Source organism: Mytilus galloprovincialis, chromosome 3 (assembly GCF_965363235.1).
Source record: "Mytilus galloprovincialis chromosome 3, xbMytGall1.hap1.1, whole genome shotgun sequence".
In the NCBI taxonomy this organism is placed as follows: Eukaryota; Metazoa; Mollusca; class Bivalvia; order Mytilida; family Mytilidae; genus Mytilus; species Mytilus galloprovincialis.
The window spans coordinates 24055980-24128068 of NC_134840.1; the positions used below are offsets into that span (position 1 = coordinate 24055980).

Consider the following 72089-nt stretch of genomic DNA (forward strand, 5'->3'; position numbering starts at 1 on the left):
AATTTTTCTCCATCGTTCCAACTACCCATAATCTCTTCGTCTATGGCTTTTACCAAATAGCCACCGTAACCTATGCCCGAGGCATCTGTGTATACTACACTCGAGTATTGCTCAACAATATGCAATTCTCTGCCATTCATTTTCTCTATATTTTCCTTCCAGAAAATTATCTCATCAAGAGATCTACCGTTCAAAAGAACATGAGCATTCCAGCTTGCTTTATACAAAATGCATTCATACATACTTCGTGTACGTAGTCTAACTACCGGACCAACTGCCCCTTGCATAGATATGATCTGACCAATTATAGAAGCAAGAAACCTTGCAGAAACGTGTATTTCTCCTTTACCTATTTTGTGTATAACTCTATTTAAAGTATCTAACAATTTGGAAAGTCGCCTTTCCGTGACTGAAACCATGCCTTTGTCAAATTGCCATACCAAACCCAACCATACCACATTTTGGCTAGGTGTCCAATTGCATTTATCTTCTGCTATCAAAAACCCAGAAGCTTTCAGTACTTTCTGAACAACTATGCTAGTTTCATGAGCCTGACTTATCTCGTCAGCCCCGCCTAAGCCATCGTCTAAATACATGATAATCTTCAAACCTGAATTTCGTAAATGTTTAACAATACACCTTACAACTTTGGTGAAAATATAACCAGCAGTCGATATACCAAATGGTAAAACATTAAAGACATAATATTTTGTTTCATGATTTTTGACCCAAGCAAAACCTAAATATGTCTTGTGTGATTCAAATATCTCTATATGATGGTAAGCCGATCTCAAATCGTAAGTAAAACAGTAATCTCCCTTCTTAAACATTTGACTGGCTACGCTAGCATCTTCATATTTAAATCTGAATTTATGAAGATGTGGGTTAATGTGTCTACAATCTAAAACTAACCTTAATTTGTTTTTATTGTTAGCTACCGTCAACGGATTGACCACTTTAGGTTTACATGAAAATTCTTTTATGCATCCTAATTCTATCAACTTTAAAATCTCATTTTCTACAAAATCTGAATTCTCTAAAGACGATTTGTTGTTATTCAAAAATACCTCACTTGGCTCTGTGTGAAAAGGTATTTTATATCCATGTTCTATGATATCAATAACTGTCTCGTTAGCGCAAATAACATTACGCCAATAATCAATTGAACTTCTTAATTTACCTACGGGTGAATTACATGAAACTATAGCATTTTCTCTACCAAAATTAACAGATAAATCATTACTAAATAATCTAGTACTTATCTTATCAGACTTTTCTTTCTGAGTTTGCCAACCCTGTTTATAATGGTCTGACCTCCAATGTCCTGACATACCACACTCATAACATTTTCCGGGTCGATGCACCACAGGAATGTTAACTGTACTCTGTTGATTAACTGAGCTGAATCGAGTAGACTGTGGGGCACTGTAAGGAGTTGTACGTGTCTTAAACTTTTTGTCGCTTTTCATTTTCCTCGACGCTTTGTTTTCTGCTCGTATTATACGTTTTTCGTCTTCGGAGTCATCTGCAAGGTTGTGCGTTTCATACTCTGTAACTGTTCTCCATCCGTTCTCGGACTGATCCGCGAGCTTAATCAATTTTTGTCGATGATTAAGAATGTCCAAACCTTCACAAATGTTCCTCATCGCGCCCTCTGTACTTTCGTTGTTGTCCTGCGATTCTGTAAGAATACTTCTGGCCTCTTTCATCTTGTTGGCGATTTTTGTGTTGACCTTGAACTGCTCCTCGTTTCCCTTTCGCTTGAAAACGTAATTCTCAGTGTTCATCTGCTGGATTTTAGACATTTGAGTTTCTGATAACTGCCTCTGCGTTTCGTGGACGGATCTCTGAAACGTGTCTAAACGACTAGACATTAATCTGTCGATGCTCTGCAGTATCTCGTTCTGGTTCTGACTCATAGCGTCTTTAATTTTTCGGTCGATGAGCATGTTTATTTCTGCCGGCTCCGACATGTTTAGTGTTGAACGTCTGCGGCTAGAATGATTTTCAAACCCAACAACATTTAAAACCCGCTTTCACCTCATTAACATAAGAATACTTATTGACACAATCCAAATGATTGGTCCACGTATCCACGTGTACAACTACACATAACAAAACCCGCCAAAAAATATATACCGTTCTTATAAAACGTTCCTTTTAGACAACATTTTCCCGCTATACTCCTCCGAAACGCGGGAAAATACATTTATTGGGTCTTTTCACATTAATATATCTCCAAATGTCATTACACTGCGGTGTTTAATTTCACAAAGTATAAAATTAGATCAGTACGACATATTTATTTAATTTAGGTTATCAGTACATGTAGATCAGATTGCAGTTTTATAAGATGTATTAATAGTAAGCTCACTCCTTCTTAACAACCATAATTTATTTACCATACTTATAGTTATAGAAAGTATTTCTTTATACAATTTCAACTTTTACATTTGACTATATAAGTCTATATATATATTCTTTTATATGTTATCTCATCCGAAATTTTGAATTTTTATGCATTTTTATTGCATTTTTTTTTTTATGTACTATTTTTTAACTTCTCTGTAACCTTTGTACCTGTATGGTTTTATGAGAATAAACTATCTATCTATCTGAGCCCGCCTCTGATGGGAACACAATATTATTATGCTACAACATACCAAAAATAATAAGATTTTTAAGCATATTGCTATACAAGCTGTTTGATATCCAGTTAAAAATTATACAATATATGTATTATGGAACTCTGTATTAGAGAAGCCCTAGTACAAATGGCCATGTTGATATATTTGAATTGATTACATTTGTTACAATGGCCATTTAAAATTTTCTTTAGGTGCATAATATAATTTTTTTTTTTTTTTTGTATTTAATATAAATATTTATACTAAAATTATAGTTTCGAGCTTCGAGGTATATTTTGTAAACTTTTAGATTAAAGACAAATTCAGAAATGATGGTAGTTGCAAATACATTCGGATCTTTATGTGCATTTTTGTCAGAAGTCAAAATAACGATATACCTTTCATTTTTGTCTTAAAACTGTTTGTTCCAAGAAATTATAATTCAGCTGATTTTGGAACTGCACGTGCAATTGATCACATCCGACGTTTGCCTCGTTTTGAAAATATTTTCATATCTATTTCGTACCATTTCAATTATTTACAATGTGTAATGATTATATAATCATAATTTAACAAAACTCTTTTAATTTCTCTAAAGCACAGGGCCAGGAGGGTTAACTTGATTACAGAAATATGATAGTCCTTGGAATTTCTCTCGTTTGGTACTAAAACCCTTGATAAAATGGGGAATCCGTTTGGCTTTCCTTAAAATATAAATACACAGCCATATTCCTTTGGAATGGGAACGTTAAATCCAATGTCTTAGTACATTATGTATCATGTAACAACTATATTGAATGTTACATTCGACTATGTGGTCTCGTGCTAGCGTGTTCTCTTTTAATGCAGGAGGTCCGGTGTGTCCTCGTCCTGAATACGCAATTAAGTTGCCACTCGACGTACGTTAAATAACCTTCATCAATCCACCTGTCTGCCAGGCCTATTGCAGAACATAATTTCCAACAAGTCCTCAAATTCTAGTAATGAATAACAAGAACTATTTCAATGCCTTAATTCTAGCAATATAAAATAAAATGATGGATTGAAGAATTTGTAAATGGGGAATTGCAATTTAGATTTGTCTTTATTTTAATTAATTCTTCGTCATTATTTGATGTAAATACGAAGGATTCAGATAAAAGTAACAATTTGAGTTTACGCAGCAATGTATTAACTTCATACAGTATGCATACTGCATTAGCTTTTACAGGATAGAATTACAAATCTGGAAAAAAACCTGATGATCCTATACTGTTATACCATGTGTTATTGGGGTTAGTCCGTCATTAAGAATTAGTCAAAACTTAAATTGAGTTAAATAAGTAGTATTGACTCTTTTTTTGTTGTTGTAGTATTTCACATCTTTAAAGTAGTCATACTGGTTGAGGCTCCCATAAAATGTATAGTCTTGTTAACCACATAATACATTGTTCACTATGAGTATAGTACTGTTTCGTTTACGACATTTATGTGCTTATGAGTATAGTACTGTTACAGTGGATTCCATTGAGTGTGTAGCCAAAAGTAATATATTTGGTTAGCTTGCTTGTTAGCTGAACCGTGAAGTCTTTATAAGTTGGTATACTACCCTCCTTTCAAAGTAGCATAGTCCAACAGACAGATCGATTGGTTTTCTGTCGGACTAGTCTATTCTTAAATTAGGGTAATTTACCTAACCTAACAATGACTTCACGGTTCAGCTAACAAGCAAGCTAACCAAATATATTACATTTGGCTTCACACTCAATGGAATCTGCTGTAAGTTCGATTTTTTTTCTGTATTTATCGTCTTGCTTCCTTTTCTTTAATATGAACTTTGTAGAAAATGACAAAAATTGATGTTCGTAAAATGCACACTTTATGATTTAACTATAAGCATATAGAATACATTATAACGAATATGAAAACTATCTAACTATCTATCAAAATAGATAAACCATTCTCATCCTAAAGTGATGTTTTAATTGATGAAATCATAATCAATAAATGTTTGACTATCTCTGAACTGAAAGACCAATGAAATGTTGACATCACTAAGTGATAGGAGACCGAAGTCGATACTATATTAATTCATTTTTTCTTTGACTTTAAATAATGACGGATCGACACGTTCTCCCTGGTCAACACTGGTACGAAGGTGTTTTATTTTTTGGATACAGTCCACCAGACATTCTAGATGCTGTAAAACATTTTGAAGTTCGTGACGACGATGTTTTCATTGTAACTTATCCAAAAGCAGGTAAGACATTGATTTACAACTTATTATTATTGCCTTGCATACACACAGTAAACAGTTAAAACACATCTTTTCTACCATTAACTATCCTGATATTTCCAGGGTCGTTAACTAATTCTGCCTGAAAATCTTTGTAAGACAAAAACTGCACCCGACTGACGTTGAACATTAAAGCAACCACAAGAAATTTTTGAAATCGCCGCTAAATATAGTTTGCATTTATACGTATTTAATAAGACAACATGAATGTTAAGTTCGAGCGTTGCTGTTTACGAGTGAAAACCTTAAACCAAGGGTATTAATGTGACACTGGCTAAATTAAAATTGAAATTCAAGGTTGAAAATATGGTTTATTAATTACTTTTAATTGACTTTCAACACATGTGAAAGGTTTGGTTTGGGGTACTCTTTGTGAGGAAAACAATTAATCGGAAAGTGTATGAGGCACCGATGACTGCGTATACTCTCAGATCGATATCTTTTGTTTCTGTCTTTGTGTTAGGATTTTGTGTGTGCTTGTTTCGCATCTGATGATTCAAACATTCAATAACTGATATTTAAACTTATTTTTTGTTGTGCTGTTGTTACACCATTTTTCATAACAATGCTATTTGTAAACGTCACAAGCTATGAGCCTTTAATTCCGTGATGGTCGTTGGTTGCCGTCTGCATGAATTGCAAGATATTTTTGTTATTACGGGGCCTTTTATCATACGGAATGTGTCTTACTAATTGCTGAAGGCCGAATGGTGCACTTTGATTTGGGTTTTTGGTCTCTAATGGATAGTTGTATCATTGGCAATCACAACACTCTCCTAATTCTTATTTTCAGTTCCCTTAAAGTTTAATGGATAACATCATGATTTAACTGACAGCTATCATGGCTATGGAATATCTTTAAATATGTCACATTATACCACAAATAATTCAATTTGCCACAGTCACAATCATATCATTCATTCATTAACTACTGCGTCTTATCACTTACCGGCTGATGTTTACTGGTCACGAATTGCATATCTTTCTGAAGCACTTGAGATAAACCAAATTTTTGGTGGATTTAAGTAGGTTAGTTTAAGAGTTTTTTTGACTGGTGCCTATCTATTTGTGTTTTTGTTACCGTTAGTGTTGTTCCTTATCCTTTTACTTATGGTTTTATAAGTTGGTATATTCTAAGCTCGTGTAACGTCTTTCTATAGCAGTTGCGCAATAGATCCCTTCCGACTTTGGTGGGGTTCGTGTAGTCTACTTCGTGTTACTCAGTCTTTTGTCTTTTGTCTTTTGGTATTTATTTTTTTTGCCATATGAGTTTGAATGTCCCTTTAGAATCGTTTTGCTCTCCTTTAAACTGTTTTGATTATTATAGTATTTCAATGTTTACTGTTTGTCTTAAAGGTACAACATGGATGCAAGAAATAGTATGGTTAATTCTCAGTGATGGGGACTTTGAAAGAGCGTCGAAGCAACAGGTGTACTTCCGGTCTCCTTTCCTAGAATTCAAAGATGATATTTTGAATGAAGTTGGACTAGATTTGGCGAATCCCATGCCATCGCCAAGAGTTATTAAAACGCATCTCCCAGTAAAACTTGCACCTACCCAACTATGTCAAAAAGAATGTAAGGTGAGAACATATTAAAATACTCTTTGATAATGAACATTTGCAGAATTAAAAGAACAGATACTATTGCTAACAGTTATGTTATCTATACTATCTGTTGTTTGTAATTATCAGGTTTTCTACACATAGGTGCACTAACTTGTTCACAATAAACAGCAAATAACTAAGTGAACCAAAATGATGTTACAAGAGCGTACGCATTTGTCAACATAAAATGTGTATTATGTTTTGTTATTTCTAATTTTTTCCCATCAGGTATTTGATAAGGACAAATTGAAAGTGTTAACGTTTGTTTATTATGATTATGTTTGTGTATTGTAGCTTTAAAAAATTACAACGAGAATTTTTTGTAATTCAATCCAAAATATGTAAAGGAAAATTTAGGAATAATAAGAACTTAAAAAGTTATTGACCCATGCAAATTGCATATAATAGATATTTGCTTGAATTCTTGTAAAAAGTGTAAAAATTTTCATAACAATTTATAAATGTTTTTCAGGTGGTTGTTATGTTTCGGAATCCAAAAGATCTCTGTGTCTCATACTATCATTTCTACAGATCAAGCTCTTCTTTCGGAAATTTTAAGGGCACATGGACTGAATTCGTAGACATGTTTAAAGATGGGCATGGTAAGAGGTTTTCTTTCAATAACTATGTTTACATGTATCATAGCCAGTATGTTTTTTTAAACAATCCTAGATGTATACTTTGTTGAACCATTCCAAGAGACAATGTAAAGCTGTTTTCAAGGCTTTGGTCAAGTATGACAACTCGTGCGATCTAAAAAAAAAAAAAAAAAAACGCCTTGCAAAAACCGTTTAAACTTATACCTAGTATTCAATTGATTATTTGTTTTGTCAACAGACTTACAAGATATCAACTTTTTTCAAACACAACATTTTGTCAAGATTGTGACTTGACATTCAGTTCAAATCCAAGAAATTAAGTGTGAAACATCCTTTTGATTGAGAGTTATTGAATTTTTTGTGTATCCATATGCTTATTCATTGTAATCAGTTAGATGGAGTAAAGTGTATTATTTACACATATGCATCAGAAAAAAATGTGAAGACAACACTTTGTAACGTCCATGCGTCTGAAGCGCCTTCATCTGTAACGCCCAAGCCGAATATTTGAAAGCAAAGCCCATATAAGAACTGGAACCGTTGAGGAGCTATATGATATTACAGGACCTACAATAATTAAAAAGTTGTGATTAAAATAAATCTTTGCTGCAGTCGCAAACACTAACATAATTAAATACGGCACTTAAAATTTGACGGACATTTGAAAAGGGATAATCAATGCTCATATATTTTTTTGTAGATTTATTGCGGGTAAAAGCGTTAATTATTTTGTATACGAAGCGCGAACTCCTATAAAACGTAAAAGAAGAATCATGCAGATCATTAAACCAGTAATTTACAAGTAACTCGTTAAATCGTCGATTCTTCAGTCTGTATGATATTTTATAAATGAATTATATTTCTGAAATATGTGCTATGTCCTTATTAATAGATCTTAATAGCGTTAAGCAAGACTTTGGAACCAGAATATCAATTGCAGTAACATTGATTTTCGTTAAGGATAACGGCTTACTAAGTTCGATCACAGAATGTAAAGGTTGCTGATATTTGCGAGCTTTTCCCCTAGTAATCAATTTACTTATTACTAAAATAACATACTAAATGAAACATTAAATAGTAACACAGATAAGAAATTGTCTTTTGTATTGCCTTCGAGATATTTTCCGTTTAAAACACTGGCTTCAATTGATGAGAAGATGAAATCGAATTTAGTGAAATCTGCAAAATTATGAACTAAAATCAGAGGAAAATGTTAAGACCAGAGTAATGATAAGACTTTAAAGTTAACCAAAAGTTAAATGTCTACGAAGAGAAAATGAAAAAAGCTCAAAAAACAAACAAAAGAGTAGTGAAGTGAAAAACATTTGATCAAATCTAAACAAACAAAACAACGGTCATCACAATTCATTGCATATAGTGTAATATCAAAACGTATTTTTCCCCAATGTGCCAACAGTTACAGTTTGTCAAACAGCACAAACAATGCAACTCTTCAAACAATTAAACGAATATCAATAACTAGTAGGAATCAGAAACCAACGTGGGTTGAGCCTCAGTCACACTAGACCTCGCTCACCGAGATCTAAAATAAATTCAGATCGTGGTCAGGTCGCGGTATGAGCGGCATAAAAATATAGATTTTCGTTGTTTTCACGATGCTACTACGTCCTCAATACGCTGCTACAACGATCCCGCTACGATTGTACCTCGTTCTCACCACACTTATTCTGCGACCTCACTACGATTATCACGATCTTACTACGATCATCACGTCCTCACTACGACCATACCACGATTTATCCAATTGCAACACTATCTTACCACGCTTCTAATGCGATTATAGCACGCTCTTACCGATACCATACTACGATCATACCACGGTCATACAGCGATCTTACTACGCTCTCAGCAATAACGTCAGAATCGTGTTCCATATAAAAACGCGGAGGGAGGGGGTATAGGTAGAGACAGAGGCAGAGGGGTCTCTGAAACGAACCCTGATCCAATAGAATGTCAGATTGACCAATCCAAACTGAATCACAACATATTGCGGGGGCATCAAGATCATTGTAGTACAAGGATCCAGTTTTAGGTGGGCATCTAATAGCAAATTGTTTGCCATATAATGCACTACATGCATGTGGAACGTTCAATGTCTTCTGAATTCCGTCTGCAATCGCCATCCAATCATTTGGGTCAGTTGGACATGAACTTACTCAATCTCTATATTCTTCAACTATTGATCGGCAAACCTTTGGTAAACGTGTGCTTAAAGTATTCCAAACAACTCTTAAGTCATACTGCAGGGTCAACTACTCGATTCGTAACTCGTTCATCAACTGATCATAATCTTCGAGTCTTCTTTCAGTTGATACCAATGACGAATCCAAAAGAGCCTAAGCCGTCTAAAATATTTTTTTACCTTTCTTCTTGGCTCTCTCAATAACAAAATCATGTCCTCGTCGTTAAGATTTTGTGTCTGTGTTAATGATTGTAGCATCATTTCTATATGTACATGGGCTTGTGTTTCTTTGTTTCGATTTAAATTTGATGTTTCAAACAAAACCTGGAGAACTTTTATATATGTATGTGACAATTCCAGTGAGTATGACTAGAACTCGAAAAAGTCGTAGTATGTACGAAGTCCTGTCGTAAGAACAGCGTGATGAGAACGGCATGAGCATGCTAGAATTGTTCCATGGTCTTGAACAACATGGTATAAACGTGGTATAGCAGTTATAGAAGCATGGTTGGGTCGCGATGAGAACATCATGGTCGTAGTGAGGTCGTTGTTACGTCGCTGTGAGATCATAGCGCAGTCTCTCCGACTAGAATCCCGCTTTTGCTACGATATCGCTACTACCGTATGTTATAGCGACCTTTGTGCTCTTATCACGACATTACTGCGCTCTCACTACGCTCCTACTACGACCTGATTTCACCACGACCACACCACGATTGTTTTGAACATGTTTAAAGTTTGTCACGCTCATCAAGATCATGAAGACCTCCCACATAATACCGTGACGGATCAGCAATACGTTGTGATTCAGGTTGGATTGGTTGAGTCGACACCTCTACTGGGTCAGGATTCTTATCAGAGGCCCATTGATCCATCTTCTACACCTCCCACCACGCCTACGAGTTCTGGTAGATGTTGGTGGCATGACCGTGTTGTTTTCAAGAATTCTACGTATTAATGACAATTAGAAGGAATGGAACAGTATTTATATGGAACACGATGTTGACGTTATTGCTGATCGTGTAGTTACATCGCGGTATGAACGTGGTAATATCGTAGTATGGTCGTGGTAAGAGCGTGCTATAATCACAGAAGAAGCGTGGGACGATCGTGTTGCAATCGGATAAATCGTGGTATGGTCGTAGTGAGAACGTGATGAGCGTAGTAAGATCGTTATAATCGTAGTGAATTCGCAGAACGTGGTATAATCGTAGCGGCATCGTTGTAGCAGCGTATTCAGGACGTAGTAGCATCGTGAAAACGTGCGGGTATGCTCAAGTATTGCGTGAGGAACAGACCGAATTGATAGAACTACATAAAAGATAATGAAGGTGCAAGCACGATTTAAATGAAGCAGCCCTTGCTATATCTAAATGTGCACTATATGTTTTTGGTAAATATATGTTAAAAATAATGATTGCTTTGATCTTGGATGTAAACTCTATAGAAGTGAATTTCCTCAAGCATGAACAACCGTTTTCTGAGAAACTCAAACGGTTAACATAGGTTCTTGTATAAAACAACAAGAAACGAATACAACAAATTAAAAACCGATAAATGTTCGAACACACATGAACAATATTTGGTTGCCTTAATCGAACCCTAGAGAATGTTGTTCAAGCATTGATGTAGATGGGCGGCTCATATATTTCGTATATGAAATTAAAAAACATAATAAAACTATTGAGCTTATTCTTAATGAAAACAGACCTTCACACATGTTACTCTTATTTCAGTTTACAGGATAGACATTAACTATTCAAAATTATAGACATGAATTTATTGGTTATTCAACTATAATTCAAGATTTCATATCCCTTCTTATTTATTTGCATGTAATACCATATGTGCTTTTGTAATCCAGTTGATCATGGATCTTGGTTTGATTTTACACGTAGCTGGTGGAACATGCGACAACATGATAATGTTTATATTGTATTCTATGAGGATATGAAAAGGGTAAGTTTAAAAGGCGAATGCTTATGCATGGGTGTTGAAATCCTTTTCGGCTCAATTTAAAAATTAGAAAGAAGTGTAAAGACACTACAAGGTTTGACTCATGCGACTTCAAACGAAATCGATTAATCAAACCGAGAACAAATAAACCAGCGCATTAGCATCAAGAAAACTAAGAGACTTGCATCCGCATTCGTTTTTGTTTTTATAAACTAAGGCAGCGTATCTGAAAAAAAAAGGATTAAAACGAAGGCAAAAATAAGGACAAGTAAACAGAATATATATAGTGCAAGTCTGCTCAATGATTATTTAGAAACAATCAGATTTAAAACTTTCTGGAGAGTTATTATTTAGATTCTCAAAAGTGTCTATAAACATCAATATCACAACAAGAGTTTAGTTTAATGGTGACATTCAGTCACTATATATAGGTATAATAGTGCTATAAAGGTATTTGTTGTAATTACATTAACTTCAGAAAACAATCTTTTGAAGTTGAAATAGACTTTTCGACTTTTCAACCAACTTATGGTGGGAAAGTGATCCAACACTCAAGTTATATCACCTGATTGTTAGTATGTTGCCCATTACGCAATTAAAAATTCATTTCAAGAAAATAGAAAATATTTATAAACTTGTATCTCAATCATAAATCGGATGTGTGTTTCTTTTTCAGAACCTAAAAAAAGAAATAGTGAAAATTTGCGGTTTTCTTGGAAAACAACTCGACGACAAAACTATAGAACGCATCAGTGAGAATTGCTCCTTTGAGAGCATGCGTAATAATCCAATGACCAATCATTTAGATGTTTACTCGATTGATAGCAAAATATCGCCATTACTACGGAAAGGTATGTGTACGAATGAAATCTGAAATCTGTAATTTCATCACCACTAACTAACAGCACAACCAACTTTACTGCTCAAATTTACACAAAGGAACTTACTTTAAATAAATCAAATTTAAACGGCAATAACTGTTCTTTCCTAGATTTAGATAATACGGTCTTAAATGGGAAACTCCACTCTAAAATTTACGACAAAAGGGACGATTTTTCGTTCCCTATTGTTAATTTTCCATTTTTAGATGGTGATGTTCCTTTGGCACCATCTTACGGTGTTATTATTTCACAGCTCGTTCGCTATGCCCGTGTCTGCATGTTATGACGTTTTTGATTTTAACGAACGTAATCTATGTACTAGTATTACTGGTAAATTATTAAGCCAACTGATAACAAAGTCAATATTTATACCAATAAAAAACATTATTCAGAGGCTTTGAACAAGCTATCAGTTAACTGCGAGTACTCTCCGATCTGTACCTAGTGTCTTTTTGTTGTTGAGATGTACAAGTACCCGTCCGGGTCTACTTGAATTTTTATCCATCTGATGAGTTAAGCCTTTATCAACTGATTTTTTATAGTTCGTTCTTATGTTGTACTGTTATAACACTGTCCCAAGTTAGGGGAGGGTTGGGATCCCGTTAACATGTTTAAACACACCAAACTCTGTATGTATGTGCCTGTCCCAAGTCAGGAGCCTGTAATTCAGTGGTTGTCGTTTGTTTGTGTGTTACATCTTTGTTTTTCGTTCATTTAGTGTACATAAATTAGGCAGTTAGTTTTCTCGTTTGAATTGTTTTACATTGTCATTTATGGGCCTTTTATAGCTGACTATGCAGTATGGGCTTTGTTCATTGTTGAAGACCGTACGGTGACCTATAGTTGTTAATTTATGTGTCATTTTGGTGGTCTCTTGTGGAGAATTGTCTCATTATAGCAATCATACCACATCTTCTTTTTTTATATTTGTTGAGGCTTGAAGAAATGCTTAACCACCTTTCGATTCAGTATCTCAGAGATACAGGTTTAAATGATGCAATAAGTAAATACTGAAAGGAACAAAGCTTTGGTGCGTATTACATGATTATATGAGTTAATTTGGCTTTTATAAATATGACAGTCACGTTTTTCTGATATAACTTTAGTGACAAAATGTAATAACGGTGCTGTAACCCCGCTGTAACTCAACTCAGAGATATATACTAAGGAATTCAAATTATTGTTTAGTGTTTAATTTACATTATATTTGACAAATATGATTTATCTAAATTTTTGAAAAAGACAACATTAAAAAAAAAATCTGGATGAAATGGTATTCAATGCAATCTAGTAATTAAACATGGTAAGACTGAGTGCGTATAAACATTCGCCATTTGTTGATCTGTATCTGTAGATTCTTGTAATAAGATTGATCTGCTAATATTTATATATTGCGACATTGAGGTTCGTTTAACTCATTGATTATAAATACAGTAGTATAAAAACACAAAACCTTCAATTCTGAGGAAGATTTTGATTTGTTGATTTTCTTTTCAGGTACTGTTGGTGACTGGAAGAACAATTTTACAGTACAACAAAATGAAGATTTTGATAAATTTTATCAATCGCGCATGGACGAGTTCAATATCCCATTCCAGTATGAACTTTGAAATGCATTGCACAATGCAAGGTGTTCTTTCCAAAAAATAGGATTATTAGAAGTTAAAATAAACCAAGAGTTGTAGAGCATCATTTTTTTTTTAAATTGCTTTATTTTTTTAACAAGCGTTGTCAGTTTTGGTAACTGCTTTAATTCGTCCGTCTGAAACACACAGAGTCATCAAATTATACATCATCCTTAGTTCAAACGATTTACTGCAACATTATTTGAACTATGCAAACATTTTGAAGGAGTTCGCCTCCGTTTAAGTAATATTTGAATTATTTATTCTCAAGTTCTCATGCTTTGAAATCAAATGATCCAGACAATGTTTCCTTCATGCTTAGGTACTATATAATTCATGAGAATTCTTATTTTTGCTTACAATACATGTTTGTTGAAAAACTGAGTCATCTAGAATCAACAATAGAGTAACATGTTAGAATAAATTGTTAATATTAATAATTAAAGTGTAAGCACCTTCGGGTATTGTCTTGCCTTAAATATTTTGCCCGAACTGAATGAGCTCAAATATGGGCGATTTGAACAATCATATATGGATTTGTTTTATTTCTACGAAGATATTTGACCTCAGTGTATAATAAGTAAAATTAATGAAACAAGAAGTCGTTTTCAATATCATGTACGCTTTACATTTTACAAAGGCAAACTATTAAAAAATAAAACGACTTTAACTGTTGATTACGTCTATACACTACTAGTAAATCTATTTGATGTTTATGTGAACTGGTTTCTATTTTAGTCTTCGATGCCTTTTTCATTAGTTGTTACATTGATTTGGCTAAGAACTATAACGGTCAGTAAATGCGAGTACTCTCTGATCTGTACTTTTTTTAAAGGGGATGTATAAGTACCCTGCCACGTCCACAAGTATTTGTTAGATGCATTTCTGCTTTATATTCATCTGACTTCTTATATTTTACTGTTATACCACTGTCCTAGGTTAGAGTAAGGCTGTCGCCTTGAAATTAGTTTAACCCATTCACACTCTGTATGTGACTATCCCAAGTCATGAGTCTTTTTATCTGACTATGCGGTATGGGTTTTACTTATTGTAGAAAGCCATACGATGACGTAGAGTTATCAAATCAATTTCTACTTTATTTGGTCTAATGTGGAAAGTTGTCTCATAGACAATCATTCCACATCTGCTTATCTTTATATAATAAATAAGTCTGATTATTATTGTTCAATATGAAATGAGAAGCTTGGGTATGATTGCCAATGAGACAGCTATCCACCAAGGCTTAAATAAAGTGGATGTTACATTAGCAGATATAGGCAACCGTACGGTCTTCAACAATAAGAAAACCAAAATCAATACTTGTTTGATTCCTTTTTATTCATTTTCGGGATTTTTTTTATGAATAGATGAAAATTATACACTAAGTCTTACATTGTGCATTGTATTCAGTACCTTGATGTTACAGAGGTCACACTATTATTTTGTCGGAAAAGTACTTTGAGTAAATATCTATTCGATTTGACAGGCCATTTTTAACATTATCATTTATAAAAATGTATTCAACAACCTTTAGTATGTATCAATCATCTGCATGCTAAATCGACGTCAGATGTCGACTAGAAAGTTCTGTTGAAATTCATCATTGATTCGTATCGATATATATGCATGGTTGCTGTACATCCAGTTGCAAATATAGCATGTACATGTGTATTTTAACAGAGAACTGTTTTTTTTATTATGTAAATATGATTATACATCATTAGATAAAACCAAAAAATGACCCGTTGATGACGATTTTTAACATAATACATGTAGTTAATCTGGAAATATTCCACACGAAGACAACTATATAACGATTCAAACCTGTATTTATTCAGAGTCGACAAAAGCCGACCAGTTTTTTGCTCTGTGTACATGATGAAGAAGGGGAAAGCATAGATTTCAAAGCTTTTTGAGGTTGATTTTTTTACTCGCGTTCAAATCTAAGTATAACTTCACTTTCAGTATTTTTAAAAAGCGCGTGACGACACAATTTTACACAGAAAACAATTTCAGAAGGTTGAGGCACATGTAACTTTTATTTGTGAATGATTATAATGATACTGACGCGTGGTAGATAGTATGATTAGATGATAGACATGTCGAAAGAGAGAGAAACTGATAAAGAGCTTCAATGACTCAGAAATACTGTGGCGGACTATAGTGGAATGTTGTATGAGATGAGTCTGCAGTGCGACTGATAAAACATAAAATAGTTTGGAATACAAATTTGAAAAAAGGTAAACAGGTAAGCTATTTGTATGCATTTTAATCTTCATCCTAATTAAGCGATATAATTGATATTAAGACCTTCGTTCTATAAATACTGTATGCATGATGCGATGCAGCTTAAAATTTGTTTGTTTTATTATTATTTTTCTTCAATTCTATGTTTTCTTTATTTTTTCGCATGGGATCTGAAAACATTTTATAAATTGGTGTTAATTGATTAACATTATTTATTCATCATTTTATATATAACGTATACTTAAGTTTTAAGTAGGTTTCTATTTGTTTATTTGTTTGCTTTGATTTTAATTTTTTTTTCTTTGTCATGTTTGCCATGTTTGCTGCATTCCATCGTCATTTCTAATCACTCATACTTTACCTTTGAGTTCTTAAGTGCAGTCTTGCAAATAAAATGATTAAGATATACATAACATTTTACTGCACATTTCTGCTTGTAAAACAGTACACAGCAGGGTTCTTGAAAATTTCCGTATATCAAAATAAACATGATTGTCTGTCCATCAATTTTATTTAAACCATCTGTCTGCATACAGCTGACAGGAACCACGTGCTGAAGGGTTATCTATATTTCTAACACAAGTAATTATCAGAATTAGAGTTGGCTTTGATATAGATGTTGTGTAGATAATTATCCAGGTAAATTCTAAATAGTTCTTCTGTTATAATTACTTGTATGTAATTAAACTCTGCAATGGTATATATCAAACTGGATATAATACGTATCTTTCAATTTTTAATATACATGCAGCATCTCCTAGTTGTGGGGAGATGGGTCCGTTATACTTATTACTTTTTTTTTCATGACATTCCTTTTTTACTAATAGCAAATCGATTACTTATTTTCTAGAATTAAAACTAAGGAATTCGCATTAACGGAATAATCTATGCTTGGTCAAGTGAATGTGAGGGTCAACGGACTTAAAAGTCAAGACACCACGTATGACAAATATAAAGTCTTTTATTAGAGCAGTTTACCAATTGCTACGGGTATGACAGACATAGGAGGAGTGACCAATATACTATTTAATGAGTAACTACATATTGTCGACCATAGTGTGAAATATTCCCAATATAACATTTTTACCCGATAACTCGAATGTAATAAATATGATAGTTGACGGGTTTTAGTGTAAGGTTAGTTTTTTCTTTAATATATCAAATGATGTTTGAGGAAAGGTATATTATGTCACCCGGAAAACGACTTCTAATTGTCGAAACCACAATTCGTCCTCTTTTCGTCAATTGTGACATCAACAAAGAGACCCATCATCGAATTTGTAATCGACATGAGTTTCACTAATAGAGCAGGATCTGCTTAATAACCCCCCTTCAGGATCACATGGTATTCACAGGTTTGGTGGGTGTTTTGTTGCTTAGTTCTTATTTTGATGTATAATGTATTTTGTTAACTTGCACGTCTTTTCGTAGTCTTTCGGGTTTTTGGCATGCTGTGGTCAGTTTTTCTTGACTTATTAGTTTTGAGTGGCACAAGGTACCGTCCTACTTTTTTTTAAGCATGCAAATAAAAGACTGACGTTGTCAAAACCTACCTTTACCTTCATATCCTGCTTCATACAAGTTTCGGGTAAAATTAGTGAAAGCAACCTTCTCCCCTGCGAAAGAGTTAAACTGTCATAGCGGGCGAGACGACAATTCACCAAGGTTATGTATACGGGGGAAAACACGATATTTGAGAGCTAGAAAAAAATAACAACTGAAATGAAAATCTGTCAAAATACACACTCTTCGATGTGATCAAACTAGCGCAAATGATGACATGAAATAGGACCCAAAAGAAGCAAATAAGAAAATACATATCGGAATTCTGAATACGTCATGGATTTTACTTACTAGAGATAGAAATTTCTTAGTGTTTTTATAATTTATCTTCTATTCGTGTTATCTGCACACAATAGTGATGTGTGAATTCATCTGGTACACGGAAGGTGCGTTATATAATCGGTTGATGCCTATCACAATTTGCATAATGCGTATACATGATATGTCTCACATCCAAGAAGAAAACAAGGGGTAAGCAAAACCAGCACGCTTACCGTGAAATTTCCCCTCCATTTGTGGCTACGGGACGACCATTTCATGTTCTGAGAGTGGGTGGGTACAGAAGGATTTTAGAAATAAATACATTGATCTGATGCTTAAAACAGGATGAAAATGAATTGTCTTGCACAAAAGTTCACAGGGGAGTAATTGTGTACAAAAGTGAAAAATATTTTTCGTTTTGCAAAACTCAATAATTAATCTGTCAAGAAATCTTACTGTCTTAGTTTATGTACAATTTGAATTAACGAGAGGGGAAATGAACGAACAAAGATGTACACATAACCTGATGATTTTCACATAGATAACATGGATTAGTTATAAATTACAAATACATGTGAAAATTAAATGGCTAGAATGTGAAAAACTGAATTGTAACATAACGGCTCTTAGAAACAAAATTCTTGTAAAAAAAATAACACGAAAAAGTAGTTAAATAATGAACCGTTTATTGGTTCTATCAGCTGAATTTACACATTAAATAATTATAAAGCACGTCTGACTTTCATATCTATAAGAAGTGATACCTTATTTAATATAATGATTTATCCTATGCTTAGCATTACTATGTTAGTTTTTGCGTTTGTAACCAGCGCAATTTTTTAAAGATTATTCTGAGAATTTGTGTTAAAACTGCTCCGTTAAGTCGTATTGACTTTGCATGTTAAGAAACAATAGGCTTCATCTTCAACCTCATTGATATTGCAATGTTTACAAACACTATGATTCTATTTCAATTTTTTGATATTTATGTTTTAATAATATCTGAGAAAATTGTCAAAACTAGCATTTTAACTATTTTCAAAATTTTTAAATCTGTATACTAGTATACTCAAATATGACAATGCTACAATTCAAAGCGTAGGCTTTACATACAGGAAAATCTAAAAATATCAAATGTTATTTTAAATATCTATCCAATCCTTTACTGATGTACCCTATGCGGTTTGCCTTTTTCGGTATATAAAATCCAATGTTAATAATCTACCATATAAGTGTATGATCCTGCATGAAGCAGGCCAGTTGTGCAGCTTGAATCAACCCGTCGATCCCCCACTGTTTGTATCTTATGACAAATGTAAACTGTTAAGAATCTCTGTGTAAATCCATCAATATGTAATTGATAACGAAGGTCTATGTTCTCTCGGCATTCAACCTATATTGTGTTTACAGCAGATGATGAAAATAAGCCAAAACACTTCATTTGATTATGTAATCCTGTAACATAAAGAAAGAATTTAAAGATAATGGTATCCTTGTTGCAATTGATCACCTCTCAGTACCGTGTGTGCTAGTTACCTCAAAGAGTTATTCTTAGCGAAAGGTTTACATTCCGTGTGCGGCTGTATTTTAGTATAGAAATGTATACAGAACTCGAAATAGTCACACATCTTATAATCTGTTCAGTAATTACTTTCACTTAGTGAGGGTGTCATCTAAGATTTAGTGCAGATGATAATTTGGAACTCCGCAAACCAATTAATTTCTATAGATAAAAAGTAAAATAGTATCTAAAATTATCGAGACAATTTATTGCGTTTTTTTAGTGGATACATCTTTTCTGAGTTTTTACGATAAACAACTATTATGAATAAAATTAATTTTATTTCATGATCAAAGTGCCATATGCATGGTTTACCGACAACCAAGTAGTTAAAAAAAATAGACTTATAAATGGAGAACATTTTTAAATGGTTTAATGTGTTTGTGTCGATAACTGTAGAACATCTTTACTGATTTAGGATTTACTTTCTTGTTTATCAAAAAGTAATTGACATTTAGCCCTTATAACGCAAACACATTGTATGGTTGCTTGGTATACATAATTGCAAAAGGACATAAACTTACTGACACATTAATGCACAAAAGGGAATCTGTATGATGGATTCAAGTCTATGTATACAAATGAAAAAGTAGTTACTTTTCGATGTAATGTTATTCCAGTCTTCTTTGATAACTATTATATAGTTAACCTATGAGAACTATACCACAGTCAGAATACTATGTTATGCTCCTTTTCAGTATGAAAAATACAAATCTAAACAATTTTAGAAAAAGTCATACTTTACTACAATTTTTCATGATACGTTTCCATTATTTTTTTTGTCGTTGGGTTATTGTCTAATTGACTTGCATCTCTCAATCTCTTCTATTCTCATATTAGTACGTGCATTTTTGCGTTTATAATAATTTCAAACATATATGCTTTAAGTATAGTTAATGTGAAATTTCAAAGAACTTAAATCATTTAAACACATACAATGCACTTCTGCACTTTAAAGCTTTGGGATGGTTCACCGATGCTACACGAACAGTTTTAGATAAATAGATTCTAGATAAAACACAGACTTTATGGAATAAACACCTATCACATTGACAATTTTAGAAAGCATAAGACATATATTTATACTGACTATCCATATGCCGCATACATGTTCGGGATTTTGCACAACAATTACTCGTAGGCCACGACAATATGAACACACCAATGGCACTGCCAAACAGATTATCCATATCACAAATCAAGATTGCACATGCAAATGTCGAAAAGATAACTTTAACGTACCATTCATGAGGAACCCAAAACTTTCTAGCAATAACACTTAGACGAAGAAATGAACATCTAGTTAACATCCAGTGTTTATTAATTAACATTTACCAAATGTCATATATTTGCATTTTTTTACAGAATGGTGTTTGGTACATCTATTGCATACAAAGGACAAAGATATAAAAAGTTAAAGGCAGAATGTCTAAGAGCCAGTAAACTTTTTACAGACCCTGAATTCCCTCCACAATCTAGGTCATTGTATTTCAGTAGGCATGCTCCAGCAGACATTGTATGGAAAAGACCACAAGTAAGCATGCTCACTATATACAAAGGCAATATCTGGTGATGCGTATAAATTGCATTCCAAAAATTCACATAAAATAAAATTGAGAAAAGAAACGGAGAATTGTCAATATTGTGATTTCCTGTAGTTGCGAGCACATTTTGACAGTTGCTTTCCAAATACTCATATGCCTTTTTCCTGTTAAAGTAAGTTATGCTGCCGGTGTCTGAAGTGTTCATATTTCACCTCTATCAACGAACTCGATAGTACTCGATTAAAAGTTTATTATACGACAAAAAATATGTCTTATAATTCTTTAGAGACAAAATATCAACTCTTATATGGAGCATATATTTCACAGTTAAAACAAATGCTTAGAGCTGGCGTTATTAATCAAGATTTCATTTATTATTAGTCACTGCTTACGAAAATCTTCTGACTGACGTTTTTATAATTGTAAACATTTAGTAATCTTTTATGAAATTGATAGACGGCATCATGACTGTGTTGACTGTTATACACGTATTATATTTGTGATAATCATAACCCACCCTTCTTTCCTTGCTTTTAGCACTTCCCTGATTGCAATTTATTAACAGACGAGCAACAATATACGGTCACAAAATTGAAACGATGTATTCCTTTTCTTCTGCCTTTCTGTACATGTATATCTTCTTCTGGTCATGGTGTTTTCTTCCTGATGTCGACGTGTTGTTTTAATTGACATTGATACCTTTTTATACGACCGCAAAATTTGAAAAATTTTTCGTCATATATTGCTATCACGTTGGCGTCGTTGTCTGCGTCGTCGTCGTCGTCGTCGGCGTCGTCGTCGTCGTCGTCCGAATACTTTTAGTTTTCGCACTCTAACTTTAGTAAAAGTGAATAGAAATCTATGAAATTTTAAAACAAGGTTTATGACCACAAAAGGAAGGTTGGGATTGATTTTGGGAGTTTTAGTCCCAACATTTTAGGAATTAGGGGCCAAAAAGGGCCCAAATAAGCATTTTCTTGGTTTTCTCACTATAACTTTAGTTTAAGTAAATAGAAATCTATGAAATTTTGACATAAGGTTTATGACCACAAAAGAAAGGTTGGGATTGATTTTGGGAGTTTTGGTTCCAACAGTTTAGGAATTAGGGGCCAAAAAAGGGCCCAAATAAGCATTATTCTTGGTTTTCGCACAATAACTTTAGTTTAAGTAAATAGAAATCAATGAAATTTAAACACAATGTTTATGACCACAAAAGGAAGGTTGGTATTGATTTTGGGAGTTTAGGTCCCAACAGTTTAGGAATTAGGAGCCAAAAAGGGACCCAAATAAGCATTTTTTTTGGTTTTCGCACCATAACTTTAGTATAAGTAAATAGAAATCTATGAAATTTAAACACAAGGTTTATGACCATAAAAGGAAGGTTGGTATTGATTTTGGGAGTTTTGGTCCCAACAGTTTAGGAATAAAGGGCCCAAAGGGTCCAGATTTAAACTTTGTTTGATTTTATCAAAAATTGAATAATTGGGGTTCTTTGATATGCCGAATCTAACTGTGTATGTAGATTCTTAATTTTTGGTCCCGTTTTCAAATTGGTCTACATTAAGGTCCAAAGGGTCCAAAATTAAACTTAGTTTGATTTTAACAAAAATTGAATCCTTGGGTTCTTTGATATGCTGAATCTAAAAATGTACTTAGATTTTTTATTATTGGCCCAGTTTTCAAGTTGGTCCAAATCGGGGTCCAAAATTAAACTTTGTTTGATTTCATCAAAAATTGAATAATTGGGGTTCTTTGATATGCCAAATCTAACTGTGTATGTAGATTCCTAAATTTTTGGTCCCGTTTTCAAATTGGTTTACATTAACGTCCAAAGGGTCCAAAATTAAACTAAGTTTGATTTTAACAAAAATTAAATTCTTGGGCTTATTTGATATGCTTTATTTAAATATGTACTTTGATTTTTGATTATGGGCCCAGTTTTCAAGTTGGTCCAAATCAGGATTCCATATCAAGTATTGTGCAATAGCAAGAAATTTTCAATTGCACAGTATTGCGCAATAGCAAGAAATATCTAATTGCACAATATTGTGCAATAGCAATTAATTTTCAATTGGAGTTATCTTTCTTTGTATAGAATAGTAGTTGATAATATATGTTGGAAATTTACCAGACATGACTATGATGTCATTTTCTATTTTTATTTGCCAATAACTTTATGTAAATAACTTCATTGGAAATTTGCCAATATAAAATGTTGCTGATGAAGCTTTTTTTCCTTATCTTATCTAAAATGTTTTTAGATAATGTATGTTGGACATTTGCCAGACATGACTATGATGTCATTTTCTATTTTTATTTGCCAATAACTTTATGTAAATAACTTCATTGGAAATTTGCCAATATAAAATGTTGCTGATGAAGTTTTTTTTATTGTTTTATACAATAAACAATGTATATTCACTTTTACTACCAAACAATCTTTACCATTCAGTGATAACAAGCACTTTATTTTACATTTTAATATCTTATGATGTATTTAAAAGAGTAGTTATTGTTGCAAACTCCATTAGAAATTTGAATTGATATCAGTTTTGGAAAAAGGGAAACGGGGATGTGAAAAAAGGGGGGGGGGGGTTTAAATTTTTCTCATTTCAGATTTCATAAATAAAAAGAAAATTTCTTCAAACATTTTTTTGAGAGGATTAATATTCAACAGCATAGTGAATTGCTCAAAGGCAAAAAAAAACAACTTTTAAGTTCATTAGACCACATTCATTCTGTGTCAGAAACCTATGCTGTGTCAACTATTTAATTTTAGATTTAAAAAGTTTGAAGAAATCTTTAATTGATTTGTAAAATCTTGACATTTGTTTTGTGTAAAAAAAAACATATAATGTCAAAAATTTGATCACAATCCAAATTCAGAGCTGTATCACGCTTGAATGTTTTGTCCATACTTGCCCCAACTGTTCAGGGTTCGACCTCTGCGGTCGTATAAAGCTGCGCCCTGCGGAGCACCTGGTTACTTTTGTGTTAAAAGCGCTATTATTGTTGGAACAATGTAGGATCAAACCAATTGGACGCCTAATCAAAGTCAGGAGCCATTTAGTTCAGGGATAATCACTGGTTGAAGCTTAAGACTGTCGACGCCGTAGCTATTTTGTCAGTGGTGAGGTCGTTCGTCGTCGATTTAACTGTTTCAGTATTGTTTTTGTCGGTATAGTTATAGGCAATCAAGCAATATATCCTCATTTCTAGGTTTTCTAAAGAAATTCAAAAAGCATATCAGAATAAGATGTTAATACAAGGTTTGGAGAGATGACAATCTTAGATAAAACTTTATAAAATATGACATTTTCAATAAATTCGATTCATTTATTCTTTGTCTTACCGACTATCTATTGTTCTATTCCTTGGATATGTTTTTTTGTAAATTTTATTTTTCATATATTAGGTATCTTATCATCATATGTATTTCAATGTTCCATTGCTGCATGAAAAATTTCAAGTCCAATTTATGAGATCTCCAATTTATCTATTTTAACCTAAACACAGTTAACAGAACAAGGAATCATTGAAAATTTAACTAAAATGAAACATAAATTTTTATGAACGCTGTCTGTCACAATTATAACATAGTCTGATCTCATACGAGATACCAGTATCGCTACAGTTCTAGACATTCGCTGGCAAAGCGACAAAGAACAAAATACATTCATCATTTGACAGATAATTTTAAACGATTATGACTAAGTTTTCGATCATTGGTTGTGTAGTATATGATGTACATGTTACTGTACACATTATAATGTAGAGCGTTTCTAGGATCCACCTTTACAAATTGGAATTGCTATGTTTACTAGTAGAAATAAGAATATTTTGATTTGTACTAGAAAGTTTCTGAATAGTACTATATTGGTTATTATAAAGACATGATTGGAGTAAATGATTGTATACATTGTTTTGATTTACTTTTTGATGAAGTTGACTTATAATCAAAACTTGGACTTAATCGGAAACTAATGATAAACAAGAGTTCACAAAGATGAATGAACTGTTTCTTTAAAGAGGCCTTACTAAAATTTACGACTAAATATACGATTTTTCATTCCCTATTGTTAATTTTCCTTTTTTAGACTTATCATAGATACCAGGAATAAACGTGTGTATACAAGCCACGCATTCCGTCTACAATTATAGACTCGTCTGTGAAGCTCGAATAAAAAAAAGTTTCGGAAGTTAAAAAAGACAAATAATGTACTAAGTTGAAAAACATTGTGGACACAAAGTTTCAAAAGGTTTTTTCAGATTAGGTATATTCATAGGATTGAAAATTGTTGCATTTCAAAAAATAAAAAGTTTTGTATACAGTTAAATTAGTTTTTCTAATTTTCATTGTTTTGGTTTTGTTGTGTCTTTCTTGGACATAAGAAACAGTCAGTATAGCAGTGATTCCGCTAGATTCAATAAAAAGTAAAGTAAAAAACTCAAGGAAAATTCAATACGGAAAAAATCAAAAGCTCATACACATCAAACGAATGGAAAACAACTGGCATATACCTGACTTGGTATTGTCATTTCCTTATGCAGAACATGGTGGATAAAACCTGGTTTTATAGCTAGCTAAACCTCTCACTTGAATGGCAGTCGATTAAAATTCCATTATATATAAATAGATTTTATTTGATGATTTTTTATTTTCTCGTGATAATTGTGTATGTAATGATCTTATCAAAACAATTATGATATATTTGTTTATAGTTTTGTATTGTGATTTGCAAATACAATGGCTTTTAAAGAACCGCTTGCCTTTGAATTTAATAAATAAAGGCAATAGTAGTATATCGCTGTTGAATATTCATCACTCGATTTAACAGAAACAAATACTTGTCACAAACGAAAACCGATTGCAACACATCAATTCTTAGAGGTAATCAATAGAACAACTAAAACATGAAACTGCTACAAAAACAAACGCCAAAATACATAGAAACGGACTATTTGATAACAACTGCAATATTCCTTACACGGACTAGGACATTTTAAGAAACAAATGGTGGGTTGGACCTGTTTTATGGCTAGCCAAATCTTCAGCTTATATGGCAATGATATAAATACCGCTAAAATGACAACATTACGTTATAGTAATACAGTACAAATAAATGCAAAACCACTCATAACAAGGAAACAAACTATAGCAACGATACAACCCGTAGGAACATAACAACGCTTAAAAACACAAATACGAGCTTTGGGAACTATAACCAATATGGTTACTTTCATGATGTCATCATTTTGGAAAAATTGATTTGGCATTTGCTTTGATTTTTTTACATGCAGGATATATCACAAAGTCCTGAATTTTTCACTGAAGGAGCCAGTGCAGATGACTTTACACAAGGAAGTATTGGAAATTGTTGGTTTGTTGCAGCTTGTGCTTGTATTGCAGAAGACCACAAACTCCTAAAGAAGGTAACATATAAAGAAAAAAGAAACGAAACAGGACGAGAAATGTACTAATTGATTAATACTCCAGTCACATAAGGCCAAGATCGCACTACGATCTCTAAAAAAATGCAAATTATGACGATCGTAGTGCGATAATGTACCGGTCGTATTGAGGCCTTCATGATCGTGATGATCGTGGCCAACTTTGAATATGTTCAAAAGAATCGTGTTGCAGTCGTGGCGAAATCAGAAGCGTAGCGAGAGTGCAGTAAAGTCGTGGAAAGTTCGCAAATGTCGCTGTACCATCGTAGTGAGAGCGCGATTCTAGTCGAAGAAATTGCGCTACGATATCACAGTGACGTTACTACGACCTCAATACGACAATTACGTTCTTCGGCAACCCGATAACGCTTCTACTACGACTTTATCAATTTTATTCTATGCAGTTCAAGACCATAGTACAATTTTGTCACGCTCATGCCGTTCTCATTACACTCGTTTTACGACATGACTTCGTTCATATTACGACCATACCGAGTTCTGGCCATGTCCATTGTAATTGTCACATACAATGAATAAAAGCTCTCCAGGTTTTGTTTGTCTGCATAAAATTTGATTCTCATGTCTCTAATTTTCAACAGCGCAACTAGGATTGACACATTTGTATCATTCCCACTATTATTCAATAAAATATCGTCATTTGAACTTGATGGATCAGCAATACTTTATGATTCAGGTTAGAGTGGTTGATCCGACATCTCTACTCAATCAGAATTCATATCAGAGGCCCTTCTTACTCTACCTCTACCCCATGTCCACGAGTTCTGGAAGATGTTGGTGGCATGCCCGTTTTGTTTTCGAGAATTCCACGTATTAATGACAATTAGGCAGTATTTATATGAAACATGATGATTACGTTAAATGATAGCGTACGTAGAGCGTTATTTTAAAAAGGTTGTTTTGATGTACATGTTTAAAGATGCACGCCATTTTGAAATATTAAAATCTATCTCTGTTCAGCGAATATGCCGCTTTATTGGAATAACAATACATTATATGTTATGGCTATTCTTGTTAGGTTTCCTTTGGCCATATAGCTTCTACATTTCTACGTATTTATACATCCCTCGCTTTCAAATGTTTGGTTTTTTGTGTTTTTGATGAAGGTTATACCAGGAATTTCACCGGAAGCACCAACATCTATAAAGGTTTTTTTTATTAACTTTAAGGTTGTTCCTGATATACACCAGCAAGGATGGACAAAGGAACATCAGTATTGTGGGATATTTCATTTTAAGTTCTGGCAATGTGGTCAGTGGATAGATGTTGTAGTGGATGACTATTTACCTACAAGATATGGTCAGCTCATCTACCTTCATTCTAAAACAAGAAATGAATTCTGGTCAGCATTATTGGAAAAAGCTTATGCAAAGTAAGTCAATTGTATTATAGGGTTAGAAAAAACTTCCGTGAAATTATTTAAAAAAAAGAGATATTATTGCGAATGGGTAGAACAAATAATTGTTTTAAATAACATACTATTATTTTAATACAAATCAATTATAAAATTATGATTAATAAAGAAGTTCTAATTAAGTAATGGAGACATTTATTAGAGGTGAGAAATTGTTAAGTAACTTCTTACCCATTCCTCAATATGTTATTGAGCAAAAAAGAGAAAAAACCAGTTACATTGAAGTTACTATCTAAAATCTAAAACAATCAATAAATAATATGTTATTCGTTGTAAATCAAATGGGTAATTATTCTGTTGGTACTTTTTGTGATGATCAATGAAAAAAAGGTTCTCTGTGTGCTCAGTCATTATATCATATTTTCCCTACCTCCGTCAAATGTAAAATAACAAAAATACCGTCCCTTAGCAAATGACAAAATCCAAAGCTGAAACACGTCAAACGAAAGATATAGTTGAGCATTGTAATTTCTGTTTATTATGTTGACAAGTAAACTTCCATTTTAAAACAACTTTGTATTCTATTAATGAATTATGCTGTCTCAGAATTAACTTTTGAACCAAAAAATATGATAAAGGGAAATTTCACTTCCAAATTGTGACAAGCCTTCTGTATGAATAGTAAAGAGTGAAATAAAATTCACTTTGGGATTTGTCAAATATTTCGCCTCGAGCCTCCCTGAAAAGATGATTATTGTCGAAATACACATCAGGTGAAGAACAATGGTATAAAAGTACAATAAAAATATTATTGAATAAATCAGGTGCTATTTTGGGGGAATTTAGAGGTTAAACTACGTACCATGGCGTCGTCAGTTTAATTTCGACTTATGGGTCTGAATGTCCCTTTGGAAGCTTTCGTTTTTGTTTTAAAATGATTGTATTAAAAGATGTGACTGTGCACTTTAAGTAAAATAATTAAAACATTACATGCTGTTTGTGATAACATATGTATTTAAATTAACAGTAATATTTTTCTCATCTATTTGTAGACTTTTTGGAGACTATGAATCTCTAACAGCGGGTAAAGCGAAAGATGGAATGGTAGACATGACAGGGGGTGTTGGTGAATCTATAGAACTAGAGGATTATAGAACCGAGGAATTGAAAAAGAAACTATTCAAAATATTACGCTCCTCCTATGAAGACAGATCATTGATGAGTGCTTCAATAAGGGTATGTTTTATGTGGTCAATTCTACAGTTGGTATCATTTCTAAACTCTGTTTCAATCTGTCAAGAACTGTGAGGAGAACTGATCTGAAATAGTCTTCAGAATAGTTCTCCTGACAAAATAAGAACCATTTCTAACAGATTATGGACTACCTCAGAACATTTTTGAACTGTTCTAAACATTTATCAAGTATACCAGCGACTATGTGCAATTGCCATACAAGGGTGGGGTTTAGCTAGTTAGCTAGCTATAAAATCAGGTTTAACCCGCCATTCTATTTCGAAAAATGTCTGTACCGAGTCAAGAATATGGCAGTTGTTTTGCACTTATTCCCGATGATTTATGATATATATGACTTGATTTTGTTAATTTTATTGAATTCTCCTTTTTGAATTTGCCATGGAGTTCGGTTTTTTTTGTAATGTCCCGTTATATGTAATTCATTAGCAGGGGTATCATCCTTTCACAAAAACTGCTGCGACTGAGAGAAAGAACAGGTGAGTTCGAAGTTTAAAGGTTACCATCACGAAATTGTTGACCGATACGATATATCTATGCATCAAATCATTGGCGATATGTGTTCGCAATCTAAAATCTTGAGATACCAGAACAATTGTCTAATCTGTAATTTTACATATTGTGTCCTATTCCCGATTACGACATTTTGACTGTGTGTTTTTTCGTATGGTGGAGGATGCATGTAAGCATAGCAATGAGACGCTCACCCTGTCGGCGAACCCGGTCTCGCTCCTCTGGCAGTTAATACGATTTCCTCTGGGTTTTTTTCAACATTGATTTGTCTTCTTTATCGATTATGAGATTTTAACATTGATAAATGACTGTTGACCATATATACATCTCAAAATATTGCATGTGATGTCATGAACTGCAATTTCATACACTGTTTCACCTTTTAAATTGTTAATAGATGTGTCTTGTGTTTCACAGTAAAATTCACGAGAATAATTGTACCTGAATATTCATATTTAGGCATGTGGTAATGAAATGGAAGCTGAAATGTCTTGTGGATTAGTGAAAGGACATGCATACAGCGTAAACGCCGTGAAGAAAATACGACTTGGAAAGAGCCTAATATCTGTGTTTAACAGAGAAAAGATAAGGATGATCCGATGTCGTAACCCATGGGGTGGCACAGAATGGAAAGGTGCATGGAGTGACGGGTAGGACTACTATTGTATTACTGTTCAGTGTATATGAAAACATTTTAATCAGGGTCCTTTCGATCATAAATATTTTAATATATCAATGTAGTGTAATTTTATTTTTAGATTTTCTCTTACTTCTTTTTTTTATATTAATACAATTTTTGTTATGAATTTTTTGTGTAACCTTATTGCTTTTAAGTAAGTATAAGTTTAAACATATTCATGTATAGGGGATTGGGAAACAAGTTATTACAACTTATATTACTAATAATCCCTTTTCACTTTGCGGGTGTGATTGCTGCCTTGTAGCGGCATCAGCCTTCTCTTTTATTCGAAATCTACAAGGGTGTTTTTTACGTGCAAGAGATATGGCCAGGACCAAGAACCCTTGTATTATTAGTCCGGTGCACTATTCACTACACCACGGCTCTCTTGTATACGTTGTGTTATGGTTAGTGGAACTTTATTTCAATACATTTAATATTAATTTTTAAGTTTTTCTACAATCTAAATAATTTTACTTCTTCACAAAAAATGGATTTTACTTTACTTTTTTTCTTTTTTAATCATTTGAGACATACACGCCACATCAGAAAGATATAGTTTAATAATCTGATGGAACTTTTATTTTCTACTTACAAGTTTACACAAAAGGCAATTAGACCACAAAAGACGTTAACTACTTTATAAATTTGCCAACAGATCATTTCAAATAGTTTTTATTCAAATAATTAATTCGAATGAGTTATTCAAATTTGAGGGGATAGTTTCAGAACATCGCGTTTCACATGTTTCAAAACAAATGATTTGCAAACCCAATAGAAATTTCACTCAGTAGGTGAGTTGTTCACTTACAAAATAAAAGAGGTTAATATTCCAAAACATAGAATATCTCGTGTATATAATGTAAAGATGTGTAGTATGATTGTCAATGAAACAACTATTCACAAAATGACGTAAATGTTGACAACTACATGTTACCGTACGACTTTCAACAATACCGTATAGCCTGCTACGGGTTTGACTCTTTTTATCTGGCTCTAAATAAATTTTTGCAAACTTATAAATCTTATACTTGGGTCTTTCAACTTTAACTTAACTTGTTTTGTTTTTTTAATTCTTAATTTTGTATGCTGTTTTCGAAAGAGAAAAAATGGTACATTATTTTGTCGTATTTAAACAAATGTATTATGTTGACTGGTAGGAGATCTAAATTTATTCGCACACATTGCTATTTTTAGTTCACCAGAATGGAAAAAGGTTAGCGAGAGTGAAAAGAAAGCTTTAGGACTTACCTTTGATGACAATGGAGAATTCTGGTAAGTCTTAGAATACATTTATTTCAAACAAATGTATTAGTGTGTATTTGGTAAATATAAGAATTCATTTATTTAAACAAATGTTTTAGTGTGTATTTGGTAAATATAAGAATTCATTTGTTCAAACAAAAGTTTTAGTGTGTATTTGGTAAATATAAGAATTCATTTATTTAAACAAATGTTTTGGTGTGTATCGTAGCAATTAATTTGAGTCTTTTTTTAGTCGATAAGCTCTTAATACATTCTTGACTTTCAAATATTAGATTTAGTTTTTTTTTATGGAAATCAAGATAAGTGCTTGAACCAGGGACTTTCTATTCTAATTTGTATGCTTGATCCCAGTGTATTGCACAAATAATGTTTCTTCCTACAACATTTTTTTTTTAAATTACGTCACCAATTCTTTTTCCTTTTATCAAATAAATTATAAATTTTTTTTGTTTTTTAATCAAGTGGTTGATTCTTGACTTATTTTAATAAGAACCTATTATGTATTGTCAAGTGTAACGCCAATATAAGCTTAGAAATGCATTATTTTTTTTAAACCTATAAACCGAGAGTTTAAACCCAGCGAATGCGAGGTGTGAAAAAGTGATATACATAATTCGAACACATTCTAAGTAATCATGATATAATATATACAAAAGAATGGTGTAAAATGTTAGGGAAAGGTTGTTCGTGTTTCGAATCTGACGTATAAGCCAGTTTGGTTTTATGAAATAATTCTGGAAAAACAAACGTTTTATTATTTCAAAACAAGATAATGTTGAATTTTTGAAGGAACCATCCCCACAAATATGTCAATTTAGATCTCGAGGAACGTTCAAAAGGGTATTCACACAAAAATACCGAACTCCAAAGTATATTCAAATTGGAGAAGTCCATAAAATAAACATTATACTTTATCAACCAACTTTATGAAAATAGAGCAGACGTCTCACTTTCATTTGTTCTTGAATTTGTTAAAGCTAGCTCTCAAGATCTATTAAATAATCTGCAATAGAAAATGACAAAATAAAAATGCTTATTGATTCTGTTCGTTACGTTCGGGAAATACGACATTAGGAATATATCCGCCATCATCTGTAAAATGAATATTCACTAACGTTTAACCAACTCATGATGGCTACCATAAAATGATGATTTCAACTTTACCACTTGAAACTCTTGTTTTGATTACTTCCTTGGGAGCAGCAATATTCTATCAAAGAAATCATGATAGGAAAAACAAACCCTTAAATATCGTATCAACTAGGAGATATTTTCTCTGTATGCAAGCGCTACTGGAATGTTGCTACATAGAAATGGATAGTTCACATTTGGGAAGCTGATATCATTCCTTTTGTCGTAAAGATTTGTTTTCAACTATCTATCAATTTCTAGATGAAGTCAAGATATAAGGCAGACTTAACTGTATCTGTTGTATCCTTTTATCCAAGTTCGATGGAAATGATGCGTTCAACATAGTCACTAATTTTGAATTATTTAATTAGAGAACATCATCTATATAGCTTAATATATAGTTAACGGATACTGGTAAAAATTACGTCTCGTCTTTCTTTCTTTAAAATTCCTATTTGAAGTCAGCCTCATATGAACAGAGAAACAACTCGGCTAGAAAAGGGGTACCGTTGTTTTCAATGGGAATGACGATTGTTCGTTAAATACAAGTCCTCCAAATTTATCGTAACGTAATGTCAATCAAGAAATCAAGCATTTTGATAAAGTCAGTTTCAGAGAATTTCTTGTTGTTAACTAACCTTTGATCAATAGTTATATATTTTATTGCAGGATGTCATTTGAAGATTTCTGTCGATATTTCACAAGTATGGACATTTGCCATTTAATAAATACCTCTATATTTTCCTTGAAAAAGACATGGAGGGAGGGAAAGGCATTAAGCGAATGGCGAAAACTAGACAGGTGTGGGGGCTGTTCCAATAATAGCACATTCCTAAACAATCCACAGGTAAATCAACGAATGAAAATGAAGAGAAAAGCAAATGTATTGATTGCATGTCTAAATCAGAATGAAAAAAATGATTAAAAAAACTGTTTATATGCTTTTGTTTTATTGTTAGAGAACATATGGGACGCAAATAATGTAATATCTGTTCACCTGCAAAGAAAACGATATTAAATTCCTTTTAGATATAAAACGATTAGTGTTTGGCATATAAGAGAGGGACAAAAGATACCAGAGGGACAGTCAAACTCATAAATCGAAAATGAACTGGCTAAAAACAAAAACACACAAACACACAAACAATAGTACACATGACACAACAAAGAAAACTAAAGAATAAGCAACACGAACCCCACCAAAAACTAGGGGTGATCTAAGGCAGATAAAAAACACGCTTATCTAATTCATAGTTTAGTATCAGATTGTAGTCTGATTTGATATTTAAGATTAAACGTAAAAGTTCGTTTTTGTGTCAAAATTACTAACACACACACTCTTATTGCTTTTAATTAGTTCTGTTTGGATTTTGAAAAGCACAACACACAGTCTAGTTTATATTTTGTTTGCTTGATTTTGTCTTGCATGCAAATCACTGTATTTTTGATTTGTGAGCGTTATTTTCAGCAGTTTGTGTTTGACAATAACCACTGTTCGTCAAATCTTTGGGTGAGTTACAGCTTGATATGAGTTCCTGGGATAATTTAAGCAACTGTGATTTTCATTTTGTTTTCCCTTGAACAGATGGGTTAGTAACTTTCTGACGTTTCTATTCTCTTTTGCTGATAACTTTATTAAGCCTAGCGCTAACTGACTAGCATATTAAACAATAATGTCTTTGAGAAAATACCTTAGTGCTTGTATTGTAGTCAGAACTTTAAATTAAATGCATGACTAAGTCAGGAATCTGATGTACAGTAATTGTCGTTTGTTCATGTAGTTTATACATGTTTCTCGTTTCTCGTTTCTCTATATAGATTAGACCGTTGGTTTTCTCGTTTGAATGGTTTTACACTTGTAATTTTGTGGCCCTTTATACTTGTTGTTCCGTGTGAGCCAAGGCTCCGTGTTGAAGGCCGTACCTTGACCTTTAATGGTTTGCTTTTGTAGATTGTTATTTGGATTGAGAGTTGTCCCATTGGCACTCATACCTTCCTATATCTATGTATTCGACTGACTTTTTTTTCTTCTCCTTTTTAACGTATTAACGTCATTGCAACACGATTGATCCTTTTACTAACCAATATAATGTGCAAGGTCTTTATAATACACTTGACTCTGTATACTTTTATTACAGTATATATTTGATGTGAAGCAACCTAACGATGAAATAATGGTTTCTTTGGAGCAATGGGATAAACGAATAGACATGGATAAAGGAAAGGCCAATGATACCATCGGGTTCACTATAATGAAGGTATACTTTGCGAGCTTTATCTTGTTTCCCTGCTTTTTCCGTTATTCTTATATTACTGCTTCATTAATTCTTACTTTTCACTGTACTATTAAAGTCATAAAATTGATTGATTTAGTCTAATGCTTGATTTTGTTATTTTTTTTTTTACTTCCCTTTTTTTTGAAAGTTATCTTGGAGTGTCGTATTTTTATTATACATGTCTGTTTTAAACGAATTCTAGTTAAGCTTATAAACATTCATAAAATTTCCATAATTTCCATGATTTACTCCGGTTTAAACTGAAATTTAAAATTGAATTTTAAGGAATGGCTGTCTTTTCGTAATAACATCAAAAATATTGTGTACACTTTATTATAAACTGCTACACAGATTATTCAGTGTGCACCACATTTTTTATTTTATTTTCTTCATAGACAGAAAAAATATAACAGTCATTCCTTAGAAAAATATCGGTTCTCACTGTAGAAAGTGAAATATTTTCATGTAATAAGAATGTTAATTGTTTATGCATTGGAAAAATGGTTTATTTAATGATATTTTCAAACATAATATTTTACTACACATGGAAAAGTACTATCGTGTTTTCAGGAAGAAAAACTGAATGGTTGAGAAATTGATAAGTGAACATCTGAATAATAATTGATGTCCGGATTATAAAATCTAACGTTTGGTTTTGTTTTGATCGTGTTTTCCTCGTTTGTCCATTCTATTAAGAATGAAAAATAAGTATGCGTTTGTTGTTGTTCAAAGTGAACAATAAGTTGTTATCCTCATTCTAATCCCTTTTGAATTAAAATGCACAAACCACTACGTCAGTGGTATCGTTTCACTTTTGCGCTCTGTACATACTCTTTATAGATATATGTGTTTGCATGAAAATATGTACATATTCTTCCATTTTAACGTAACTGGAGGAAGAAGAATATGCATTGTTTTCGACACAAACAGTCATCTTTATTCCACATAATGAAATTCACTAACTATGAGATAGAGCAGTCCATCTTATACATTACTTTTTGAAACCTTATACCAAAGTACTACAACTAAACCAATAACTGTTTGACAATAATCCGTATTTAATGTTTACAACCTCTCTTTATCAGCTGTTTTCTTATTTCAAATGATATGGTTTAACAGTTTCCGTTTATAACACGTTTGGACACATTTAATAAGTTTTCCAGACAAAACCTCAAAACATTGGAACTTAAATTGGAACAGTTTTGTAAACATATTTATAATAATTTCTATTTATTTCAGACGGACATAAATAGAAAATTCCGGATGCACGACCGACTCACCAAGGAACATTCTGGTCCATTCTCAAATGGTAGAAGTGTATTTGCTAGGGTACCATTGACACAAGGAAGATACTGTGCTATTCCTTCAACTTTTGATCCTGGCAAATTAGGAAAATTTGTTTTTAGAATGTATAGTACATTAGACATGGATTTACGGTATGTAATTTTAAAGCACAGACTTTGTTTCCAGTATATATTACTGACTAATGGATAAATTGTGTTTAGATTAGTAAAATGAATAATGAACCACAAACCCAAAAGCGTGACAGTTTTGGTCTAGTTTTGTCCACCTTTGAGAACTAAATTATTGCTCTCTGTACATAAAATCATATTAGTTTTCTTAACTGTAGGCTTATTTGTAGCTAAAAAAAATCTACAATTTCAGAAGCTTTATGTATTTCTTGGTAAATAATGAAACACTCATATTATTTCTTTCACAAGTGTTAGATAATACACTGAAGATGATATTTAAGTATTGTCTAATACTTACAGTAGATTTAAAATATTCACTTTTACAGAGAACTTGTTTTCGATAAACCTAAGCATCCCGAATGCTGTGGCTTTCAAGGGTTTGCAAAACCTCATATTGGAGCTATGCAGATATCGATTGTACGAGGAACAAGCTTACCACCCCAGGATAAAGATGGAGGTATTTTGTGATATTAACATAATAATCAATATCAGTAAATATATTGATGTTAGTTTGCCTGAACTAGGTTTATTTAAGTCAAAACTACTGATAAATGAATTACTCTCTTTCTTACACATTGTTGTCAATATAATAGAAATCTATGGGACTGACATACAAATGGGAGGTCAGGCTAACAAGGTTTTATCCGCCATTTTCTACATAAGGAAATGCTTGCACCAAGTCAGAATTATGACAGTTGTTTTCCATTTGTAAGATATGTTTGAGCTTTTGATTTTGCCATTTTATAAAGGATTTTTGTAATTTTAATTTTTACCCGATTTATACTTTTTCCGACCGGTTGATTATTATATGGGGTTCTTTGATTTCTTTTGTTTTTTACATAATTCAAATATTCTCGCTTTCCTATTGCAATATCAAGCATGAGAAAAGCACCAAACCTGATAAGGTCAAAAGCAAACTAAAAGAACATCTCGTCTTGCAGATCAGTTAAAAGAATTGACTTCATATCGTCTGCTCTCGAATGGTAAAATTTCTATCTTAAAATGTTTACGCTATAAGTTACAGAGTGTGTTAGTGACCTTATACGATATAAATGGGGTCAGTAAATTCCATATGGGGTTAGAGCGAAGTTATGTAACGAATTTATTTTATCGACTATCTTAACATGTGGTATTTAGACTATTGGCCTATCAAAGTGACTTAAATACCGTTAGTATTAGGAACCTACTTTCATTGGTCTATACAAAAACAAATGCCAACAATAACTGTTTGTTAGCTTTTAATGTGTTTTATGAATTTATTTTCATATTTTATTTCGTTCATCACTCAGGTTCATTATCAATGTCATCGTCTGTTGAAACCTGTTGTTTCCCTCAAAACCGTGTTGTTTATATAAAGGGACATCACACCCCTACTAACCATGCGGTTGCTTTTACCATTCATATTCCTAGAATGTATAGGAGGTAAGATAAATATATATATACATTGCTAGAATATCTATTCCTGTTGAAACAATTATACTATACCATTTATTCTGCTCGCAACACGTACTATACTATTTCTTCCAGTGGAAATAATATTCCAGGATATTCATTCCATTTGGAACTAATATTATAAAACAACAATTCTATTCCATGACACATATGCATATACCAATATTTTTATCAGTCAGGATAATGTCATATTTTTGTGTAAATTTTATTTATAAATTCCTTAAATATTTGTGTTTATCTTATTTTCTTTTTTCCCAAAAATTAGCTGTTGATGGGTATTGCATAATTTATTGTGAGAAGAAACAATTAACAACAAAAGTTGTCAGAGATACAGTGAATCCGGAATGGAATGAAAGAGTCACATTTTACTTGAAGAAACCAGACGAAGACATAGTAATAGAGGTGTGATATATTCATATGCCAATGATTTTATGTTAAAAAAATTAAGTGCAAAAGTTCTTTTGTCATTCATCGACAATGTTGAAGTGATACCAAATTTATTTTTCACCATATTCAACTTAAATTCCCGACACTGTGCTGGTTTTATCCTGATTTGCTGTTTACGTTTTTGTTATATTACTCTTTATGTCTGTTATCTATCATCATCCTTTTTTGTCATGTTTATAGTGTTTATCGTATGCAGGAATGGTCGTGAAATAAATTATGTATGGTAGTTGACAATTGGTTTCATTTTAAAAAAAAATATGCCGGCATTCTATGTAACATTAACTTCGTTCATAATCTGTGACCTCAAGGTTATCTATTTATATTTTTTTAAGAATAAAATCTGTTTAGGTTAGGGAATTAATAAATCCAAGCTCCAGTGCTAGTTGTTCTTTTCCTCCTTATTTAGCCAAACCGAAATGAATCTTGTGTTATTGGTTTACTTAAGCATTTCTATTATTGACAACACAAAATAATAACATTAAGCATGATATATAAATGTAAAATAGGCCCTTATTCACATCTAATTGATTTTTCTGTTAGGTGTGGAACAGCAACATGATAAAAGACGAGTTTGTTGGACAGTATACAATACCTATGAGTGATCGAAGGTCGTATAAAGGTGGAAATGTTATCAGCCGTTTTGAACTATATGGTAAAGGAAAAGAATCCACGGAACTAAAGCAAGGATTCATATGGCTTAAACTTTTCTATACTGAAAAGATGGACGAAGTGTGAAGCGCACAATATATGATGTCTTGTTCATGCTACATGGCAAAGTATAATATCAGGCTTCATGTCGTAACATGTATATGTATTCACAGAGCGTTTTGTTGTCAGTCAGGGTGTTTGAGTGCATGGCTAGAATGTGGAATTGTTGATTTATGATTATTTTATCAAGGGTTTAAAATAGAGGAAAATGCAGATGACATATTGAAAGATTTCTCCCATTCATTTATTTTGTTGTCTTTAATTTATTCACGAGTCTTTTTCTTGTATGTGATTGAGCTCTTAGTTTTTAGTTTGTACATTTTAAAAGGTTATTTGTAAACAAAGCAAAAGCTTGTAGATTTTGTACCTTAAATAAGCCTATTATGTATTTATATCTATATTAGTTGTATTTATAACTCTATGATACTTTCAATGTTTGTCTTTGGATTGATTTTTACATACGGAAATATAACATGAATACATTTAATGAGTTTTAAAGTATGAAAGTTACTTTTTAAAGTAAAGAATACGTTGGAATTGGAAGAAAAAGTTGAAAAGGTAATGTGTGAGATAGTTTGACAATTATGATAATGTAACAGCAAATAAATGTCAATTTTAATACCATTGCAAATCTGAAAGACTAAGGACAATAAAGATATGCTCAATGTTATGTTGTTTATCATTTCTTTTCTTGTCAGTTAAATATCTCCAAAAACGAGAATAGAGTAGTGTATGTTTCAATGTCAAAAGTCTTCTTATTCGTTATTGTGTCAATTGAAAATCACCAAATTGGAGTGCTTTGATAAAACAAATATTCCAAAAAAGTTAGAATAGATTAGCCCACCTTTTCTGCATATCTAGCCAGATCCGATCATTTGTGATCATATGGGTACAGATATTTTCCCTTTATTTCTCGTATTTTTGTTATTCATTGAAGTCTTCTCTTTATCATTCACACATAGTCATGTCATTTTGGCCTAGTACATATGATTTACGTATATCGTTGTTTAGTTAACCTAAGTTAAATGAAAATTGTGACAACGATTTGCAAGTATAATGAAATAAGAGTCATTGAAATTTTTCAAAACATGGATTTGACACAGAAGTGAATAGCAAACAATTACCAAATACAATAAAAAAAAACATGAGAGTGTCTATCAAAACAAAACGGAATGAAGCTCCGATACACAACAACAAATATGATACTAAAAAAAGATCTTTTAGAGTACATGCAATCTAACTCTCTTACACTTTGCAATAGTATTAAAACATTTGACTTTTCTACACTTTACACAAGTATTCCACATTCCAAAATAAAGGACAAATTGAAAGAGTTGGTATTGCTTTGTTTCATAAAAAAGAATGGCCGAACAAAAAATTCTCTGAAACTGACATTATCAAGATGCTTGATTTCTTGATTGACAACATATTTGTTACGTTCGGAGGACGTGTTTTTCAACAGACTGTCAGCATTCCAATGGGAACCAATTGTGCCCTCTTCTTGCCGACTTGTTTCTTTATTATTATGAGGCTGACTTCATACAGGAACTTCTTAGGAAGAAAGATAATAAGTTAGCAATATCCTTTTAACTTTACTTTCCGCTATATAAATGATGTTCTCTCACTAAATAATTCAAAATTTGCTGACTATATGTTGAACGAATCTATCCCATCGAACTAGAGATAAAGGATATTACAGATACAAGTCGGCCTCATATCTTGACTTCAATCTAGAAATTGACAATGAGAGTCGGTAGAAAACAAATCTTTACGACAAAAGAGATGATTTCAGCTTTCCAATTTTGAACTTTCCATTTCAAAGTAGCAACATTCCAGCAGCAACTGCATACGGGGTATATATCTCCCAATTGATACGATATTCCCGTGCTTGTATTTCCTAACATGATTTTCTTGATAAAGGGTTGCTGCTCACAAGTAAGCTATTAAACCAAGAGTTCCAAATGGTGAAGTTGAAATCATCCCTTCGTAAATTTAACGGACGCCATCACGAGTTGGTTGACCGTTATGGAATAACCGTTTCACAGATGATATCGGATATGTTCTTTATGTCGTAACTACAATCCCCGTCCCTTTCGTGAATGTGACCTACCGAATAAGACTATTTACCGGATTTTTTATAACATGAGCAACACGACGGGTGCCATATGCGAAGCAAGATCTGCTTACCCTTCCGGAGCACCTGAGATTACCCCTTGTTTTTGGTGGGGTTCATGTTGTTTATTCTTTAGTTTTCCATGTTGTGTCATGTATACTATTGTTTGTCTGTTTGTCTTTTTCATTTTCAGCCATGGCGTTGTCAGTTTATTTTCGATTTATGAGTTTGACTGTCCCTCTGGTATATTTCGTCCCTCTTCTTTAATAGAGAGGCAAGTGATAACAAATAGTTAGTCGAACCCAAAATGACAATGCTTTGGCAAAACAAACGATCAAGAAAAGACCAAGAGTGTAAAATTTAAAAAAAAAATCAAAGACTGAGCAACACGAACCCCATCAATAACTAGGATATTCGTCGTGTGTCGAAAAATCAAAGTCAAAGGTGCCTTAAAAAAAATAGACAGAACACGGTCTTCTAAAACAAAACTTAGATAAGTTTACAAGTATAAATCTAATAAACATGATGTACTCGATTAATTTCTACTACACGTTGTCATAATTTTGTATTTTGTTATTTCAAGTTCACACAAAAATGTATAGTTAGAAAACTGGATAGACCAAGACAAATAAGTAGAACAGATCTGTGGATTTGTGCTACCTAAGGATACTTAACGTGTTTTAATTTTGAAAATATTCAGAAGGTAAGAAATATCGTAATTTCCTTTGTTGAAAAATCATAAGCATGTATAACTAATCATTTCATAGCAATTGATGGTAGTGTTAAAACCAACAAATAAGGCTTGTATTGTTCTGAATAGGAATGTCGTATAAAGAATCAGCTAAGAAATATTAGAAAAACCAACACAAGTCTGAAATTAAGAAAATCAATAAAGCCAATAGTAGTCTATATATACCGTTGCTTGAACTGAGGATTGGAATATATTTGTTGAGCGTAACTCATGTGACATGTGTGATCACAAAAATATCGAGCTCAGAGAAAAACTCAAAACAGAAAGCCATCAACAAGACGGCAAAATCAAAAGCTAAAACATATCAAACGAATGGACAACAACTGTCACACTCCCGACTTGGTATAGTCATTTTCTAATGTAGAAATTGGTGGAATAAACCTGGTTTTATAGCTAGCTTAACCTCTCACTTGTATGACATTCGAATAAATTCCATTATTCATAATTCGCTCATTCCATGTTAATGATGAACTATGTTGTTACATACTCTACTGCCAAGTCATATATGATAACAATTCAATCTACTATGGAAAAATAATATACAATTGGTTTGTACAGTAAATTGGAGTCTCTTGACCAACAACAACTAATCACACGATGATGCACATATGCTAAGCTTATAACCCACCTGATTAATTTAGGATTAAAATTATATTTAATTTACACCAATCGTAACACCAATGTTCCTGATTTGTGGAGGGTTCGCCGTTAAAAAATGTTTAACCCCTCCACCATCTGTTTGTCCCAAACAAGGAGCCTGTAGTTCGGTGGTTTTTGTTGGTTCATGACTGGCATATTTGTTTTTCATAAACATATCTAGATTTGAAAAGATGTCGTCAATGCGTTTTCAAGTTATTGCACGGACAACGCTTGAAATATCACATTTCGCTACTTACAGGTCCACAACTTAACAACGATATAAACTAAAATCGTAAAATCCTAACTTGACTTTCATTAACTCCTCAGATTAGGTCACAAGGAACAACATATCTAAATTTTTAAATGTTTCGTCAAAGTTTTTTCAATTAAGTCATTTCACAGATCATTCTTCAAGAATCACTTTTCTCAAGGAATGTATAGCATTCAAATCATATTAAAACGTGCTTTGATGTTTCCATTTTTCAGATCATAAAATTGAATATTGTGTATGGTTTATCAAAAAAAGAAATCATTGATATAAATTAAAAACAAGAAAGTGTCCATAATACACGGATGCCCCACTCGCACTATATTTTTCTAAGTTCAATGGACCGTCAAAACTCTAATCTGGCATTAAAATTAGAAAGATCATGGCATAGGGAACATGTGCACTAATTAAAGTTTCAAGTTGATTGGACTTTAATTACGTCAAAAACTACCAAGACCAAAAAATACCTGAATCTGGACAAACAGACAAACGGACCGAAAAACATAATTCCCCTAAGTGCTGCATAATTATAGTAGACCAAATATAGAACTATAAGGTATTCATTATTCTAAAATAAATCTATCAGATCAAATATTTGCATATTGATGTACTTTTTTTCTTAACTTTCATATATTTTATTTTATCCAATGGATTGTATGTTCTCTGAATTGATATAATTCATTTTTAAGTTTGTGTGTGGTACTTTATCTCGAGTCAGTAATCAAGCGTTATTGCACTTGTATTGTTTGTCTATCATCCTCATGACTTATCCCATCTATACCAAAGTTTATTTGTTGTTATTTTTCGTATGTTTTTATATTTATGCATAAGTGAAAGTGGAATTTTAAACTACAGTTTGTTTAATAATAATTGCTGCAATTACATGTACTATTTATTTATAAAGTAAGTGCTTATGTTATCCAAATCAATGATTCAAATTAAAAATAAATATTTTCAATTCTAAAGATCCATTGAAAGATTCAGCAACTATATATAGAAACTTTCGATCTATATACTTTAATTTATAAAACAATTTAAAAAAATAAATTATAGAACTATAATGTGAAGTTGAACAGAAAATCAATAACCCTTGTATATTTCTAGATAAAAAATGTGTTTGTGTAAATGAAAAAAATATTTTTTTTAATATACCTTTATCAGGGACATTCAAATCAATCATATGAAAGCCAGGAGCTTATAGAATACTAATAAAACGTTAGAAGCTTTTAGGTCAGAACTGAACTATATTAATAAGCAAAAGTTGTCTAATCACCTTTTCATATGAATTTGAGATGACATTAACAGCCATTTAAATTTATAATGCAAAACTACTAAACAGAAGAGATTAAAAGACCACCTTTTGACTTTACAATTTGAATAGGTTAGTGCCAAACAAACCTGCAACAAAATGTGATTGGTTAAACAAAATGAAACTACAGAGTGCATGATACAAGCATGCTGTGCCGAAACTCGTCAACAACAAGAAAACATTGGTAGATGGTTCCAATAAATGGTGTGTATTCTGTGACCAAAATATCTAAATTTCATTCCCCCCTGCTTAAAAAGATGTAGCCAAGCAAAACAAAAAGGGTTCTAATACAATTTGGATGTAACAATTTTTTTCATTGGCTAAAAGTTGCAGTCAAATCCAAAGTTGACAAGGCGTAACTAAGGAGGGACCCGCCATTTTGAATTGGTTGAATCAACAAATGTTCGATTACTACTATATAATCGAAAATAAAACAACACCTACCTCGAATTCGCCGTTTTAATGTAATTTTATCCGAATTTGAAGCGTACAGGTAACGTAATAACCTCCAGTTTGTAAGTTTTCATTTGTATGACGTCACATTTAGACATGACGTCTTTGTATCATAAGCATTCATGAAGTTTCGCAGATTTTTTTATATTTGTCAAATTTAGACAATTTTTCAAGTTTTATTGTATTTTTTCTTTTTGTAATGCCTCAGAATCGGAATAACAGTACTGTAGTCGAAGAGTTGCCACCGTCAATTTTGATTTGACGGTCGCAAATATCCGTTTTACGGTCTCCGCTACGCGTCACCAGTAAAACTGCATTTGCGACCGTCAAATCTACAATTGATGGTGGCAACTCTTCAACTACAGTACTGTTATTCCTTAAATATAATTTCCTAGCCAGCTCATACACCCTTTACACAACTGACATCTACTAAATATTCAGTGTTCTGTTTTGTTATTAAATATTTGAATTCATCCAAAAGAATGATTATTAAACAAAAACACAACCATTATGTGTAAACATAGAAATTTATTTATATCAATAAATATATGAGCGTTAACTACTCTATCACAAAACAAATATAAATTAATAAAATGTAGTAATACCTTTCACACATAAAATGTTTTAAAACTTTTTATACCTAAATTTGTGTAAATGGTTGGACAATTATTCCATATTAGAAAAATATATTTCACACCATACATTCTACTTGCATCATTGTAAACTACATCTGACAGACTATTTAAAAATTCATATGTATATGTAATAACAATGATAATTGTAATGATTTTATGGTTCTGATCCTGCCTGGAATTAAATGTATATGATTTTAAAGAATGAAGATAATAACATCTGTCTGAACTTTTCTTTTTTTTTTCAATGTTTCATTTTAGTTAATAACAATGTTTTTCTGTTACAAATCATGATGTATTGTATTATGTGCACATGTCATGCTGCCCATCAAGGGCCCTTGATTGGAATAATACATATATTCTCATATTCTTATTCTATGTTGAAAAGAATGGAACCTGCACCAGTAAATTGTTACTTCTATATACAATATGTGTAATACATGTAAAACAATAAATAGATGCCTATTAATATCACAGAAAGCTTTAAGTCCTAAAACATGGATATAAATAAGTTTGAGCAATCAACAGGTTAATTTGGATCTACAAGTATTTCCTTTCATAGATTAAGCATAAAATGATCATCTTGAATACATTTCTTTGTTGGAAAACTGTTACTCTAAGACTAAATAAATGTCTAAGCATTTATAAAACTAAAATGTTCATTCATAAAAGCCAGCTAATCAAATAGTTATTCACACCATTAAAATTTTTAAAATAGCAACATACCAAAATGTTCAATTCGAAATTTTAACTTTTTTGAAGCAAACTGCACATACTACAAAATAGATTTTTAGGTAATCCTTCTTTTAATAAAAAAAATAATTTTCATCAGAATTAAGTGATGATATCTATCTATTGCTAATGTCTTCTGCTAATGTTTCACAATGAAGACATACTGTCTAATGCATGATAATGATTTTATTGAAACATCATTCATGGAGTGAAAGAGAAGGTCAGGATGTTTTTTAGTTTCTTTTCTTTCATTGTTTTTGCTTTTATTTATTTTGAACAGCTGGCAAAAGTAGTATTTAGTCAAAAAAAAACCATAGCCAAAACCAGGTGTTACAATAGTGTGCTAGTTCTTAGGGCCTTCTATGGAAAACTTAAAACAATAAATTTAACTTAAAAAGATCAGATTGTATGTCTGCAGTTTAGTAAATGAATACACTTTTCATTTCAATTGCCCATAAATAAAAAATCAGATAATATATGTCATAAAATTGAGAATGGAAATAGGGGAATGAACAACCCGACCATTGGATCTCGAGCAAGATAAGTCCATTTTATTATGCACAAGCACTAAATCCTAGAAATATATACAGATGAAAATGTTAAAATGTTAAAACATAGCTACTCTTAAATAAAGGTAAAAGTATTGATAAATTCATTACTTTACATGTTGGTAAGTGCTGAGACTCCATGTTTGTACCTTTGTGTAACTTTACAAACTAACTTAAATTATTAACTTATTTTAAAAAACGATCACTATTAGTGGAAACACTTTTAATCCTGAAATATTCACAATGAAGTTACATGTATGCCTTAAGCTATACTACGGAGTTTATAATGATCACTTTATAATTGGTTTTAGAATTCAACAGAACAATATATAATTTGAATTAAGAAATATTTTCAAAACTAATAATTGATATTTATTATGAAAATAACAAAAATATATAGTCAATTACAATTTGATTTAATTTTTATTTGTATTTTTACCTGAGTTTACCTGTTTAAATGTAATCAAAAGCTGCGTGCAAACGTAAAACATTTTAATCCCAAAATGCGTGCAAACGTAGTGCACCCGAGAAGACAATGTATATATTTCTGGTACTTAAAAACTAAGCTCTTTAATAGTGTTCGATTGCATATATTAATTAACTTGGCACTCTGTTCAAAATCAAATTAAAGACAAAACTTTTAAAAATTGATACAAGCTAAGAAAACTCAAATAACTGGTTTAGTTTAACAGAATATAAAACAATATATAAATATCACAGGCAAATATAAAACAACATTTTAACAAACAAAAAAACATGTTTACAAACTACTGGATTATTTTTCTGTACAAACAAATAAAATTGAAATTTGATAAAAGATAATAATGCATAGTCATGGTCTTTAATGACATTTCCTTGACATACAGGAAAACAGGGGTCAAGCATTAAAGTAAACACGATTCCATGAAGCCATTAATTCATATATACCTAACCCATCCCTGCTCTCAATTGGTCTCAACAACAAAAAAAACATAATACCCAGAAATAGTGTATGGAGAAAACAAATAAATGATGTGTTTCTGCCAGGTATATGTAGAATTTGTATATCAGACTCTTAAAATTGGATTGTTTGAAGCGTTCCATTGCAGGATTCAGCTATCCTGTTATTAACCTTCAACTTGAGTGGTTATGGAAGAGTTTCATAGTTATATCCAATATAAAGGAATCACATCAAGAATGTTTATCAAATACGTTTTTACAATTTTTTTTCACGATTGTTTTGGAAAGCTTTTAATTGTAGGATGTGAGTACACATATGAATCCTTTATTTTGGACTACCTCCTACCTCTTTTTCTGATAATTATTACACTAAATTTTTAAATGAGTGTTTTAAAATGAAAAAAAGCCTGAGGATCCAAAAAAAACCTTTAAAACAGAGAATAAATGGAGCATTGTCAGATTCTTGTACAAGTCTATAGTGAACAGAGTGTTTGTATTTCAATCAAATTGATATTATTTAGTCTTCCATTCACAACTATCATTGAGGGTAATTATGTATGTCACACTACACCAATCTAATTAACAAATAAGTCTCTAATAAGCACCAGGGACCTTCAAAAACGAAAACAAGTTCAGATCCCAGACTACATTATTTATAGAAAACAAGATATAAGTTTATCTGAAATAATTGTTGTAGTTATCAAGGAATCAAGGACTATACATGTGTATGGACAGGAAGGATCAATTGATGCAATGAAACTTTAAAAACTAAGAAACCTCTCGGTTTGAGAATAATTAGAATAAATAATTTAGATCATTAGTAAGTTGCTTCATGTCATTCTGATATTTAATGTGAACACAACTGGCATTAAAGCAAAACAACAGTTCATTTACTGTACAAAACACAATAGTCGATTTTGATTAAATTAAATGGAATAGAAAGGGATCAGGCAATAATTACATAAATCACTGCACACACTGAATTAAACACAAAAAAAGGAACATAATTTCTGGTGTTCTTAATTTTGAAGTCATGGTTAGGCCTAAATACTGGAGCCAGTGCTTACACCTCTCTGCACTTTCAGCACAAATTGAACAGAATACTTTGTGTGGTGTCAATAAACCTGTATCTGTCCATTGAAGCACAAAGATACAAGGTAAATTCAACAAATTAGTGTATATTAAGGGGTGGAATAAAAAAAATCCTTATTTTCCTATCAATCTTAATGTATAAAGGGGGCAGAAAAAATATATATAGTTGGAGTTATACAGACAACACAATGGCCATAAAAAACAAAACACATGCAATAGTGAAAAAACACTACATAGAAAACAAAAATTGAGGAACATATACGCTACCAAAAACTAATGTGCTCCAAGTGTAAGCAGTTCCTGATTCAATGATTGGTGATGTCACAATCAAGGGAATATGACTGGATTGTGATTGTGAAAAGTAGAACATAAGAAAAACAGAATCAAAATAAACAATTCAACAACCATAATGTGCATTGAGTAATTTGATTAAAAACTTGTCATGTAAAAGAGAGGTGAAAAATACAAAAGGGTCATTCAAAATGATAAGTAGAAAACTAGATATCATTGAGATGGGAGCCATCTCTGTGGGCCCCGTTGTGAATAATGTGCATTAAAAAATTGTATCTTTACCATAGGACATGGGTTTGTCAACTGAAATCAAAGTTTTTGATCTTGACCTTTGACCTAGGAAGTTGTAAATAAATTATGACACACCCTTTGGTGTTGGTTTATAAACATGTCAAGTATAAACTTTGAAATGATAACGGTTCTCAAGATATAGAGCGGACCTAGGAAGTTGTACATAAATTATGACATACCCTCTGATATTGGTTTATATACATTTCAGGTATAAACTTTGAAATCATAACGGTTCTCAAGATATAGAGCGGACATGGGGTTGTCAACTGAAACCAAAGTTTTTGACCTTGAACTTTGCCCTAGGCAGTCGTTCATAAATTATGACACACCCTCTGGTGTTGGTTCATATACAATGTCAAGTATAAACTTTGAAATCATAACGGTTCTCAAGATATAGAGCGGACACGATCTTCACCACAGAACACAGGGTTGTCAACTGAAACCAAAGTTTTTTTACCTTGACCTTTGACCTAGGAAGTTCAATACATCATGACACGCCCTCTGGTGGTGGTTAATAAACATGTAAAGTATAAAGTATGAAATCATAATGATTCTCTAGATATGGAGCGGACACAAAGTTAAAGTGTTACGGACGGACGGACGGACTGACCACTATAGGGCGACCCACCTAAAGGCGGGGCCCTAATAAACTTACAAGCCATGGCTATAAAAGAAAAAGACCAGCAGACAAACATTTCACAAAATACTACGTAGAAAACTAAAAACTGAGTAACACGAATCAATAATGTTTTCATACAGTAAATATTGTAGATGGACGGCATATTGATTTTGATAAACTAATAAGCTAAATAAGAAAATTTGAAATAACATGCATGCTATAAGCAATCTCATAAATAAATACACATTTACAACAACATATACCCTTCTTTTCAATTAAGTCAAAGCTGTAAAAATAAAATAGCAGTAACCACAATAACAGGGAAACATTATCATATTAAAGCTATTTGTATAAAAAAAATGTGTTAAGTTTACATAAAATGTGGATCAGATAAGTAAAACAACCTTTTAAAATGTATATTACAATAAAAGTATAAAAATTTTACATACACCACATAAAATAAACACAGTAATGATATGTGTGTTTGAATAGGCAAGTAAGCAACTCCAATTATGTAAGATTTTGTGTAGATTTTGTTGATGAAAAAAGTGCAATGGCAATTCTATTTATACGGGTATGATTCCTAAAATTATACATGTAGCATTGCTGGTGAAAAATTTAAATAAAATCTACTGAGATCTCTATAACTATTTGGAGGTATAATTTGAAACAGATCTATATTCAAAAGTAAAAGCATAAATATACTTTTAACTTCTTAAAAACATGGTCATCTTTCTTTTGTTTTTCAAAGATAATGCATTCATGACTTCAAAACAATTTCACTAAAAGTTAAAGGACTAGACAAGTTCCATTTCTTTTGTGTGCCAAATCTTTAACTTTAACTTTCCATCTTTTTGAACATTGGCTTCTTTCCCTTTACCATACAATGGAAAATCAAATGCTGCATCTTCTTTATATTTGTTTCTTTTTTCTGCTGACATAGATACTGTACACACGCCTAGAAAAGTGTCTCTTATAATGTTGTGATCCCATACCTATAGGATAAATTAGACAAATGTTTATATAACTGTGCATTGGAAAATTTCAAAAATTTAAGAAATCCTGCTTAAAACAACATCATTATCATAGGATTAAACATATTCTTTCTGGATATTACTGATAACGTAACTTATAAAACTAGACCAAAAAACAAAGAAAACGGTAATGCAGACTTTAAAATAAATGTGTTATTGATTAATTAATTGGTTCAGTTTTACCTAAAAAAATGTTCTAAGTTTTAACTTTTAAACATTTTTTTAAGTAGACCAATTATGACCTGATGAAATAGGTCTGGAACTCTTCTTAATGATTACGAAGTGTATTTGCTGTAAGACATTGTGTTTGTTACTCAACTGTTTGGTTAATATGTTAAGGGTATAAACTCTTGAACCTTATCTCAATCTCATGTGTTAGCATGGTGACATAAATAATACCATCAATATCATGTGACTTATTTGAATATTTTAAATCATTTTTTAATAAAAAATAAAAAAAAGATATGCCAGATAAGTAATTATATGTCCTGTTCTAAAAAAAAATTCTGTTAACATGAAAAATTTTAAAAAATCTATGAAACTTAAATCTAACAGGTATGAATTATTTGGTATTATATTGAGGGTACATCAATATTTTGTTCAGTCTGTGTAAAATACTGTACCTCTACAATAATATCTTTATCTGGCTTTTTATGATAAAATGTAAATCTCTCTCCCCAATCAGGACTTGTATTTTTCTTGACTACATTTGTGTGTTCTTTATAACCATCACATTTAATGATACAGAATGGATCAGAACCTGTAAAATCAAAATCAAATCAAACAAGTGAAACTGCGAGCTACTGCTCACTGATGATACCCCCGCCGCAAGTGGATAATATTAATAGTGTAAAAATATGCAAGTGTTCGGTAAACAGGAAGTTGTCGAGTGATGAATCTGAAAACGCATCACACGGTATAGCTGACTTATAAAAATCCTGAAACCAAATTTCAGAAATCCTTGTATTGTAGTTCCTGAGAAAAATGTGACGAAAATTTTTAACTTGGTTATTATGTGTAAAATCATACAAGTGTTCGGTAAACAGGAAGTAGTCGAGTGATGAATCTGAAAACGCATCACACGGTATAGCTGACTTATATAAATCCTGAAACCAAATTTCAGAAATCCTTGTATTGTAGTTCCTGAGAAAAATGTGACGAAAATTTTCAACTTGGCTATCATGTGTAAAATCAGACAAGTGTTCGGTAAACAGGAAGGTGTCGAGTGAAGAATCTGAAAACGCATCACACGGTATAGCTGACTAATATAAATCCTGAAACCAAATTTCAGAAATCCTTGTATTGTAGTTCCTGAGAAAAATGTGACGAAAATTTTCAACTTGGCTATCATGTGTAAAATCAGACAAGTGTTCGGTAAACAGGAAGTTGTCAAGTGATGAATCTGAAATCGCATCACACGGTATGGCTGACATATATAAATGTTGATACTAAATTACAGAAAGGGTGGATGTGTAGTTCCTGAGAAAAATGTGACGAAAGTTTCATGGGATGGACTGACTGATGGACGGACGGACGGACGGACGGACTGATGGACGGACGGACTGACAGACAGAGGTAAAACAGTATACCCCCCCTTTTTTAAAGCGGGGGTATAATTTAAAGCGGGGGTATAAAAAACAGTATACCCCCCCTTTTTTAAAGCGGGGTATAATAAGCTTTACTGAAATCAAAGATAAGTAAAAATACAACGTAAGCTCTCATTGAGCTATTGAACCAAACCTAATCTACTGAGTAGGTTGTACAAATAACAATATTAAATTCTCAAGATAAATTATATTAAGAAGGAAAAGCCCATTTTTGCAGGTAATCTTAAGAGTTGCTACAAAGATTCTACTATGAGCTCAAGAACTCACTGTCTTCAGTGAGCAATAAAAAAGAGACACCTACCTGTTATTGATTTTGCTATGAGATTTTTAAATGTTAATGTACACTGTAAAATAGGTCTATTTAAAACTATGTAGCTTTGTATATATATAGTTACTAAAATGAGTAAGTAAAATATTGTCTCAGACCTGAATAAATCCCCTCTGTTGGTGTTCTTCATGGATAGTTATTAAGTATATAGGTTAAGTTTCTGATTATTCTTTACACTGTTTTCGTTGACTATTTTTAAAAGTGGTTTTAAAGTTACAAAAATATTGAAATGAGAGTCAATTATAAACAAGTCAATTATATTGAAAAAACGTATTGTGGAAAATGCATCTCCTACATGGTCCTTTAGTGGTTAAATGTTTCACACTCACAAATATAGTGAAAACAATGCATTGGACATCCATTAAAGATGAATACAGTTATGTCCGTGAACATTTGTCATATTTGACAAATATGTATCACATTTTTTGGTGAAATACAGCATATTTTGGGGAATATGCACTTTCAGAACAGATAGAGCTTTAGAGCACCTCCAACTTAAACATAAATCAATATATTGTTTTTCATTCATCTATAATTCAGTAAAACCATACAGCCTCAGAAATTAGAGGGTTAAGAAAGGCCATTTTTTAACTCTTATATTTGGAGAAAAAAAAACCATTGATAAATCTATCAAAAAAGATCCCTCTGATACACACTTAATTCAATATCACTATTATAGAGGTGTTTGACAAAGCTAACCCTAAAAAGTTCTTTTGTCATAAGAAGTCATTTAAAAATATGTTGATTCATGTAAAAATCTAATTTTGAGGTAAAGCTGTGCCTAAATCCACCTTATTTTGACAAAAACATTTATTACATCATAATGACATCACATCTGATTATTCTGAATTAAAGTTTTCAGATTATCATCCTATTCAATAAAATTGACATAATTTTGGGATGCAAGACAAGCTTTAATATTTTAACAAATTCAGAAGGCAGATAATACGAGTTATCTACATTCATATCCATAGATATGGGTATTTTAACACCCTTAAGTACCCCAGTACACCCTTAGGCGTAGCCAAAGGGTGTACAGGGTACTGAAGGGTGTTAAAATACCCATATCTAAGGATATGAACGTAGATAACGAATTTATCCCCGGTCTTAGGCCGAATCGAGCGAGTTTTATGGAAATTCCGGTACAAAGTGTAAAGTGAAAACAACATTTTTTTTCATTATCTAAAAAAGTTTGATTGAAATTTGGAAATTTTACATATTTTTTACGGTAGAACCCTACAGGTAGCCAAATATAAGATGTTTTTAATACGGAGACAGAGAAATTAGATTGAGTCAAATTTGGCGCTCAATGTTGCGAGAGTTACGTCATAGACGGTGTGACGTTAACGTGGGTCATTTGCATAGCTAGGTCAGTAGTCCCATTCCTAGACAATGTGGCAGTCAAGTGATGCATTTAATAAAATGAGTGTAAATAATCGGCATAATAGGACAAAATCGTTAATGAATTAAATATTTAATTATAAACATCAAGGATTATCTAAAGAATTCAATATTTCACAAGGAACAACCATGGAACTAAGGAAAACTTGCGTGAAGTTCCCTGGGAGAATGGTTAGCAACGTCCGGGTATATGGGTTAGCAACACCCAGGGGCTATGGGTTTTGTAATGACGTGTGTTAACCAATCAAAACCCTAGATATATACTAAGCCGGGGATAATGGCTCTTATACCATCTTTTTCAATATAGTATAGATCATACATATCATGCAGTAATAGTATATATCTGTGACATTTCACAAGACAAACTTACTGCCTAACTTATCTACAGCTTTCAATCCCCTTGCAGAAATAACAGTAATCTGTGTAGCAGCTATCTTTGGCTTACATATAAATCCACATTTAGGTGATTGTGGCTCTTCATATAATAACTCTCTGTAAAAGATAAAATTTAATTCTTTACATGTGGAACAGTACAGAAATTTAAAAAAAAATCTATATCATTAAAAGGAGATAATTTCCTTGTGCTTGATTAAAGTATTGTATCAATGAGGAAATCATATGATTCAACCGCACAATTTCGGCACAGGGATAACTGATTTCACTTTAACATCAAAGATCTAGCAATTCAAAAATATACTGAAAAATATATTGTTGAAAAAAATGTCAACAAAATTAATATGAGAAACAATTAGCCCTACAGAGCCAAGCATTTCCCTGTAATTGTAACATATCAGAACATATGGTATACTCTTTTTAATCTTGGCCTTTCACCATTAAAAATCTCATGAATTAAAGGGCAATAAGAATATGACCATAGTACACAGAAGCCCCACTCTCTCTATCATTTTCTATGTTCAGTAGACCATGAAAACCAGATAAAAAAATCTAATTTGGCAGAAAAATTAGAAAGATCATAGGGAACATGTGTACTAAGTTTCAAGTTGATTGGACTTCAACTTCATCAAAAACTACGACAGACCAAAAAAACATAATGCCCATAAATGGGACATAAAAACCATGCTCACTGGCACTCATACCACATCTTCCTATATCTATCTCTCATTTGTCCAAATTATGATAATTGTGAGAAATGTAACATTGAAATCAGCTAGTCAATACTTACTATAGATACTACCACTTACTTGAAATTTGTGTTTCCACTGGAGTATAATCTCAATGCGTAATGGGACTCACTCCCCTCATCAAATGTAGAGGGAATAACACAGTAACGACCTTTCTTTATCTGTATCCTTGACAACAAACTTCGTGCTGAGGTATATGTACTCTGATGTACTATCTTCATCATATCATGTATTCTGAACTCTCTGTTTTCATCTACCTAATTAACATAAAAACAATTTTAAAATGGAAAACTCAACTGATATTTGTATCTTATACTTTCTAAAATTCTTGTTTGTTAGCAGCTTTTTCTAAAAGTTTTTTTCCAAACTTTATTATTGCATTCTTTTATACCAGATCATGATATACTTATAGAACGAACATTTTACATGAACTGACATCATTCATATAATAAAGGGAGATAATATTCAAAAGGTCAATATATTTATATATAATTACATTAGATGTATGTTTCATTATAATACTTTATTCTGATTGGCCAACTTCACATCACGTGTTATTCCTTAAGCAATTGTATCACTCAATAAAACTTATCATTCATGATAACACGTGATTCCACAATAAAGTGCACAGGTGAATTAAATAATTTTTTTTTATAAAATTCGTGTTTTCATGATCATAGCTAAAAAATGTAATTATAAGTATTGAATGCTTCTTTTTGTAACTTCATGGGGTTGTAAAAGCGTTGACCGTGCGCACATTTTTAGAATGAAGCCCTTCCGCGCTTCATACAAAATGTACTTCGGTCAATGCTTTTACACCCCAATGAAGTTACAAAAAGAAGCATTCAATTCTTAAATAAGGAGTCTGATGTACAGTAGTTGTCGTAAGTTTATGTAATTTATTTGTGTTTCTCGTTTTTTTATATAGATTATTCCGTTGGTTTTTCCGTTTGAATGGTTTTACACTAGTTATTTTGGGTCCCTTTATAGCTTGTTGTTCAGTGCGAGCCAAGGCTCAGTGTTGAAGGCCGTACCTTGACCTACACTGGAGTTTTATAAATTGTTATTTGGATTGAGAGTTGTCTCATTGGCACTCATACCACATCTTCCTATATCAATATGAATGTAGTATAGAATTTCATATGAACGGTTCCTTATCTATAGTATTTTACCTTAATCAACACAGCTCCAACTGATTCATTTTTGCCTCCTTTATCTTTATCTAATCGACTTTTATCTTCTTGTTCTAGGGAAATCCATAAATCATCTTCCTGTCCTTTAATGTCAAACACATACTGAAAACAATATAATGATACACAATTATTATACCTCAGCCTGTGTTTCTGTGTTCTGTTTATAAAAATATATATAGATCTTCATATACATTTATCAATTCCTTTATTTTATTACTGATGAAGTTTGATGCTATAACCAGATCGTCTTATGATCAAATGTTGATTCTAACTATTTTCTTACTGTACCGTATGGAAATGTTTAAATGTAATGTATTTCATTTGTCTTCTATTGAATGCACCATGCATGTATGATGTATTTCATTTTTTTTCTCTCTATTTGAAAAGTTTTTGAAGGCCTCAGAGAAGAAAGGTTAAATGTCATTGTTAAATGAGTTCCCATTATTCAATGCATTTTTTCATTTACTATAATTATTTTATGAACATCTAAGGCAGATATTAAACTATTTCCATTATGTTTTAACTATAAACGCTTTACTGTAAAAACATTAGTTTTCATGGTTTTGTTTTTAAATTTGGTTTCATGGGGATACATTTTTGTGGTTTCCAGTTTGTGAGAGCAATATTCTCTTAAGGCCACACCAATTTAATTCCTTGTTCGACGGACCCGCCCGCACCTATTTTTTTCAAAGCAGAATTTTTTAAATTTTTTTATATTCCCTTTTCCCGCATCCGGAAATGTAATCGTGTCCATTTCCCGCACCGTTTGTTTTTGTAAATATTATAAACAGATATTTGCACTTGTTTTTATAATCACAATCTAACATGTATTTATAACGATTTTAAACATATAAGCACCCAAGTACACTGTGTCAATGTCTGTGATAATATTTGATTCAGCATGAAACCCATTTATCCCAAATGGGAGTGCTCCGATATCAATAGAAAACAGAAGAAAATACCTGTACAGAACAAAACATTGGTTTCCTTCCCCTTACTTAGATTCCCTATCAAAATATGTTCGTTGTTAGAAATAAACTTCAAAGAACTTCGGAAAGAAATGCCTTCAACTGCAATATGCTGGCGATACAAAACTATCCATACCCCCCTGCATATTTGTGCACCTGTCCTGATTGATTCAGGGGCCTGTTGTTCAGCAGTTAGATATCGTTCGTTGATGTTCATAAATATTATTTGGTATTTTCCCGTTTGCATATATATATATATAAATTAGATCGTTGGTTTTCCTGTTCAAATTGTGTACACTTATAATTTTGGGGTCCCTTATAGCTTGCTGTTTGGTCTGGGTCAAAGCTCTGCTGTACGTTCTATGACCTGTATTTGCTATTATCCCTCAGAAGGGCACATATGGGGTCATTTTACTGTAGTAAAAAAGAAACTTGAAGAAATACCAAGGATTTGCAAAGTGTTAAGTACTATACAAATCCTTTGAAGAACTTAAAAAAATTAACTAAAAGAGAGGAGAAATACATCATATTTAAATAATTTTAAACAACATTACTATATTCTTAAAGAGAATTATTTATGATATTATTTATTTTGAATAATATTAAAGTAAATGTGTTAACATGGCCTAAGTCCAGGAATATTACAAAATTCTTGGGCATGTTTTGACCATTTAATACCAGATAGATATATAGTTCTTTGGGAAAATATGAGCTCTTTTGTACTAAAAAGTTTTATTTACAAAAAATATACTGTAACTTATATTGACCCCTCATAAAAAGGATATTTGTAAAATTGAGGGGTTGTTCCCAACCTGATTATGACTTGGATGGAGAATTGTCTCATTAATTGGCACACATACATCTACCAAATCTAATTATTCAATTATTTATTTGGTGAACAGGGAAAAATACTTCATAAATTAAAAAAATGTCAAAGTACAAGTGATAAATCAAGTTTTAATATTGTCAAAACCTACTATTTTATGTTTACAAAAAAAAAATATAATCGCTCGCCTTTACTTTTGAAGCTTCGCCTCAAAAATTTGCAAAATAAATATTTTTTTATTAAAATTTTTAAATCGCTCGCTCGCCCCAATTTTTGGAGTCCAAAAATCCGTAGAACAAGAAATTAAATTGGTGTGGCCTAAGAATAACATTTTGTTGAATATTATCTATTCACTAAAAAAAAATCAAATCCTCTATGAAAATTTCTGCTTTTTATTTTCCAATCAAAATTTTTACTCAAATTTGTGGTCCTTAAAGAAGACAAAAAATCTCAAATGAAGGTAAACAGCTGGGCTTTTTATTCATTACTGAATATAAACAAAATCCAGTTGAAAACACTTCTGTCAAAATGAATTTTCAAAGAGATAACGATACAGATGTATTTACACTTTTATGCAAATTATCTGCCCTTACTTAAAACCACATGCAAGTGCCCTATATAAATATTGCATCAAAATTCAAAACATTTGATGTCATGTAAATCTAAAAGTGACTGTTGCACGATTTTAAAAGGATTTTGGAGACAGACTAGGGTTATTTAGAGACAAAATATATGAAAATAAACATCATTCTGAATACCAAACAGTTTAAATATGCCTATGAAGTTAACACAATATGTTTCTAGAGAATTAAAATCATATCTACCTGAGGATTTTTAAGAAAGTTTGGAGAACTTGCTGATCCACCACATCTATCTGGCTTTTTCCACTGACCAACACCTACTGCTTCTGACCACGTCTTTGACAGAGAGAAGAAAGAGGTGTTCATTACATGGCAAATATCCACATGGTTAAAATACTTCACAAAATCTTCGTATGACATCCTGCAATGTTAATAACCAATTAATTGATTGAAATAATTAAGTGATACTTAGTGAATTATATTAAACTGTTTTAGTTCTTATGTTAATGACTGTTCTGTAAATTTGTTTAAATAAGATAAAGGGGTTTGGTGCCATATCAAACATCTGATGGTATAGTACCTATTTTTCTCCTGTTTTCCTATGTTTGTACAGAGTTAGATGTATTATAAATATTTTGTACTTGTTGAATGGATTGCTTCCTTATCCATTTTTCTGAAAGAATTTTTGACATTCAGTCTTGGATAGTTTAGTGCATGTATTATAATTCTTCTACATTTAGATGCACTTATATATTCCCACTTTATATATATATTTAACAATAATGCAATTTTGAATGCTTCCATAATAATTTTATACATGATTACCAAAATTCACCATTGTCTTCTACTGTTAGTCCAATATCTTTTTTCTGTCCAGAACTGACCTTTTTCCACTCTGCTGACCTGTAAAATTATAAAGCAAAAACATCTGACAACCTTTGCTGTGAACAAAACTCTTTAGTTCAATAAATTATTTACAATGTTTAAAGAAAGTCAAAGGCTGACAAAACTGACATAGATGCAATGAAGAACTATTTTGTTAGGGAAAATGCTTACCAGCCTAGATTAACATTAAAACATTTTCTTATAACATAAAAACTAGTGTTAATCAGTTCTTTAATAAAACATTGAATTAAATTGTTATATTTTTTACAAATGTTATATATACGCTTCATATGAAGTCATTAAATGTAATTGACTAATTGGATATCCTGCATTTTTCATGCTTTATCCTTAAAAAAAAATGAATTCTTAAAACACCTAACAAAATTATTGAAAGCTGTCATTTTGAATACACAAAAAATATCATGGTGTAAATGCTGAGAAATAAATATTATTATTAATGAGGAAAAAAATATGAATAAAAAGTACCCATCACTCCAAGCTCCCTTCCACTCTGTGCCACCCCAAGGATTTCTACATCGCACCATATGTATTCTTTCTGCATTGAAGACAGAGAAGAGTCCTGTTCCTAGTTTTATGTCCCTGACAGCCGTTACACTGTAAGCATGTCCCTTCACTAAACCTACATCTAACTCTGCTTCCATTTCATTGGCTGATGCCTGTCAATAAATTAATGTAGGATTTTAATAACTCAATATTGCTAAAATGTATCTTTCAAAATTAGTTTTTTATGCTGTATAAATAAAAAACTGGCAATTTAGTTTCAGATCAATCTGCATATAAGAATATGTACTGACTAAAATTGATAATAAAGATACACATTACCAATTTTCAATTACCAAAAACTTCAAAAAATCACTCACTATAAAACATTATCATCAAAAAATAAAAATAAAATTGTCTATCCAAGCTTTGCTTACAAGGATGTGAAAACACTACATTTCAATTTCATTACACAAGCCAATGAATTTCCAGCCTTCAAACTTTTTGAAATGTGTATCCCTTGACAAAACCAGAGAATCAAAAGAGGTGTTTAAAACAGTATAGCACAGAGCTTTTTCAGATCTTTATGATCAAAGCTTGGACAGAGAATCTGAATTTTCATTATGATTGCCTGACCACTTACAGCAATGGAGGCACTCATTAGAGATCTCTGTTCTACAGATTCATGTAAAATATCAAACAATTCCAATTTCTGTGCTTCAGTTTTATAGGTATCTAAACTTAGAAGTTCTCCAACACCTCCTGTTATATCAACTAAAGCATCTCTTGGTCGTCCTGCCACCAGGGACTCATAGTTTCCAAATAACCTTCAAAATAAATTAAGATTTTATTTCATGTTATTCTATGTGAAACATTCTAAGATATAAAGCAAAAATAACACTAAGTCAGACTAAAACAAACAATAAGGGGCAAGTGATGTATTGATGATCAATATACATCCACAAAGTCAAACTCAAACTACTTTTTTCTCATTTCCTCTGGTATTAAAAATGTTGACCATGTTTTAAAAATCTAATGTTGACTGTTTCCTATATAAATTTGTCACTTATAATTTTGTGCAATGTTAATTGATATGATTTTAAACTTGAATCAATGTACTGCAAAAATGAACTTAAACTTTAGCTAAAATCCAGCAGATATTGGTAACCTAACAAAATCTGATAAAAAATTTGAAACATACTTTGCATAAGCTTTTTCAAGCAGAGCTGACCAGAATTCATTTCTTGCTTTAGACTGTACAAAGATAAGACGACCTCCTTTTGTTGGTAAGTAATCATCTATAACAACATCTGTCCAGGTCCCACATCTCCAAAATCTAAAGTGAAATATACCACTATATTTGTTGTCTTCTGACCACTCTTGTTTATCTATGTCTGGAACTACCTACAACATATGTGTATATAAAAATAAGGAGGTGTGGTGATTGACAATGAGACAACTATTTTTAATGATGTGGATGAAACTGTACAGCCTTCAACAATTAGAATACAGTGCTGCTTCATGAGCATTTCATGAAAATTGGTGAAGTAGGTATACCATATTATGTTCCTTAAAGGGGGTATAAAAACCCATACAGTATACATGTAGTTGGCTATATAAGGCCCTGATATGTATATACATCACAGTGAAAAAGTTTTGGACTAAATATTTATGATAATACTTAATGTTTTAAATGTCCAAAGGTCTAAAATAATATTCAGGGCTATTCCTTATATTCTATCAGTGAGAAATACTAGAATTTGTAACTGCATGCTCAAATAGCTTAGCCTTTATTTTCCTAAGTTCTAAACTTAATATCAAAATAAATACCCTGTCTATATATAAAACAAAAGCTTACCTTTGTTAAAAGTTTTCTATCAGCTGTAAGACAAGCACAAGCTGCAACAAACCAGCAATTACCCAGACTTCCTTGTGAAAAATCATCAAAACTGGCTCCTTCCACAAAAAATTTGGGATCATGGGAAATTTCCTGAAAAATACCATGAAAGAAAATATAAATTTAAATCTATATTTGTATGTTACAGCAAAAAAAGATTAATTTATAACATTTGTAATAAGAAAACTTTAACACTTAAGTATACAAATAAACAAATAGTAAACAATTCTTTTTATCTGTTCATGAACACAGTTCTATGGAAAAAGAGGGGGTTGCGATCTCACAAAATATGCTTTATAAACATCATCCTCCTATTTTAGGGCCTGTCCTTAAGCCTTTGTAAGTCTTGTGTACTTATTAATTTTGCTTCATTTGTATGTTTTGGAGTTCAGTGTGGGATATATACATTTTGCCTAACAAGTGAACATTATTATAAAGGGGACAGCTGAGGCCCACCCCAGGTGCAACATTTTCTCATTGTTGTCAGGACTGATGTCAACTCATGCAATAATAACTGACTAAAGAAAACACACCAGATACAAATATAGTTGCTTCAACCAGTAAGTCGTTAAAGTTTAAGTGTGAACAGGGCTAAGAACAAGGCCATTTGCTTAAGACTCAGGTTGATAAAACCGTTTGTTTTTGACTGGTTTACAAGGTTCAATCATACATGTCATAATGTTAATAAAAAAGGATTAAGATACATATAAGATTGGTTACAGATAATACTTAATATGAATGAAGCACCACTCATCACTTTCTTTGGCATTAGTCAAACAAATTCCAAATTATTCAAATGATTTCTTTTTCTTTATACTTACACCTGGTCTTTTCCACACTATATCCTTTTCAACTTTGCTGTAGAACAATGATTTACTGTCAGGGGGGAATACTGGATCAACAAACAATTCTCCTTTACTAATGCATTGCTTTTTAAGTTTGTTATAATGCTGGTCTTTATATGGAACTGCAGAATCAAACAAACCCAACACCATGCTAAAAAATAGGAGAAAATATATAGTAAATCTAGATGCACAAACTATTTTCCAATCAACAAGACAACAACATGATCAATTGATTTGAAATGTGGCTATACAATTATCTGCATCTTGTACATAAATGTATAGTTAATAAGTTTCATTACAAACTCCTTTAATAAACTGAACATCCATTACTCACTGGGAAAAGTCACTTCTAATGTGAAAACTTTACTCATACAAGCATGATACATGATATATACATGTACCAAGCATATAGTTTTCAATAACAATTAATTATTACATATGACATATATATATATATTTGTTTTATTGATTTAAAGTTACATGTAATTGAACATTTGTGTATAAATTATTTACAAATTTATATACATGTGCTCAATTATTAATACCTCTAAAAATGATCCTATTAAACAGATATAACATGTATAATAGGACCAAAAATCAGGGGTACAAGGAAAACAGATTATCAATCAAAGAATATTCCTTTATTTTTTAGTAACTTTGAGCAAAACTTTTATTATTTAATTTTCAGAACTCGATCAGTCCTCAATTAAATAAACAGCACATCATGTACATTAATGTAGTAGTTATGAACAGGTGAAATTGTTGAAAGGCAATATATTAAGTCCCTCGATTATTATTCAGATTGGGCTAATCATTCTGTCAAATTATATATTTATAAACATACATGTATGTCTGCCTATGTGAAGTGACAACTGCAAATTATACCTTGTCCATCAAATTTCTTATGATTAAGAAATACGTCAACGAGGCCTTAGAATATGTATAAAGTGCCTAGAAAATCAACCTAACGACGTCTGAGTCAGTGACGACTCAGAAGAACTTATAAATATAATTATTTTCTGTGACTGTATATCACATTAATTAGTAGGATCCTTTACTATAGATAATTTAGCTGATCTGTAACAATAACATCTTCATGCCTTATATATCATGTACTGTAGTACGCCGCTAGATCAAAACTGACGAGGAAAGGTAACACACGGCCAGCGAAAGCTCTTTTTTGAGAGCCCAGGTGGTCGTGTGGTCTAGCGGGACGGCTGCAGTGCAGGCGATTTGGTGTCACGATATCACAGTAGCATGGGTTCGAATCCCGGCGAGGGAAGAACCAAAAATTTGCAAAAGCAAATTTACAGATCTAACATTGTTGGGTTGATGTTTAGACGAGTTGTATATATATTTGTCCTGCATAACAGCTGATGTTTCACCATATACTTTGATATACATGTACAATGTAAACAATGTCATACCATCTGTTCCTGTTGGAACAATTATTCTACATACCATTTATTCTGTAAGGGACATATACTTTTATATTTATTCCAGAATGCTTTCTCCTATTGGTACTTATATTATGAAGGAACTTCTATTCTGTGACAATACAAAAGGGTTATAATAGACATTATCACTATTTGGAAATCTGTGCCGCTTGACCCGAGAATCTGCAACTCTTAAAACTATTGACTTCATACACTTTTACATTGTGGCAACAGATGTTTTCTATTATGACCTGCAAATTTAACTGGAATCATTGTGTTGTCCAGTTATGACGGACAAAAAGCGATAAAGTGTATAAACCTTTTGGTCTACACATATTAATAGCCCAAATCTTGTATTATAAAGTCAGGAATCCTCAACCTTTGCTAGTTTTTTGTGGTTTTTTTTTTCAAAATTAGGTTCATTTACATGTACAAAAATGTATATGTTTTGGAGTAAAGTGTGTCATCTTTTTCCCTGAACTGGTTTACATACTTGTTTAGAACTTTTGAAAATCTCCATGAGGGATTTAGTGCGCGACCAGATTTTAAGGGTTACAAATTTTGCAGCGATTTTGTGTGCACTGTTTTTTACTCTTGAAATAGTCTCATACGTCCTCTTTCTTCTTTTGTTATACTGATGATGAGCTTATAGTTATAAGCCTTGATTTTTTTTATTTGCATGATTCTTTTATTGTGTTGATTAATTGACAAAATTAATACTTAAGAATATAGAAATAATGAATAAATTGAAGACCCCCTTTTCACCCTCCAAAGACCTTCTATCTTTGCACCATGACTCAAATGACATAAACCAAAATGTCCTAAAGTTAGGCAGCAACCATTTGATTTTCTAAGGGGTAGATTTTTTTTCCAGACAAACTTTTTTTTTCAGCGAAGAACAATCTATTTTTGGGCAACAAGTCAAAAACATTTTTTCTTCTTTCAATTTAAGCATTACGTATAGTGGTAGCTGAGGGTGAAACAAACATTTTTTTTTCTCAGGGTCAAAAAGAAACATTTTTTTCTCCAACAACTGGAAACAAACTTCCTTTTCCAAAAAGATCCATTTGAGGATTGTTTATATGACCCATCAGGTATTTTGATTACACGAAGCAACAATTTATGACACCTGTTGCGACCATTGGTTAGCGTAGGATCTTAACCTCTCATAAATATGCATGTCTACAGGTAAAATTATAGATAATCGAAATTGACCAGAAAAACTTCAAGATTGGTAACCAATAAATGTTCGGGTATATTTTGACTTGTTTCACGATCCTGATATCGGGATTAAACAATCCTCAAATGGATCTTTTTGGAAAAGGAAGTTTGTTTCCAGTTGTTAGAGAAAAAAATGTTTCTTTTAGATCCTTTCCCCGGCGAGAAGAAATTCATGACTTCATGAACTATCATGAATGGTTCGTGAATGTTCATGAATGGTACATGAAAATTCATAAATAATTCATAAATGAAGGTTCATGAATCTAATTCATGAACTGTTCATTAAAAGTATTTTATGAATGTTCATGAAGTTTTGATGAATCACTAGCTGCTCATAAAAATTCATGAAATGTTCATTAAAAGTATTTATGAATGTTCATGAAGTTTTGATGAATCACTAGGTGTAACATTTATAACTTACATCACACGTATAAATGAGTATCATAGGTACCGTTTCGACCGTTCAGAGTAGAACATTTTACATAATTATTCGTGAAATATCATAAATGTATGGTGTTTTTATTTTTTTATTCCTGCAAAATAAAAAAATAAAATAAGATGAAATAGAAGTTGTAGCTGTATTTTAAGATAGATATTATATACAAAACTAAAATTTTAAAAGGAAAACGTATATTTTAATGAAAGTGAAATACATTTTCAAAACATTTTCAAACACCCATATTAAGGGGAAGTAACTCTTGTGATTTTAAATTTCTACAAACCGGCAAACCCCGCAAATCGGCTGTTTCCGTAGTCCAACGGTCGACCGATTTTGAGAAGTTCACTGAAATACCATAACAGGGACGAATCAACTTCGGGCCGATATTATATGGGACGAGATTGACACCTTGACTTAAACGCACTTGCAAATATGACGTCATATGATTACGCTGGATAACAAAAATGGAGAATCCAAACGCAGATGTTTTCAGATAAGTATTTGATTTAACATATAATGATTATGAAATACAATTTGTTGAGGCAATATAAAACATTTAGGATTTTAATCTGAGCAAAACATCAGAAAGTTTAGGCAGACAATAAATTAATGAAGAATGATAAATTGATATATTGTTGTCACATTCATAACAGACATATCGTAATCTGACATGTAAATGGTACATGGGTATATATGATAATCTGATATGTAGAAATTAAATTGTGTGAATAATATTCATCGTAAATTAAATTGGTGAAACGTTAATAATAATTTAAGTCGCCAGTTTCATCTTCAAGGGATAAAGAGGGGGGGGGGGGGGGTACTAAATTTGAGTTTAACTTAAACTTCCAATGCAATTTAAGATGCATAATGCTGTTTCTATTGAATGTATTGCTTCATACAATCATTACCTCTTGAACAATTGATTCTTTGTGGATATTTTTGTACTTTTAGGGGATTAAATATGAGCTGCCAGCAATGATATGAAACAGATTTTATGCAGACTCCATTTTAATACCTTTATTCAGCAATTATTGTTGGAAATACAGAGACAGCAAGTTTTGAATTACAGAAAGGAAGAGAAGTTTATATATCACACATAATTTTTATATTAGTTAATCAGTTTGTGGATTTACCAGTGATAATTCCAGTGGAATCTACTGGAACAATTCATGAACAAGAAAGGTTCATGAACATTTAAGTGTTCATGAACTTCAATGTTCATGAACAATTTATGAACAAAGTTCATGAACAATTCATGAACAAGAAAGGGTTCATGATCATTGTTGTTCATGAACATTTAAATGCTCATGAACCTTTCTTGTTCATGAATTGTTCATGAACATTAAAGTTCATGAACATTACTGTCGATTTTCAGTTCATGAATTGCTCATCAAATGTTCATGAAGATATGATGAACTGTTCATGAAATCTGTTCATGAACAGTTCATGAAATGTTCATGCATATTCATGAATTATTCATTATCATCTCACAGGGGTTATCATAGGATTTTCGTCTTTCCTCTACCAGGAATACAGCTGGGCATTTAGCGGTATCGGTTTGGATTCCAAGTATGTCCTCTCCGGTTTCCCGTTCGTTGTCTAGGCATTTGTGCGGCATCCGAGGTGACCTTATCCTTTATTTTGTATATAATGTTTTTTCATATTATGCATTTTTTATATTTTTGAGGATGAGCGAGTCAGGTGAGTGGAAGTGTTCGTATGCTTTATTACATTGTACTTATTGTTTTGGGGAAGGTTAACTTTCTGGTAGTAAGACCTGTCACGGCCAGGCTGGGAAACTGGATAGGCAAATGCTCACATTAAATCTGTATCGATACAGTGTGTTAAATGTCTTCCTTTTTACACCATAACCCATGGTGGTGCTTCTACTAAAGGAGGGAGATACAGAACATACATACATACACTGCCAAATCAGATAAGTCAATGTTCATGATGTTAGTTGTCATGCAGGTCTGCAAACAAAAAGTAAGAAAACAACTATGTGAGAAAGGGGCCTTCTTTAGAGTTCATGAACAAAATTTGCCTTAGATCTTGTACCATCCGGATCCAGCTCTTACTCTTACATGTAGTTACAACATTTCATAGTTCATAGTTTTAGTTTTACTGTTAGTTATTGAAAAACAGGCTGCATGCATGATCATTGCAAGTGCTTGCATTAATTTTTCCTTTTCAAAACAAATAGTAAATTAGTATTACGTGATGTGTTAATCTATTCTCTGTTTTTAGTGACCATTTGACCCGATTCTAAATGATAACCTGCGCATCAATTCTTTTGTTTACATGCAACCATGCAACAGGCGATAGTTCAGCCACCAAGGGAAGTAATTTTGATAAAATATGTAAAGTGTGGGAAGCACTAATGACAGGACGATTGCCCGGATAGTGACAGGACGGTTGACCGGACGAGATATAAATAGTCATAACTTTTTTGTTATTCGGTAGATTTGTTTAATATTTGTAGACATTAAAGATATTAAAATACATTTTATAAAAATCAAAGAAAATAAGTGAAAAAAACTATTTTTGAGCAAATAAAGTTGACCGGACGGTATTCACAATCGCCGTTATACGCTATACATATATTCAACTGGTCGGCAACACGTGTTAATATCTCTTTTGTTTTACAATATTTGTCAAAATAATTCAGGAATCTGTGAGAATAATAAATATTGGATACGAAAATATAACCTTTAAAGTAAAAAAAAAATGTTTTTCTCCATAAAAATTTGACCGGACGGTATTCACATTCGCCGATGTACGCGTGAATTATATTGAACTGATCAAAAAAAGTGTTAATATCTTATTTGTTTTACAATATTTTTACACGAAACTAAGCAATCTACGAGATCAATAAATACTTGATATAAAAATATAAACTTTATAGTACATAAAAATGTATTTCTTCAAAAAAAGTTGACCGGACGGAATTCACATTCGCCGATATATATGCTTTAAATATATTGAAATAATCGACACAAATGTTAATATCTCTTTTATTTTACCATATTTGTCCATGAAATTAAGAAATTTTGGAGATTTATAAATATGTTATACGAAAATATTAGATTTATAGTAAAAAAAAATATTTTTGAGCAAATAAAGTTGACCGGACGGAATTCGCATTTGCCGATATATGCTTTAAATATATATTGTACTGATCGACACATATGTTAAATATCTATCCATTAAATTAAGGAATCTGTGAGCTTTATAAATATACACTTTATAATAAAAAAAATTGAGCCCATAATGTTGACCAGCACACTAGAAGACCTGATATTTAAAATATTTATTATTTAATTATAGATTACTATCTAATTTTGACACCTATCGTAATCACCAATCAAGCCAATAATCATGTCATTTAAGTTTTCACACCTGAGACATCAACTACATTTAATTGAATTAACTTATATAATCAGTTGGCAATTAGAATCCAATCAAAGATTACAGTGAATTGCATGCACTTTTTATTAAACAATACAAAATCACAGATAAAACTAGATAGCTGAGATCACCAATCTCCCGGTATCAAATCATTTGAAAAAAACAACAACAATGTATTGCAATATAACATATAACATTGAAGGAGTAAACTTGTATTAAGTCGTGTTCTGATCCTTTATAATAGAAAATAAAGGAAAATGGATTAACCTTGCACGGGCATTGAACACAAAGTTACTTTAGTATAATACTGCGCTGTCACTAACTAGTCTGTCACTATATTTAAATTCAGTCATAAAAAAATCACCTTATAGTCTTTCAGTTTCTCTTCCAAAGCATTCGAAGTTTGATTACTATAGAATTCGTTTCTACTGTATCCAGTGGCTTAACTAGATTCTTTTAAAAGTGAGGCAAAATATATTCGCCATTCGGTGAGGGATCTGGCGGCCGTTCAAGACCCCCAGAAGTTATGAAAAAATATTACGCAAAATCGTGTATCCTGAGAGTTTCGCGGACTCTTAGGAGGCACAATTATTTGAGTGTCCCTACCCTTGGAACCTCAGGCTCCAAAAACATTTTTCATATCATATATTTATTGATGTCGCAGATTCTCAGTTTCATGACTTAAATCAGCTGCTTATATATTGTTAATCCTTAATTTTTTTTTATTAACATACATGTATAATCAACGTGTACATCGGCGAATGTGAACACCGTCCGGTTATTTTTTTTTTTGGCAGAAAACATTTTTTTTTATCATGAAGTTTATATTTTCGTATAATATATTTATTAATCTCATAGATTCCTGAATTTCATGGACGAATATTGTAAAATAAAAGAGATATTAACACTTGTGTTGATCATTTCAATATATTTAAAGCATATATCGGCAAATGTGAATACCATCCGGTCAACTTTTTTTAGCAGAAAAACTTTTTTTTTTACTATAAATTTATATTTTCGTATAATTTATTTATAAATCTCACAGATTCCTGAATTTCTTGGACAAATATTGTAAAACAAAAGAGATATTAACACGTGTTGCCGACCAGTTGAATATATGTATAGCGTATAACGGCGAGTGTGAATACCGTCCGGTCAACTTTATTTGCTCAAAAATAGTTTTTTTCACTTATTTTGTTTGATTTTCATAAAACATATTTTAATATCTTTAAGGTCTATAAATATTAAACAAATCTACCGAATAACAAAAAAGTTATGACTATTTATATGTCGTCCGGTCAACCGTCCTGTCACTATCCGGGCAGTCGTCCTGTCATTAGTGCAACCCGTAAAGTGTTGATTATTTTTAATTTCATAATAAAGTATTTGCGACATTCTATTTCATGAATATATAAAATGTGTATTTTTCAGTATGTAAAAAATATAAAAGTAGAAGTTATATTTCAATAATTGTGTAGTAATGGAGTAAATAAAATTTGTAGCAAATAGTTTTACTTTGTGTAATGAACACTTTATCGTCATTTAATTTACTTGTCCTCCATAGACAACAGAGTATGGCACTTCTGACAAAGAAAGATATAAAAGATGTCAGCGACCTAGTAACAAAAAAATTGTAATTTATGAAAATATAAACAGTTATGCACTTGACAAACTTTGATATAGTATTGAATGATGTGTCATTTGTTTATATTTTACATTTCATCATTTGTTTTTTTTCTTTTTCTCAAATGTGAAATGATGAAAAGAGCAGTGACAAGAAGAAGAATTTAGGTGGGTAGTAATGCCCTTTACCGCCAGACGTCAAACGGTCAATTTCGGCTACTGTTAGTGTCAAATTGGTTAAAATTTTACTGTGATTTGTCAAAATATCCTGATTCATTAGAGGTCTGAAACAATTTTCATTACCGTTATTTTGGGAAATCGTCTAAAAGAAATTGTACATTCTATTGTCATTTGGCAAAAATTTTACCGTTATTCATCATGAAGGTACTACTACCCTAATTTAGCGACTAGAAAAAGAAGAATAATTTGGTGACAAGAAGAATAATTTAGCAACAAGAAAAAAAAATTAGCGTCTTAGAAAGTTTAAAATATTCCATCAATTGATATAAATTTATAGAAAAAGTAAATATTTATCATAATAATGCATTGCACGTTTTCTAATTGCTACATTTATTTATCATTATATTATGATATTAATTTTAAGTTGTGTTTCAGAACACTTATATATATCATGTATATATATAGATTCCACAACTGCAACAAGTGTCATTAATATTTCTCCACTCGAGACAGTTAAATTTTAATATTAAAAGCGTGAGGCTTGCCGAGCTTTTGAAATAATTAAAATTTAACTGTTGAGAGTGGAGAAATATCGTAGTACAAGAGTTACAGTTGTGGAATTTGTTTCTCTTATGATTTCCTTCCTTTTCAAAGTTTTGAGGAAAGTTGTGTACTTTTGATGTGACATCATCATGCAGGCATGGTCACTTTTTCATGACTTCACAAGAAGAAAATTCAGAAGAAAACAAGAAAATTTAACGTCACAATTAAATTTCAACCAATCATTTGCTGAGAACAGATTTTTCACTACTCACTGTGAGGAGAAATATTTTTCTCACACGGTCAGGAAATGTGAAAATAGCACCAAAATTCATGAAATTAGAGAAATATTTATCTTATAATGTCTTTTAAAATTATCTTTGTGTT

At 31.9% G+C, this 72089-nt stretch overlaps 4 protein-coding genes across 8 annotated transcripts in view; 3 read left to right on the forward strand and 1 right to left on the reverse strand.

Moving 5' to 3' along the window:
• The first annotated feature begins 4712 nt into the window (after nucleotides 1-4712).
• On the forward strand, nucleotides 4713-14232 carry LOC143066365 (sulfotransferase 1C4-like). Its single transcript, XM_076239317.1, has 6 exons — nucleotides 4713-4866; nucleotides 6259-6485; nucleotides 6982-7111; nucleotides 11176-11270; nucleotides 11944-12118; nucleotides 13646-14232. Exons 1-6 carry the CDS (start codon nucleotides 4722-4724, stop codon nucleotides 13756-13758), a joined length of 885 nt encoding a protein of 294 aa, XP_076095432.1. The 5' UTR covers nucleotides 4713-4721; the 3' UTR covers nucleotides 13759-14232.
• A 1483-nt stretch (nucleotides 14233-15715) lies between these two features.
• LOC143067471 (calpain-5-like) lies at nucleotides 15716-39637 on the forward strand. Of its 3 annotated transcripts, none has more exons than XM_076240766.1 (13): nucleotides 15716-16021; nucleotides 20771-20939; nucleotides 26251-26382; nucleotides 27588-27790; nucleotides 28825-29008; nucleotides 29996-30186; nucleotides 31413-31490; nucleotides 33282-33459; nucleotides 34751-34870; nucleotides 36128-36324; nucleotides 36687-36817; nucleotides 38078-38214; nucleotides 38800-39637. In XM_076240766.1, the coding sequence occupies exons 2-13, from the start codon at nucleotides 20772-20774 to the stop codon at nucleotides 38992-38994; spliced, it is 1914 nt and encodes a 637-aa protein (XP_076096881.1). In that variant the 5' UTR covers nucleotides 15716-16021; nucleotide 20771; the 3' UTR covers nucleotides 38995-39637. The 3 variants fall into 3 exon arrangements, with proteins under 3 accessions (XP_076096881.1, XP_076096882.1, XP_076096883.1); XM_076240767.1 differs by having other exon boundaries at nucleotides 15716-16013; XM_076240768.1 differs by lacking the exon at nucleotides 15716-16021 and adding an exon at nucleotides 16639-16659.
• A 5371-nt stretch (nucleotides 39638-45008) lies between these two features.
• LOC143067472 (calpain-5-like) lies at nucleotides 45009-68298 on the reverse strand. Of its 2 annotated transcripts, none has more exons than XM_076240770.1 (13): nucleotides 68229-68298; nucleotides 62829-63003; nucleotides 61969-62100; nucleotides 61312-61514; nucleotides 60754-60937; nucleotides 60096-60286; nucleotides 59550-59627; nucleotides 58968-59145; nucleotides 56329-56451; nucleotides 55217-55413; nucleotides 54385-54506; nucleotides 51302-51438; nucleotides 45009-50639 (listed from the first exon to the last, which is right to left on the reverse strand). In XM_076240770.1, exons 1-13 carry the CDS (start codon nucleotides 68234-68236, stop codon nucleotides 50442-50444), a joined length of 1926 nt encoding a protein of 641 aa, XP_076096885.1. In that variant the 5' UTR covers nucleotides 68237-68298; the 3' UTR covers nucleotides 45009-50441. The 2 variants fall into 2 exon arrangements, with proteins under 2 accessions (XP_076096885.1, XP_076096886.1); XM_076240771.1 differs by having other exon boundaries at nucleotides 68169-68296.
• A 2588-nt stretch (nucleotides 68299-70886) lies between these two features.
• LOC143067473 (uncharacterized) overlaps nucleotides 70887-72089 on the forward strand; it is a 12821-nt gene continuing 11618 nt past the window's right edge. The window contains exon 1 of one of the 2 annotated variants that reach the window (XM_076240772.1): nucleotides 70887-70992. In XM_076240772.1, coding sequence (XP_076096887.1) covers nucleotides 70934-70992 — 59 coding nt within the window. In that variant the 5' untranslated portion in view covers nucleotides 70887-70933. Of the gene's footprint in view, nucleotides 70993-71034; nucleotides 71151-72089 lie in introns of those variants that run through there. The other variant, XM_076240773.1, reaches the window with a different exon arrangement.

Coding starts and splice junctions, on each gene's coding strand:
- LOC143067472 (XM_076240770.1), bottom strand. Junction 56,452..58,967: donor ACTTTCTTAAAAATCCTCAG/GTAGATATGATT, acceptor TATTGTTTTCAG/TATGTGTTTGACATTAAAGG. Junction 50,640..51,301: donor ATAAAGATATTATTGTAGAG/GTACAGTATTTT, acceptor TTTATCCTATAG/GTATGGGATCACAACATTAT.
- LOC143066365 (XM_076239317.1), top strand. CDS start 4,722: ATGACGGATCGACACGTTCTCCCTGGTCAACACTGGTACGAAGGTGTT. Junction 6,486..6,981: donor TATGTCAAAAAGAATGTAAG/GTGAGAACATAT, acceptor AATGTTTTTCAG/GTGGTTGTTATGTTTCGGAA. Junction 12,119..13,645: donor ATCGCCATTACTACGGAAAG/GTATGTGTACGA, acceptor TTTTCTTTTCAG/GTACTGTTGGTGACTGGAAG.
- LOC143067471 (XM_076240766.1), top strand. CDS start 20,772: ATGGTGTTTGGTACATCTATTGCATACAAAGGACAAAGATATAAAAAG. Junction 33,460..34,750: donor CATTCCTAAACAATCCACAG/GTAAATCAACGA, acceptor CTTTTATTACAG/TATATATTTGATGTGAAGCA. Junction 38,215..38,799: donor ACGAAGACATAGTAATAGAG/GTGTGATATATT, acceptor TTTTTCTGTTAG/GTGTGGAACAGCAACATGAT.